The sequence below is a fragment of the Anabrus simplex genome, chromosome 6, assembly GCF_040414725.1.
Source record: "Anabrus simplex isolate iqAnaSimp1 chromosome 6, ASM4041472v1, whole genome shotgun sequence".
NCBI classification, from domain to species: Eukaryota; Metazoa; Arthropoda; class Insecta; order Orthoptera; family Tettigoniidae; genus Anabrus; species Anabrus simplex.
Window position 1 is genome coordinate 89,062,833 of NC_090270.1, and position 72,089 is coordinate 89,134,921.

A 72,089-nucleotide genomic window follows, 5' to 3' on the forward strand; every position below is an offset into this window, starting at 1 on the left:
GGCTTCATGGCCAAACTACTATTCACCTTTTTTATACTATGATACTAATCTCATCATACAATATATACTGGTGGAAAATAAAATCCCAGCACCAATAAGATATTAATTTAGAGGAATGCAATTTAGACTAAGCAATTGTCTTGGTAAAATATTTATTTGATTAAAGTTTCCAGGTCACAGGTTCAGGTATGCGTGAGAAAACATGTGATATGGTGGAATAGTAGTAACCGCTGTAGTCGCCACGATATTGAATGCAAGCTTGGAAACGACCACACATTGTGTCGTACAGATGCCGTATGACATGTTGTGGGATAGAGTTCCACGCCTGTTGCATCTGGTCAGTCAAATCAGTAACGGTTAATGCTGATACTGGATGACACTGGATTTGTCGTCCCGTGATATCCCATGCGTGCTCAATGGGTGAACGGTCTGGTGATCTTGCAGGGCAAGGCAACTGGTACATAAACTACTACTACTACTACTTTAAATGTTTTCATTCTTCCCCTGAAAGGGGAGGCGGGCCTCTTAGAAGATGACACTGTCTCTCTGGCCGGGAGTTTTGTGACGGTGAAGGAGATACTCGGAGAAGGTGAGGGGGTTGGCAACCGTGGCCTATACTAGCAACTTCCCCGGCATTTGCCTTACTGCAGGAGAATGGGAAACTACGAAAAACCATTTTCAGAACAGCCGATGGTTGGTGCCCCCCGTGGGGTCCAGCCGTGTCCTGTCTCCCGAATGCAGAGGCGTAGAGCCACGGTAGAACAGTGGCCACCCCTCCTCTACTCAATTGGCCGGCCAGAGTGCAGAGCTGTTGGACCACGGACCAGCCGTGGCCACTTACGGGGCAACTGGTTCACCCACTGTAGAGCACGTTGGGTGACAGAAGCGGTATGACTACGAGCGTTATTGTGTTAAAAAAAACACCCCCTAGAATACCCCGAATGAATGGCAGCACAAGCGGTCTTAAGCTACGTGAAGATTTAGTAACCCTGCCCTCGCAAAGGCCCATTTGAATTCGCCCGCGAAGCCATCTGATGGATAACTTCGGTAGCTAATAAAATGAGTACGGCACGTGATACTGAATTACATTTTTAAAAATATTAATCAGTATGACCAACCCTCTAATGCTCATATACCCGGTTCACGTTGTTTTCGACCATTTTGTGTAAAGATGTAACCTATATAAGAAGCTAAGAGAAATAAACTATGCATGCACCGAAGATTCGATTCTTCTCCCTCTCTCGAAAGTTCTTGAACGAGTTGTACACGAGCAGCTAGTAGAATTCTTAACCAGGCATTCTCTTTTTGACCCATTGCAATCTGGCTTCAGAAAGGGACACAGTACTACAACTGCACTTCTTCGGGTAACAGATGACATAAGACTAGCAATGGACAAACGGCAGGTGACGATACTGGCACTCCTTGACTTTAGTAGTGCGTTCGACACGGTAAATATAGACATACTATTATCCAAGCTACGCTCTCTGCATATCGGCCCGATAGCCCTTAATTTTTTTAAGTCGTACCTTACAAATCGTCGCCAGTAGTAGTGGTAAACAATCAAAGATCCCAATGGTCTGTAAAATCATCCGGTGTCCCTCAAGGGTCTGTTCTAGGGCCCTTACTGTTCGTCTTGCATATTAATGACATATCTTCCACAGTTCAGTATTGCAACTACCACTTATATGCTGATTATATGCAGATATACACTGACTGACAGAGCAAATGCAACACCAAGGAGGAGTGGTTCGAAAGGGATGAAAGTTGGGGAAAAAACAGAGTCGGCACGGAAGAATAATTGATGTTTATTTCAAACCGATATGCAGGTTACACAATGCGCACGGCATCGACTCAGTAGGATGTAGGACCACCGCGAGCGGCGATGCACGCAGAAACACGTCGAGGTACAGAGTCAATAAGAGTGCGGATGGTGTCCTGAGGGATGGTTCTCCATTCTCTGTCAACCATTTGCCACAGTTGGTCGTCCGTACGAGGCTGGGGCAGAGTTTGCAAACGGCGTCCAATGAGATCCCACACGTGTTCGATTGGTGAGAGATCCGAAGAGTACGCTGGCCACGGAAGCATCTGTACACCTCGTAGAGCCTGTTGGGAGATGCGAGCAGTGTGTGGGCGGGCATTATCCTGCTGAAACAGAGCATTGGGCAGCCCCTGAAGGTACGGGAGTGCCACCGGCCGCAGCACATGCTGCACGTAGCGGTGGGCATTTAACGTGCCTTGAATACGCACTAGAGGTGACGTGGAATCATACGCAATAGCGCCCCAAACCATGATGCCGCGTTGTCTAGCGGAAGGGCGCTCCACAGTTACTGCCGGATTTGACCTTTCTCCACGCCGACGCCACACTCGTCTGCGGTGACTATCACTGACAGAACAGAAGCGTGACTCATCGGAGAACACGACGTTCCGCCATTCCATCATCCAAGTCGCTCTAGCCCGGCACCATGCCAGGCGTGCACGTCAATGCTGTGGAGTCAATGGTAGTCTTCCGAGCGGACGCCGGGAGTGCAGGCCTCCTTCAACCAATCGACGGGAAATTGTTCTGGTCGATATTGGAACAGCCAGGGTGTCTTGCACATGCTGAAGAATGGCGGTTGACGTGGCGTGCGGGGCTGCCACCGCTTGGCGGCGGATGCGCCGATCCTCGCGTGCTGACGTCACTCGGGCTGCGCCTGGACCCCTCGCACGTGCCACATGTCCCTGCGCCAACCATCTTCGCCACAGGCGCTGCACCGTGGACACATCCCTATGGGTATCGGCTGCGATTTGACAAAGCGACCAACCTGCCCTTCTCAGCTCGATCACCATACCCCTCGTAAAGTCGTCTGTCTGCTGGAAATGCCTCCGTTGACGGCGGCCTGGCATTCTTAGCTATACACGTGTCCTGTGGCACACGACAACACGTTCTACAATGACTGTCGGCTGAGAAATCACGGTACGAAGTGGGCCATTCGCCAACGCCGTGTCCCATTTATCGTTCGCTACGTGCGCAGCACAGCGGCGCATTTCACATCATGAGCATACCTCAGTGACGTCAGTCTACCCTGCAATTGGCATAAAGTTCTGACCACTCCTTCTTGGTGTTGCATTTGCTCCTGTCAGTCAGTGTACAAACACACCACTACAAACAATTTACAAGAAACAGTTCAGCACATTAATTCGCATATTGAAAGGCTTACCGATTATGCTAAAACAACCACTTACTCCTAAATCCTCGTAAAACACAAAGTATTATCATAGGAAACTCTAAATTATTACATGTAATAAGCAATATCAATCCTCCTCCAATCATAATCAATGACATTGCTGTACCGTACCTTAAAAATGTAACTAATCTTGGAATCTCCATCAATGAGAATCTGACCTGGAATGAACACGTAACAAATGTATGTAGAAAGGTTCATGCAGCTCTATATCCCCTGAAACGTCACAAGAATTCTTTTCCTCAAAAACTTAAATTAAAATTAATCCAAGCACTACTATTCCCAATTTTAGACTACTGTGATACAGTACTAGTCAATCTAAATGCTGAACAAGCTTTGAGACTTCAGCGAGCACAAAACTCATGCATACGATATGCCTTCCAACTGCGACATGACACTCATGTTACACCATATTTCAAAACATTGGAATGGCTACGCATAAATGAACGAAGGAATTATCACCTAATGACACTTGTTTACCAAGTGCTCTCGACGAACACTCCTACTTACCTCTCTTCTAATTTTCGTTTCCTTTCCTCATTCCATGAAATTAGTACCCGTTCTGGTTCCTTACTTGAAATTCCACTAAGTCGAACGAATTCCTACAATCATTCCTTTTTAGTTACCGCATCGAGACTCTGGAATACACTCCCAATGGACATTCGGCGCCTTACTTCCTCTCATAAATTCAAATCTGCCTGCAGAAAGGTTTTCCTGGTAACATAAAACTGAGTTGTGTGAGTCATTTATTATTATTATTAATATTAATATTGTTATTATTATTAATATTGTTGTTGTTATTATTATTATTATTAATTATCACATTAATTGCTGTACTGATATGTAGGCCTAACTTACCGGTAGTCTTAGAATTATCTGTCTGTAGTATTATTTCTTTTTAGAATTTCTATGTCTTACTTTTATGTTTACATTTTTAAATTCTGTTTATAGTGGTTAAGTGTAAGAGAGGGCCGTGAGCCCTAACTTCGCCACAAATGTAAGTCAGGAATAAATAAATAAATAAATAAATAAATAAATAAATAAATAAATAAGATTCACAACCCAGCATGATTTTTGCGGTAAAGAATATGATAAGTGATTTTTAACTAAATAAGGTCTCCTGATATCAGAAATGGCATTACTTCTTTTGTAAAACATCAACTTTTCGTGTTAATTGTCATTTACTGTCTGAAAATGTGTCATTGTGGCTCAGTACTGTTTTGTAATAACAGCGAATCGGTTGTTGTTAGTGTGACCGTTGTTTTCTTTGTTATGCGTTTGTCAATCCAAACCTCCTCCATACTTTAAGGTAAAATTAGGAGACTTAGACAAGTGGCGGGCTTCCCAAGTAATTTGTAAACAAACCTGCCTTGAGCGTAGCATTGGAAAACGTAAGGCCCTTCCATTTGGGATAGGGATGGTTTGGCGCGAGCCCGTGGACCATAGCAGTGACTGTTACCTTTGCTTGTGTAAAATAGCAGGATTCAATAAGAGAAACAAGGACAGTACTGTGTACCCGAATTTAAAGTCGGCGATGAGAACTGTTCCTCATGGAGCGGAATTTCCATTGCCTTCACCTTCTTACCAGTTTACCTGACTGTGACTCTTTATCTGATGCAAAGTTCAAGGAAGGCATTTTTAATGGACCACAAATTAAAAAGCTTCTGAAAGGCAGAAAATTTGAACAGACGATGAATGTCGTGGAACTTGCTGCATGGATTTCAATGAGAAATGTCATGATGAAGTTCCTATGAAATGAAAAGGATGAACAGTACGAAACAATAGTGAAAATGATGTTGGATCACATGAAAGAGTTGGGGTGTAGAATAAGTCTGCAACTGCACTTCCTTCATTCTCATCGCGATCACATTCCGGAAAATCATGGGGCTGTTCGTGAAGATATGGGGAGAAATTCCAGAAGGACATCAAGGAGGCATAAAGAAGATACCACAGGAGTTGGGATGTACCAATGATGGTCGACTACTGTTGGTGTCTAAAAAGAGAAGACAAACATGATGCAGTCAGACGCTAGGCAGCAAAGTGTTCATTCCAAAGGGTCATCTAGGACGGTTAATATTTTGATCACATTTTTGAATTCATAAAGATACTGAATAAAAGTCATAATTTTCGCTTGTAAATCACACTGAATTGTCAAAATAAATTGCTAAATAAAAAATGAATTGCGAAATATTTCATTGTAATTTTATACTCAGTAATTATTTATTGTGTATAATAATTCAAGACAATACTCAACTATTTCAAAATATAAATAATATAAACAATTATAAATATTTCCAAAATTATCAACGTTTCTCAGTACTTTTTATATGAAATATTCAGGTATATCTCTTATTATATCTATTGCGAGAAAGCGTGACGTGATACATAGAAATGGACAATGGATTAGTGTTCAGCGAACCAAAATTAGTTAAGATCACACCTCTTTCAGCAAAGAAAAATTTTAAAATTCTGGGTTTTGTTATGGGTAAGTGAACAGTATAAAGGCTGATGATAATTAGAGGCCGGATTTCCATACACTATCAAATCTCAAAATAAGCATGCATTCATGCACTATCATATGGAAAAACATGCTCAATAAACCGGAAAATTCGAAATTCAGTTCAACGTGGCTACATTTTCAGTTCATATTAAAACATTGTACGGCAACTAATTTCTCCAAATTGTCTTGATTTAAGCTCATCCGTTTATCTGTCAGCACATTCTTAAGCATAGACATTTGGGACAAAGTGAGGTCAAATTGTATGTCTCTTGCATTTTTATCACAATACGTCTTGAATAAGTTTGACGAATTCAAAATCAGGATTTGAACGGATGACTTTATTCAGCCTATCTTTAGCTCACGCAACTACTTATCCGTGCGATGATCGCAGACACATTTCAATGTTTTCAGTAACTGCTAATGATTACTTGCTGCGGGAACATAGACGTGAGAGTTCCGGGTAGAAAAGTCTTGGATAATAACGGAAGGGGGTTGAGTGCAAAAGCAAAGTTTGTAAGCCGCTATCTCAGTAACGCGTCGTCACAGGAGTGTGATTCAAGTTTTGTTTTGTTTGTCTAACATAGACGAAATATAAGCTGCCATTTAGTAATGCACGATAGATTATGACCTCGATATTTTATGAATGTAAATTTATGGCAACTCGACACGTACTACACCTACAAGGTTTATTAATCAAGAGTCAAATACGTCACATGCAATATTATGGGCAAGAAGAATAACCATTATTTAAATTATGAACTTCCCTTCTTATTTTTATTCAAGATCACACTTATACCTGCCAGATACTTCGTGAGCATTCCTTATAAGCTCTACACATAGTTCAGAATGAAACTGTCGGGGATGATGGTGATGATTGTGGTTTTAAGATGAAGTATAACTGGGCAATCATCCTCAGATTTAGAGATCAAACCAGCCTTCTAGCTGAGAAGTCAACATACATAAATACATGTAAACTCATCTCCGCACAATCGATGAAGGCTCTTGTAGATTATACGTAACCATGCCACCACCAGGTACTCAATTTTCGTATACGCTAAGTGAACCTCCAGAAGTGGAAATTTTATTTATAAATTTTTCGAATTTCTGACGGGGAATCAACTCCTTCAGGGTAAACCGAGTACCTATTTACCACCTCGTCCAGAGACACATAAATACATTTATACTGAACTTAGATTCAATAATTGAATAGTTTTACATTTCCCTGACACCAGAATATAAATCCAAGGCGACAGAAATGTAAATTTGACGCTATAATTATACATTTGACTTAAAATGGAAAAAGTTAATTTTGTGCAATGTCTCCTTACAGTGATGGAGCCAATGTGACGGACCGAATTCTGTTCCATTTATATTTTGGTAATCACGTGTCTACACGTACACGCACAGATATCATCAGCTCCTGGAACGATCTTTTTTGTGAGTACTGGCTGTTCTTATGCATGCTACGCTTATCTTGCTCATTGTTTCGACTACACTATAAAATATTCAATCCCTGACACACATCTAGATATAGTCATCATACTCCAAAAGGTCCTTATTAAGAAATCGGTGCTGGTAAGCGACGAAGTAAGTAGTACGTGTAAAGCCGCTTCAAACACAGTCGGAGCTAAATAAGCATTCCCCACGGGTATCAGGTCACATCCGGTGTCAATGACGCCCCACACAGAACACAGTCGGAGCTAAATAAGCATTCCCCACGGGTATCAGGTTACATCCGGTGTCAATGACGCCCCACGCCTTCAAGGTCACGGACCTGTGATGCCATCAAGGACATGACGTCATAACCTAACTTACATAGAAATCCTAACCTAACCTCACAGGCTCCATGGAGGAGCCCAACTGTCAGGTCAGCGACCTGTTTTTTAAGGGGAGAGAACGGATAACCTCTCCCTTTGGGACCACTGCGGTCCCTGAGAATTTATCAACCACTGGTCCAGTGATCATTCACCAATTTCCCCAGCAGTTCCCCGCAAGCTCGGGGCGAGCCTAAAAGCGGAGACTGATGAGCCCAGCAGTCGGGTGGACCAGTGCGGTCCTTACAAAAACAGGCAACCACTCGCCCGGTGAACACACACCATTTTCTCCAGAAGTCTCCTGTTCCCTTCATGTCGGAGAGAGCCCGAGTACGGAAACCTGCTGAGACTAGCAGGATGACAGGTTGCACAAGATGTGTGCTTTTCTTCAGAGTGGACCCCTGACACGCAACCCCCGTGTGGCGATCAACACAAGCTCCATCGCCTCCGACACACTATTAATCTAAGGAAAGAAAGAGACAGCACAAACGGTTGAGAAGTGGTGATACTTAAGGAACTATCGTACCTGTCTCCATGTCACACATGCTACCAGGAAGATTTTGTATTAGGTTGCGCAGTACTGGAGAATCGTGGTAAGGGGCAAGAAATTCCACATAGGAAGAAAGTTATGCTTAGGATATGCAAGGATGTGAGCTGAAAAAGTCCAGGTAATATTAGTTAGGAAAACGTGTCACGCACAAGTCATAAAACTTGTTCCAAGCCGGTCCAGTTGTTCAGGGGATCAGTTCTTCCAGACATTGCTGTGACTTGCGTGGACCTCGCCAGCTACCAAGCCATGCCGTGAAAAGTCCTAAGACTTGTGACACATCCTGGTCTCCATGGAGTCTCTCGTGCCTGTTCTCCGATCCTGGAGAATGCGGGCACGCCTGCCTAGGTGCGAACTTATTGGAGGGGACAGGCACAAGGCGACAGGCTTCCGTCCTCTCCGCACGAGCTATGGCCCTGTATAACGGGCAACTGTGATGTTTAAGCTGTGCGGTGGTGGTCAGCAGAACAGTGATTGCAGCGTACCCGGAGCGCACAGCTAACCTGACGGTGGCCCCAACTCACACACCAGAACCACTGTAAGAGCTGTTGAGTGAAACGTTTGGATCTCACCTAACTTCTCAGTATTAATCAGATATTGTTGTAACGTACCTATCCGGTTGAAGTTTGTATGTAGTGTTTAAGGCCATGTAAACATAGTTTTCTGGTTTTTAAATCCCCTTTATTTTCATCTTGAAAATCTCGGGTACTCCCATATTTTCAGCTCGAATACCCAGCGATCTCCCATATTTTCAGCTTGAAAATCAATCTTTCTCCCATATTTTCAGCTTGAAAATCCATCTTTCTCCCTTACAATTCAGCTTTAAAATCTGGCAACCCTATTTCCAATATTAGCAAAATGCAAAATTGGAGTATTTTTAATAGTACTCGTTGAAAGATAACTTTGCAAAATTCAGGATATTGTAAAAGTAATAAATAAATTGATTTTATGTAGTGTTTTAATTCATAACGTTATAAATATGTTTTAAATTAGTGAAATTCAGATATAAGCCTAATATTTAAACAGGGATGAACAATAAAATAAAACATGTGACACTCAGATGACCAACTCTTAAAATGTAAGTAATCAATTTCTAGTAAACATATAAAAAACATTTTTAAAAAATTGTCAAACCTGGAAACACTTCCAGTAATTATAGTGAAAAAGTATATTGGTTGCCTCCATTTTTAATCGGCAGAATTGTTTTTGTCCCGCACAGAACGCAAGCGGTATAACGCCCACAGGATCACTATGAATTGACCTTTTCACTTCACCCGTTGAATTGTTAAAGGTACTGCGCTGCTCAAAAGAGTTTAAAAACCCTTTCATTCAATTAAAACCTATTACATAACTGAAAAAGTAACGTTTTTTATTTTCTCCTAATTTTTTGTTTTTGGAAGCGCTTTCCCCACCCCACCCCCACCCAACCCCTTAGAAATATCCTGGGTACGGCCTTGATTTCTTTCACTGTGTGTTCTATATAAACATTAAGCACGAGGAGGGAAAACGTGTAATCCTGCCTCATTTATTTAATTTTGAAATTGGAAAATCACCATCTTTTAATTTCTCTTTCAGCCTCTCTTGGAGGAGTGTTCAGTCTGTTCATGGGATGCAGCTTTATGAGCGTTATAGAAATATTCTACTTCTTCACCCTCCGCCTTTATCTGCACCACCACAAGAGGAAAGACGTGCTCTCTGACAGATTCCACGACAAGCCCACAATAAGTGTCAGGCCCGTGACACGCCTCAGGTTGGTCCTTCCAGCAAGAGGTGTGTCTTCAAGTACAATAATTGAACCTGTAGAGCATCCTGCGGTCGTGGAGCAACTACCTCCACCAACCACCAGTGACTTCGTGGTGCATCATCGCTTCTTCTGAGTACGCCCTATTTCATAGAGATGTTTTTTTTTATAATTCTTATAATTTCCTCGTTAACGACCGGCACGCTTTTGAATCCTAGATGGCGGCTGTATTTACATTCCTTGTTCGCGTGGTGCTAGGATGCCCTCAACTCGAGACACAGCGTTGTCAACTCTTACGTTTTAACTACAGTGAATCACCTTAATATTCGGACACCGGATGGCATGTGATAAACTGAGCATTATATTTGTATTTTCTTGAGCATACAGAAAGGAGAGTTAGACAATACAAAACACCAATGTTTCCAATATGATTACATAATAATACAAGTGTATCAGAACAAAAATGACTTGTAGATAAAAAAAAGCAATCGTCACCTTATCACATAACAAAACCACTTTAATATTCGGACACAAGGATCATAATGACCGAAACTGTAGCGTAACAAGGAACTCAAACCAATCTAGTACATGGTGGCATTGCCACGTTGTTTTATGTTTTATGACGGCTTTCAATCGTTGTGGCATAGAACAAACTTACTCTTCCGTGCCTTAGGGCTAATATTAGCCCATTCTCGTATCAGTCTTCGTTCCAGTTCCTTCTTTGACGTTATTTTGGACTTCCTCCCTCTCTTGTCAAGTTCACTCCATAAATTCTCAATGGGATTAAGATCCGGGCTCTGGGGTGGAGTTTCAAGCACCTTTGGGCAGTTGAACAACAGCCACATTCGGACATTCCACGCTTTATGCTTGAGATCATTATCTTGATAGAAATGAAGTGTGTCCCTGATCCCAAGCTTTGTAGCACTTTGGTGTAAATTCTGCTTCAGGACGGCTAGATACTGTTTATGGTCCATTGTATGTTCAATAAATGACATTTCACCCACTCCAGCAGACGAAAAGCACGCCCATACCATTGCATTTCCGCCTCCGTGTTTGACAGTTGGTTGCAAATATTTCGGTTTTAATTCGTCACATGGTTTGCGTCAAACCAGTCTCCTCCCATCCGATCCATAAATATTAAATTTGCTCTCATCACAAAATAACACATGTTTCCACCATTCTGTGTCCCTGTGTACATATTGCAAGGCAAACTTCAATCATTTCCTTCGGTTCACTTCACTGATAAATAGCTTTTTCCTCGATACACTCCCATTAAATCCGGCTTTTCGAAGAGTCCTGCGCACAGTTTCAGGAAGCACTGATTTACCAGCTTCCTCTTCTAATTCCCGTGCAAGTTGTGGCGCACTCAGTTTAGGATTGTTTCCTATTTTTTTTAAGGGAAGTTTTTCTTCACGATCAGTTAGCTTTCTCGGTTCACCCGTTTGCGGTATAGACGCAATCCTGTCCTCTTCTTTAAATCGCCGTACAATGTAATTGACAGTACTCTTACTCATACACAACATTCGCGCAAATCTCTGCAACTGCTCCCCTTTGCATATGGAAAATAACCAGTTGGCGCTGTCCAAAGGTTGTGTTTCTGCCTTTGCGCCCTATTGTACGTACAGACTAATCCCTGTCGTTCTGTACAGCGCTGCTCACTGCAGTGACGTTCAGGGATACGTATCCTAACCTTACGTTTCTCCGTTGCCGCAATTGGGTCAGGTAGTCACGTGCAAATGGAGTAACGATGACGTGTCCGAATATTAAAATGATGTGTAGTATCTCATTACAGTAGAAGTCCGCTATAGCGAGTGCGGCATATAACGAGAACTCCGTTATAGCCATGACATTTTTCTGTCCCTTCAAAATTCCTATATTAAACTGTGTATCGTCCTTCGGTTACAGCGAGAACCCTATCACTGGCGCATCCGTTATTACGAGCGATTAAAGCACACGCGATTTTTTCCGTTGCCGATATTTATGCACCCCAGCGATAATATTGCATGCGATCGATTACCTTCGGCATCGTTTCCTCGCTATGTGCACTAGCAATTTTTCTCGTCGACATTTGAAGGCGATGTCGGAGTCGATTAGTAATATCCGTCGACAGTTGTTCCGTAAAGAAAATTCGAAATGAAAAATAACATATTTTCGTAATAAATGCGTAAATAACGTGTCCGATAACGGTTGTTAACTAGTTAAAATTAAGGCTGACTAAACCACCGCTTAATTTTGAGGCTAAATCTGCAATTAAGTAAGAATGGGATACACCTTGAGATATGGCAGAGTGCTTAATTCCCTACTGGCGCTTGAAGTGTGTTTTCATCATACGTATAGTACGGTTAAGTTAGGATACGTGACGCTGTTTGAATAAGAAAACCGAAACGTTTGCAACAAAATGCTATCGATCATCTTCGGTACGGTATAGTTTTCTCACTTTGTGCATTTGCGAGCTCTCTCGTTGACATTCAAAGGCGATGTTGGAGTTTATTAGTAATACCCATTGACTGCTGTTCTCTAAAGAAAATTCGAAATGAAAGAGGAAAACACATTTTCGTAATAAATGCGTAAATAACGTGGCCGATAGCAGTTGTTAACTCGTTAAAAATAAAGACTGAAGTAAACGATATCTTAATTTTAATGTCATATGCGGAAATTAAGTAAGAGGCAGAGTACATCACTGATTTCAGAGGATATTTCATATCTTCTCGCGTCTAGTTACGGCTATTTACATGTCAATTTTTCGCGAGGAGGTTATTTCTCTACATGGGTTTCAAATTTTTCATGATAGGCTACATATACGGTTAGGTTAGGTGACACTGTTTGAAGAAGAAACCTGAGGAGTTTGCCACAGAAGTCTCTGGAGAGATACCGTATTTCTCCGAATCCAAGACTTTTTTCTGAGAATCTCATGTGAAAACTCAAGGGTTGTTGCATTCGCGGCCTAACAGTAAGTTAATGGATACCACTGGCAACTACCGCGGTAACCACGCTGCTTCTTTTCACACGCGCACAGAACTCGTTGACAATAAACGACCGCCTCTTTACTACACATCGCTAGCCGCGACAACCGGTTGTACAGAGCCTGTGTGTTTCTCAAATCTGCAGAATGGCATCAAAGCATGCGACCCTTCGAATTCTTAGAAAAGCCATGGCTACTCAGTGGCAGAGTCATAACGCGTCTATTGTACTTGACGCTTAGTAAAATTAAGGTTTATAGACAGCAGGAATATTTTCATGATGGATAGTCGTTATTGTAAAGATACGTGGAAAAGGTACTGCCGGCACATTTTTAACGGGTTCTAGTCGATATTATGATGCCAATTATAAGTTATTTATTAAACACACGGAAATGTAGAATAATTGTGCAGCCGCAAGTAAATACGGCATAGGCCTAACTAAAGCCAATATTTGGCGTTAGCGTGAAGACAAAGAGCTAAAAAAAATGCGTACAGTACAAAAAATGCATTCAGTGGTCCGCAACAAGGACGCTTTAAAGAAGAAGAAGATGAAATTGTGAGGTATGTGCACGAAAAACGCAAAGGCGGAATTGCCATACCGTGGCGCAATAAACTCGTTCGTTGACTTTCAACGTTCGCGATTAGGCCAATACATCGCTAGCCGCTGAATTCGGCCGAACCCGACAAGCGAGACGTACGTGTAGCGGCAGCCGGTTATATCTGACGCTGCGTAAAAGTAACAGTTTTATAGACAGCAAGAATAATTTCCTGATGGATCGTTGTATTGTAGAGACGCATGGAATAGGTATTGCCGGAAAATTTTCAACGAGTTGTCTTCGGTATTATGATGCCAATGTTGAGTTAATGGTCCTTAAACCCGCGGAAATTAATAATTGTGCAGCCGCCAAAAATAAAGAAATATGGCGTGACGAAAATCAATGTTCGGCGTCTAAAAATGCGTAGGCCCACTGTAAGACAAGGCATTCATATGATTTTACAAACTTCTTTTTGAGCCTCATTTAAATTTTTTGAAGGAAAAAGTGGGGTTCATCTTGGATTTGGAGATATACGGTACTATATTTTTTTTCAGAATGAAATTAAACATACACTTTCACGTAGTATCGGATTACGAAAAATAACAAACAAGTAAGCCGTAGTGTGAATATCATCTACGGAAACGCAAGTTTTGAACAAACTGATTGCCGTTTCATACCGATTTTAAAGTGCATGAAGGGTTTTCCGACTTTTATACAAACATCGGATATAACGAGAATCCGTTATAGCGAGTAAAGTTTTCGCTGTTATGAAATCTCGCTATAACGGACTTCTACTGTATTTCCTTTTCTATCACTATCAGAACACTTCACCAATTCGCCTGACATTTAATCTTGTTGTGATACGTGCGCTAAATACTCACGAATTGTTGGACGTATATTTGTAGTATACACATTTGTTTGCGAACCAATTACGTAAGGAAACATTCCATCATCTGTGTTGTCCGAATATTAAAGTGGCCCACTGTATATAGCCACTGAGAGGGAGCAGTGAGACTGGACAGAACGGAGTGTAGCTGTGCAACACCGGAGACGATTTTGAAGTACTCTACGTAGACTGTCACGGACAAAGCAAGGATGGTGTTGGTCACAACAGAGGCGACTGTAGACAGCCATAAATCTGGTTACTGTCGGGGGCGGTACTGCTCAACGTTTGAGTCGCCGGTCGTAAACGAGGAAATTGAGAGAACTATAACAGGTGAGAGTATGTATCGGAAACAGGAGCGTATGTCTTAAAAAATCCGTGAACATCTCGATGTCTTGCTGACGAGAACGTCTCATGACACTAACTATCGAGAATTGGAACAATGCTTCTGACGTATCGTCAACCGAACGAATTAGGGGGCGGTTTGGGCTTCCTTTCACAACGAATAACAAAGGCATATCGTCGCTGTTACAGCAAAACCTCGTATCTCCCAGTGCTCTTCTTATCCAATATTTTCCTTAAGACTGATCACTCCTCCCGGCCACGCATGAATATGTACTCCATCAGAACAATATTCGTTGTGTTCACTTTCCTATGATTAATAAAAGAAATTAACCTTTCCGTACGACGTTACCGCACTCTAAGAATGTATGTTTGCATGACGTATTTACGCACTCCTACAGTATATTGTAGTTAAGGTTAATTTTCCTCTAACATTGACATAGCAAAATGAACCGAACGAAAATTACACTGATGGATAGAATATCCATATCTGGAACGATTGTGAAAAACCGGCTGAAGGACAATGTACCTCCTAACTACTATTTTCCTTAAGACTGGTCCCGCCTCTCAGCCACGTACGGATATGCAGTCCATCAGAACAATTCTCCTTTAGTAATTTAGTCCAACTTATGAATACTGTATGTATGAGAAATGGCTTTAAAGCAGGACCTAATGTCACTTGTCTCTTCATATACAGTACTTTTATGGTTTTCTCAATCCTGTCGTCCAGTTTCAAGTATTTCCTCTCCTTTTCTTCTTCCCTTCAAGATGTATTTCTAACCTCATGTACATGCAATTTGTGTATTCCGCTTCCTTCTTCAAACATTCCACCAGCATGTTGACTCTGGGGTAGGGGTTTCCAACAATAGTATTTAATTTGTTGTGCCATCCTTCTGCAGCATTCGTGGTTCTGTGTCTCTTACCGTAGCAACTCCACACTTCGATGGGAATCTCTTCATTTTGTAGCCATGTATCCACAAAGTAGTCGAAAAACTCGAAGAGTTTTTGGTTGTCGGGAGCTTCCTCATGAATCTGGAGCCATCCGTCATCTACGTCCTCCGGTTTCAAGAATGCCAGTGCCGCACACATCGTGACGTGAAGCCTTAATTCTTCATTCTGACGGTATTCCTCTTGTAGACCCAGACTTTGAATGTTTCTCCATAAGAATTTCTTCATATGGAAGTGGCACCCATTCACTTGAGTTGAGGCAAAAACTTGATGTAGAGCCGATGTTACAGCTGCCTCAAAATCGACATTGACTTTACTGGGACACCACTATGGAATTACTTCTTTAATAAGAAGGAACAGGCAAATGTAGATTTCTTTCTTCTTATTAGAGAGTAGGGCAAATACCACGGGAAGCACATTTGTTTCGTCAGGCCGACCTCCTAGATCTGTGTGAACAGTCTAAATTTGTGCAGACTGTTTGCTGCAGCACCTAAATGTACCATCCATAAACAATTGTGTAGTTGTTTTTAAACTTTATTTTCCTTTGTTTCCACTGAAAACTAGGATTCTTTCTTCTAGTCCGTCATCTACAAGGAGAAAACTGCTACCGTCGGCCATTTTCAAGATGATTTCATTGAGAATGTCACCACGTTCTTTTGGCTCTTGTTGATTTCCATGCTCGTTACTCTGCTGATTTCGCAAGGTCCTCTTCAACGATTCTGCGTGGGACATTTTTGTCACAAAGTCATAACCTGAAACGACCATATTGATTAATTAAAAGTCTTAAGTGTTTGTTTGTCCAACCCTTGTCCCGTTTCCCTACGGGGTCGGGTATGAGGTGAGATGAATTTGTCGTGGCGGTTTTTTATGACCGGATGCCCTTTCTGACGTCAACCTCATCAGAGGAGTTAATGAGAGATGAAAGGAATGACGTGATATATGATAGTAGGGAGAGGGTGAAACCCGGTGCCGGCACATAGCCTACTCCTGTCGAATAGCACCAAGGGGTCTGCTCAAGGCTTAACGTCCCCATCCGACGGACGAATCACCATCAACAGCGTCATATGCCCTCACTCCATATGAGCACTGCGGAGAGGTTTGGAATTTAATCCAGGCTTTTGGCACGCAATCTAGTGATTAGAAATTGTATACCACCACCTCCCCTACCCTGCCGGCCAACATTCTGATGGTGAAAATTTTTTCGACCAACGGGACTCGAACCGGCTAACCTCGGTGTTAGACCGTTTTTAGACTTCAGCGCCTTAACGATCATGGCCACCAGGCGGGCTAATTAAAAGTCTTAAGTACATTATTAAATTATATATTAAAAATATCTCATTCTCATTTTTCTCTTTTCTGACCTTATTGATGCATTTATAAAAAAACATAATACGCAATTTTGTAAAGGGCTTATTACGTTCTATAACTTTTGTTCAGTCAAAATTTGCATTTAAGAACCATCTAAAGCTAAAAATCGCAAAAAACACTTTTCGTCAACAGAGTAGAAGAGCTCCAACAATTTTTTCGGATGTACAGGTTATGCCAAATAAATCTGCTCCCAAGTCACAGAAACCATCAATACGCAACACTCCCACACAAGACACTCGAACCCGCACACACACTAGTAGTAAGTATATGAATTTTAGTAAATATACATTACGTATTGTTATTTATTGGCCTATAATATAATGTGTAATAAAAAATTCATTCTTGCTTTATTTTACCATATGGCACATGTACATTATATTAATAAAATACAAAAGATATTGGAATACAAATAAGGAGGTTTCTTTACTAACCTTTGTTATGTACGGTAGGTTTCCTATTTCATAGCTGTATATCTCACATAATTCTGTAGTTTCTTCTGGAGCCCTCTTCTTGTCATTACACACTTACCTCTTCACTTCTAGAGTGGCGTCATCAGGTGGTCCACACAAATGTTCGGATACATAAAGTACTTGTTCATTCTTCGACCGAATCAATCCCTAACAGTGGCATAACTTATGGCGTAAACATAGCCACGTAACAACAGCGGCTTTTGTTTCACGGTACGCGTAACCATTATAATGAGCGGAGGGCCTACCCATGATCGTGGTAACAATTTCCATACGCAATGTTGCTAACGCTATGAAGGTTAAAAGTAAAGTGAACCAAAGTACGGGTATGCACCCCGAACCGGCACTGGAACCGGCCGCAGCGGAAATCCCCATTATTGTTTGCATTAGTTATGAAACTACCTGGTAGATGTTTGTGACATGGTATGGAAGGTTTCAAATGCAATGTCAATGTTAAAACCGGAAATCTAATCCAGGGTAGATGGGATTCTCAGGATAGTGTTCGCATATTTCCGGCAACGAAATGTTTACAAAGACCTGGGAAACCCTTGTCAGGTAGCAATACTCCCTAGTGTGTGCGAATTTCCGCTTTAATGATGTGTTCGCAAATTTCCGTGTTCGCACTTTTCCGGCATCCGAGGAAAAGCATGGGATTTCTTCCTGCACATGCCACCCTTTCTGTCGCAAAGCATAAGCGATCTTAGACCTCACCATATGATGGCGTGAATTACGTAGTAATAATGTTCCTCAATCACAGAATCCTAAGAAGTGTCCAAGTGATTCGTTCTCGGTGCAGTGTCTGCGTCGTGTACCGTCTAAGGATCTGCCTGGAATGGTCCGGACTAACGTAATTCGTAATACTGTATTTTAAAACAATAATTATACACTTAAGAAAATGGAAATTGCAACACCATGAAGGTATTGGTCGTTTGTGTTGATTTTCAAGATATGAAACGATGCAATGTAGATATGTAAACGATCAAAGTTTCAGGCCCATTGGATTGTTGCTACAGGTCTCCCCACGTGATTGGTCGAGGAGGAATCAACTCCAGTATACGGACTCTGGTGTAGCGTAGTTGACTTGCAGTCTGTGCAGTGAAGTGTTCCCCGTCAAACATGCCTCGACGACAGAGAAGAGCACGCTATCAACAACTGTCGCCGTTTGAGAGGGCTCGGATAATTGGGCTGTGTGAGGCTGGATTATCGCTAAGGACTGTCGCTGCATGTGTTGGCCGACAGGCATCTACGGTACAACGTGTATGGCAGCAGTGGTCAAATGAAGGTACCCACACTCGTAGACCTGGCACAGGCCCAGCCCGACAGACAACTATATGAGAGAGGATCGCCGCATCATTCGGATGGCCCAGATGGAACCCCATGCAACAGCAGCGCAAATTCGAGCAGCTGTGGCACCCCACGTTACACAACAAACAGTTGGTAATTGCCTGCGTGTAGCTGGCTTACGAGCCCGTGTCCCTGCAGAAGGTGTTCCATTGACCCCACAACAGCGACGTGTAAGGCTGGCCTGGTGTCGAGAAAGATCGACGTGGGTCGACGAATGGCATAGGGTCGTCTTTAGTGATGAATCGCGCTTCTGTCTTGCCCGCAATGATCGTCGGTATCGTGTGCGCCGACGTACCGGGGAGAGGGGCTGCCCAGATCTTATTGTCGAGAGGCACACAGGGCCAACACCAAGCATTATGGTCTGCGAAGCTATTGGCTTTAATGTGAAATCACAATTAGTGCTTGTTGAGGGCACTATGACTGCTCGACAGTACGTTGATAGGGTACTCAATCCAGTGGTTGTCCATATGATGGCGAACATGGCTAATGGGATGTTTCAGCAGGACAATGCCCGGGTTCACAATGCCTCGACGAATTCGTCAATGTATTGCAGCTCGTGGTGGGCACATCCTGTATTGATTGTTGTCCAAACTTGCGGTCAGAGGGACCTGAAAGTGTAATCATCGAATCACAACCGAACACTCGTTCTGCACGTTGAATTGCAGCAATGTAGCACCACTCCTTTCTGGGTGTTGCAATTTCCATTTTCTTCAGTGTAAATGAGTAGGTGAGATATTTTGAAGTTTCATGAGGTCATCGATAGTGAAACTCTGGACCAGTGGTGTGTCGTGTACTGCACCATGATTAAGTGATGACAGCAAGTTTTGTTATTCCATTGCCACCAGGGGCGTAACCAATACGACACCGTCCCACCTGCAGGAAACAAAATTTGGCCCCCTGAAATAAATTGTATAAACCCTTTCAATAACACATGAAATTTGAACAGTAACAGATACAAGCATAACTTTAATACGATAAATATCCCTTAAATATAAGCGGAGGACTTATCCTAAGATTACAAAATTAATTAATTAATATACTTCATTTTGAAAATTAAATGTTGGGTAGGGATTGAAATGGAGCATGAATAACTACATATTTCTATATTTTTAAACAACCTTATTGTAGTCAAATTAGAGTAATAAAAAAGGACTCTGCTGTCTGGGATGCAAAGGTACTGATGATTTTACTGCCATCGCCAAAAGTCACATTGAATGTTGAGGTGTCTGAGCCCATTGGGGCTGTCTTAGGTCATACCATTTCGTAGATAGTTTTTTATGAGTTTCACTTTTCAAAATGACCACATTTACTTGCTGTGAATATAGGAAACCGCAGAAAACATTCTTCAGGGCTGCCAATGGTGGAATTCCGACCCACCAACTCCCGAATGCAAGCTCACAGCTATGAGACCACAACCGCGCGTCCAACTCACTCTGTACCCATGAACTGTTAAAACAGTGTTTTTCGGGACATCATACAAAAAAATCGTGATGTCACCTTCGTCATATTTTTTGCGGGAGAAATCTACGGGTCCCTTTCAGCCTTGGAAGCCCTAACGTTACGTCACTGACCGCTACATCATACAAGAAAGGAGCATAAGGAGAAATAGTAAGGTTCCATCTTTCATTCATAACTGGAGGAACTACAAAGCCACATCACTTGAGACACATGATGTTCAGCTATCACGGGTCCCTCTGCTGGCGTGGATCGACATACACTATTAGCCTTTCGAAACATTGTTTTAAAAAAAACTAAAAATCCCGCAAAGGGGGAAAATTGTTTGTTTGCGGCTAAACGGTGAATTAAGCTACATAGCGGGATAAAACTACTCTGGCAGCATTGCACTTGAGCACGCCACACACTGGCGCAGCCTACTACTGGGATTTCCCTGGTGTGCGACCCCGTTGCATCAAACATGATATAATTAATTCGAAAAAGTTAGCAAAAGTCATATCTAATAATTGCACAGCTAATTAACTGTCTTCCTGATCACCAATTAGTCATGTGTTATGGAAATATTCACAGTATAATGATCTGGGAATGATGGTGGCACTACCGTTTCACTCCCGTTGCCTTGACTACTACATTGCAATCCGTCCATTTGAATCTCTCGCTTAACTCCATGTTTCTCTCTCATTTCATGTCTCTCTTTCTCATTAGGTGATCTATGTTCTTCTGCACTTTCCCTGATGGAATTTCCTAGGCTCAGGCAATGTTGAAATTGCTTCCTGTCCTCGGCGCGTGGGATTACAAGCTCCAACAAGCTCCCTCGATTTCACACCCAGCTCAATCTGATGCAATCTAAAACTTCCAAGTTTTTAAGGCTAACTTTCTGAGTATGATCAATGGCACTTGAACCAAACCGGGTTCGATACATATATTGATGGTGAAAGGGGCACAAAGAACAAAATATCGGAGATTTTTAGAGTATATAATGTTTACACTGTTTTATTTTTCAAGATGTTATAAACCCATTACAATATCTGTATTTCTTGCAACACATAGGTCTATATTCTATCAGAAAAAAACATTCATTAAAGATTTTCTTTAAATTAAGGAGTTTAAATAAACAACAAATCTCGTATAACTTTTAGTTGGAATAGGTCCGAATGTTGTTCTGTTTCATTTTTGCATTTAAACTCCTTATGCCGCAGTCTTTCAATATGTCGGCTGTTAACTTCATCAGAATTACAAGTTTACGCCCTCTTGATTGCATATTTATGTTTCTTTGCGCTAATCTGATGAATTTATATAAAATCCAAGTACACGTAGATGATATAAAATGAAAGTGATAATGCGAAAACAATAATCTTCTAAAAGAAAAATAAAAATAAAAGAAATTCTCAATCGTCAACAGCTCATATAAAAGCAGATTATAGCTTATGGAGTCGAGTGGTTTTGCTAGGTCAATGTAAATGACATCCAATTGCGGCTTGTTTGCGATGGTGGAGATAGCATATTGATTGAAGGCAGATAGATTTGTTAGGCATGATTACCCTCCATAAAAACGTGTTGTTCAAGAAAGGAGCTGTGAATTGCATTAGGCAGGAGTGTAAAATTATTTCAATGACTTCTGAAAGGAAAGGTTGTGTCAAGAAGAGCATGAAGCCTTAAACTCCTGGTCAAAACTGAAAATGATTCAGGATGGTTCCAGAGATCCCGTAAATAAATTATATAAGCTGACGACACGTATTATGATTATTACAACAAATTTATTATTTAGAAATGAAAAAGAAAACTTTTTAAAATACAATTAAGCTGATTATGATCTTGCGTTCTTGCACACCATGTGCCAGTATGCGCACGTTTTGGGTCATATACGTCATCACCATAAAACCAGCATACGTGATCAGTAGCCGCCAAGCTATTGCAATGGATTTCTTGCAGTCCATGAAGTATATTGTCTAGTGCACGCATTAAAAGAACCGATGTCTAGCGACATATTCCTCTTGGGCTTCGGTAAGTACATTCCTTCTCTGACCATTTGGTTCTCCGGTCAGCACAGACACAGCCACTCCTGACTCCACTTTCATCCCTGATACTCGCCCATGTAGAGTGCCGACACTCTCCACTGGGTCCACGGACTGTGCCGATCTGTAGCGAAGGTAGAGGCGAAGAGTGAAGAAATAAATTACCTCTATGACGCTCATGAAGCTGCAGCCCAGAAACAAGCTGAACACTCCACCCAGAGATGCTGAAAGAATATTCAAGGAATTACAAAACATTCGGGAACTGGTCAATAATTGGCGATAAATACACTTATCTGCATAAAAATTGACCGGCAAAGAAATATTAAATTTTAAGCTACACATTCTTGAAGCGCGACAATATTCTTGCATGGTCCGTGGTCAAAGAGATGATACTTGGTATCTTACCACCTTCACAGTATGTTCATCCTATTTCAAACAAGAGAATTTTGAAAGTAAGTCGTCTTCTGGAACGGCCAATTGTTGTGCGGTTGAATGTAGATGACCTGTCATCAAACCACTTGCAAGAAAAGCTTTCGGACTTGCCGACAACAACCATCACGAAACTCTCTGGAGTGAACAACGCAAGAGACCGAAGTAGTAAGTGTGAGCTGCTGCATTTCACAGTCATCCGGAACCCCTGAAACTAGGTCTATGAAAGGGCGTGTGACTGTAAGGTTTTGTCATGTGTGATTACTTTCATTTTTCCGTATTGATGGTTTTTTACTCACAATTACAGAGTTCTTTCGGACGTTCCCACCTAATCAATAGCATTTATGTTGTAAAATTAATTTTATTACATCTAAATTAAAATAATAGTTTCGATCCATGGATCATCCTCAGTTGTTTACATTAACAATTAAAATCGTACACACAATCATTAAATCATCACTAGATTTTAAGACAGTGAATTTATAAAAGTTTTAACTCAACAGAAACACAGGCTGTATTACATTCGAACTACCTGGGTGTGCTTGGCCTGATAAGCCATTTACAGTTCTCCGATCAATGTTACCTTCATAAAATAAATCAATGGCTACACCAAATGTAGTACTCTTCCGACATACTTCCCTATACACATCCCCCCGCCCTACATGCAACCGGCATACTCATCATGTGCTCCGTTCGCGCCTAACCTTACAACAACGCTCTATCTTCTACCGTCTCCCTACTCTTGGTAACTCACTACCCGCTACTGAGATATTCACACCTTTCGCATCCTTCAAACACAAAATTAAAATATTCCTTCGAAGTCCTCTCCAGGTTTCCATTTTCTTCCGTCCAACCAACCCACGACTTTCTCCTTGCTAACTCTATAACCGACCCTTGCCAGTTATCGTCGCCATTGTTGTTACGTTGATATTGATAATAATTTACTGTTGATACTTAATATTGTTGTTTATACTGACTGTTATCTCTTATACTTATTTAAACTTATTATTATTGTCTGTCTGTTAGGTCATCAGCCGAGAGGCTGATTGGATCCTCAAATAGCACCACCACAGGCCATGCAGTTATAGGAAAACTGCAAAAACCAACGGCAGAGCCCAAATGAGGCGTACTGGGCAAGATGAGGAGTGAGGTAGTTTGCCATTGCTTTCCTCACTGGGCCAGAATGTGCCACTGTAGCACGACTGACCCTATGAGCAACACCTTTCATAATACTCAGACACTATTTGTGCTCCGAGTGTCATTACTCAGCACCACCCCTACCCCAGCAGCTTCCATATTGTCACAGCCATGGATGAAACTGGGACTTCAGTGGAAGCTACACTTTGCTCTGGCCTGTGCCAAGAGATGGATACAAAAGTACTGCATCCATCAAGGAATGGCAATAGGCGGTTATTATTATTGGTGTAAAATGGTCCTTCATAGGCTGAATCTAAAAATAAATAAATAAATAAATAAATAAATAAATAAATAAATAAATAAATTTTAAGACATAGTTTATGACAAACTCAAACAAGTGCGTTTTAATTGATTGATTGATTTAATTGATTGCCGCAACTCATCTATATCAAGCATATATATTTCATGCCTTACTTTACATGATTTTCTTTTTATATGTCAGTTGTTTAACTGGTGTCAGTTTCAGACTAGACTTGTTTCTTTTGTAGATACTAATTCTGAATTTATTTGATATTTACGTATTTCTAATTTTATTTTTTCATTTTTAGATATTAAGTATTTTAGTCAACTTCGAACTTGAAAAAGTATTAATGTGCCGTAAATTCCGTTTGCTGCTTTACTCCTTAATTATGTTGTATATTTTTATTTTTAGATATTAAGTTATTTCTGCAATTTGTTATATTTAATAATTAATGTATAGTGACTAAGCCACCTGAAAGTGGAGAAACATCTCTGTTGGTGGTATGAAATAAATAAATAGATAAATAAATAAATAGTAGGGGAGCAGTGACAGTTCTAATGCTGAGTCAGCACCCGAAGTCATTGACCCCTAGTAGTGTACCTAGGCGGGTCCTGACCCCGAAGTCATGACCCCTAGTATAGTAGTAGGGCTACGCCGATTTGTGGATTTTGCATAAGAGAGCGAGCCTAATCTCACAGTCGCCATCTTCAGGGGCGTAACCTAACTTTAACGTTTAGTTGCCCTTCCCGACGCCTAAGAGAGCAAGCCTAACCTCACATCCGCCATCTTGAAGGGAGTTTTACGGCAAGATGCCCTTCCCGGCGCCACTTGCACGATATGGCAGCTATGCATGGGCTCTTCTGAGACGGCTTAAGGGCGCTTGCGCAGGATGGTGGCTATCTAATTGCACAAATGGCGTTTATACACAGCTCCTTATGGGGCGGCCTAGGGGTGCTTGCGCTAGATGGCCGCTATACATAGGCTTTTATGGGACTCCCTAGGGACGCCTGGACAAGATGACGGCTATTTAATTGCACAAGATGGCGGCTATACACAGCTCCTTATGGGACGGCCTACGAGCGCTTGCGCAAGATGGCTGCTATACATAGGCTCTTATGAGACTACCTAGGGGCGCTTCCGCAAGATGGCGGCTATACATGGGCTCTTATGAGACGGCTTAAGGCCGCTTGCGTAAGATGGCGGCTATACATGGGCCCTTATGAGACGGCTTAAGGGTGCTTGCGCGAGATGACTGCTATACATAGTCTCTTATGAGACTCCCTAGGGACGCGTGCGCAAGATGGCGGCGGCAAGATGGGGCTAAACACCGCTCCTTATGGGATGGCCTAGGGGCGCTTGCGCAGGATGGCTGCTACACATAGGCCCTTATGAGACGCTCTAGGGGCGCTTGCACAAGATGGCGTCAATCTAATTCTACAAGATGGCTGCTATACATAGCTTCTTAAGAGACGGCTTAAGGACGCTTTCACAATATGGCTGCTATATATAGGCCTCTTATGAGACTCCCTAGGGACGCTTGCGCAAGATGGCGGCTATACATGGGCTCTTATGAAGAAAGTTAGTTCAGAGGCTACTGCACATACAGCGGCTGCTGTTATGAAGATCCTTCTGCATGCGGTGGAGGGCAAATTGAAAAATTCTACGTGCTCTTGTTTGTAAACAAAGCCATGTGCTTTTTGACAGCTGTCAGCGGCCATCTTTAATCAACAGAGCATCGTGCTACTACCTTAGGCACGTGGTGGCGGGCAATTTGAAAAATTCCACGTGATTTTTTTGACAGCTGTCATCCGCCATCTTGCATCGCTAACCTCAGTACTGCTATCTTAACAGCACTAAACCTTATTCTTGTGCATGTGGTGGCGGGCAATTTGAAAAATTCCACGTGCTCTTGTTTGTAAACAAAGCCACGCGTTTTTTGACAGCTGTCATCCGCCATTTTACATCGCTAACCTCAGTGCTGCTATCTTTATGCTACTAAACTTTATCCTTAGACACGTGGTGGCGGGTAATTTGAAAAATTCCACACAGGCTGTTATGACCTCCTCCTCCTCCTCTTCCTCCTCCTCAGCCTCCGTCAAGGCATAGCTCTATCGAACAAGTTTAAACATGCATCGCGAAGGCAAGAGTGTGCACTTGTTATTAACCTGCAGCGATGACGTTATTATAGATGTGCATGTTTAAACCTGTTCTTTGGCAAGAGTGTGCACGTGTATTTAACCTGCGGCGATGACGTCATCAGTGTTGTGCATGTTTAGACTTGCAGATCACAAAAAAGTGATTGAAACATAACAAGAGTAGAATCGAACACTGTACTCGATGTCGTTCTCCTATTTCTCCTCCTCCTCCTCCTCCTCCTCCTCCTCCTCCTCCTCCTCCTCCTCCTCCGTCAAGGCATATCTCTATCGAAGAATTTTAAACATGCATCGCTAAGGCAAGAATGTGCACGTGTTTTTAACCTGCAGCGATGACATCATCATAGTGGTGCATGTTTAGACTTGATCACATACTTACGAAGCTGCTGTTCGGAACATATGACTAGAATCACATGTCGTTACTTACAACGACAAACATATCAAGACTAGAATTACATACTATAGTTCATGTTGTGAGTGCTGAGAACACTAAATAAGTAAACCGCATACTATAGACCACGTCGTTACGTACAACAAGTGATCAGAACGTGTTTACTGCATTGCAAGAGATACTTTTGTAGAAAAATCAAAACTAGAGTCGAACAACAGAACACTGTTCAGAGAGATATCTTTGTAGAAAAAAAAATTGCATTCTCAACATACTTACCGAGCTGCTCTTCTTTTAGCAAGCTGAGATTACAGTTTGAACCGACTATCTTACGATCCGTAGGCTAACACGTTGCCAACCCTACAGTTTAAAGTTGATTACAGCTAAGATACATCTCTATTATTTGCCTGGTGCGATTCGAATCTGCCCGCTCCAAGCTGATAGCTACATGCAATAGCATGTGAATAAACGGTAACACAATAATCGCTGTTTACTATTACTCTGCATCGTAAAACTAAACAAGATGCATCCAGTTTTCGAAGACGTTGAAGTGTAAATTATTACCACTGCACAGTAAAAACGTACACACTTACCTGAAAAAGGGAAAAGACTCCCCCTCATCCTCCTCCTAGAGTTAAAGGGCTCTTCCTCCTCCTCCTCCTCCTAAGGCTAAGTAGCTAAATAGGTAATGGGTAAAGGGCTGAAGGGCTCCTCCTCCTCCTCCTCCTCCTCCTCCGCCTCTACCTTACCGCGACCTCCTCCTCCCAGAAGGAGTTAGCTTAAGTTGGTACATTTTTCAAAGCACCAACACCCTCATCGATGGTTTATCTCTTCTAACTTTATACTCGCGACGATGTGTAACTTCTATTGTTCATGATCAATCACTGTTTACAATGTATCTTACAGTAATGTAATCTATTCGTGTTGTGTATATCTGTGGTTATTCTTCAATAAACAACTGCATTGAATGATTTACCAGACTTATGGTTTTGTTTTAGTCCTTCTACTATGAGTAGTTACAACCTAAATTGCTTAACATTCGTATTATTCTTACTACAAGTACGCGGAAAAGCTGATAACTGTCTCGTCCTAAAACGAAAAGGTTACTGTGCTAATGATTATGAGTTAAAACTTTGTGTTCAGAACCGAAGATATTCATGCTACACATAACAGGGAATGGAATCCACGGGTCACGTTTTATTAGAATTACAAATAAAGAATAAAATCCCCGACCTATTAGTGGTGCACTGAGTTGCGTTTTTCTAACAGAAATCAGTATCTGCTAGATAGATTTTTAGTGTTTGGAACACTGAACTTTTCAAGATGGTAGCAGTGAGGTTAGCGATGTTCTGTTGTTGGATTTTAAATTCCGCGCCACGACGTGCATATGAGATATAGCGCTGTGAATATGACAGCAGTGAAGTTAGCGATGCTCTATTGTCCTTAATAGTGAGGTTAGGGTCCGTCAAGATGTCAGCTGTTAAAAAAAACACGTGGCTTTGTTTACAAACAAGAGCACGCGGTCGTGACGTCACGGTCACGTGGTATGCTCCGTAAGCACACCAAGTTAAAAATCCACGCCTACGTAGTTAGAACTCGCCAGAAAGCACATAGATTTTTTGCAAAACACGTGATTCTTACACGCACGCAAAGATAGCAAAACCGTTTACTTAGACTTCTTCGCTATTTTAATGTAGACTTATGTTACTCGCCAATGGGTACACGGAAAGGTAAATTTTAAGACGCTTTTAGTGTTTGGGTAGAACGCGTTTATCTCCGAGAATATTTTAACTTACGATTATTTTTAATGTCTTAATTGACAGATAAAAGAGCAGGCAACCTGTTGCAAAAATATTGAAAGTCTGAAACGTAGTGTTCACGAAACAGCTCTTCAAAGTAATGCAAAATTTTTGCCAAATATGTGACGTCGCACGCATACTCTGTCATAAGATGGCTCTGCCTTGACTCGTGCGCTCAGTTGGAGGTTAGTTGTCGTTGTGAAGACATCGTGGTCAGTTGTATAGAATAACAAATTTAATATTTACAGGAGAAGAAGCATGGGGAGAAATCCGTGAGAGGCTTCAGTTGGAAAATAATAATATTGGCAGAACTGACCACAAGTATAAAATTAGAAGGAATTTTAGCAGAAGCGACTGGGGTAAATTTTCATTCATTGGGAAGGGCGTGAAGGAGTGGAACAGTTTACCAGGGGTAGTGTTTGATCCTTTTCCAAAATCTGTACAGGTATTCAAGAAGAGAATAAACAGCAACAGGTAAAATAAATGAAATGTTAGAGGGCATTCGACCAGTGCAGGCTATTGTAAATAAAAAATGTGTGTTAAAAAAATTAATTCCATCCCCTGGTCCATGGAGTTTGGACAGCCAAAGTAGGGGCTGCCTGTAGGGGTGAAGTACAGTGGGGACTTCGAGGGCCCTGGGACCGCTACGGTAGCTGTGAAGGCCCTTCAGGAACTCTGTAAAGTGGTGGCAAAAGGGGGCTCTGGTTAAGACGCAGCAGGTCGTTATGATACTTAGATTCCAAAATGGGTAAAAAAAAAAAAGTAAATAAATGCAATGTAAATTTTAATCTTATACCAGTTGCATAGTATTATTTGAAGTAATTCCACATACTGTATATGAGTTGACTATGTTTGTAAGTATAGGAGATATTATAAGTAGAATTTTGTAAACAATATAAATTTATTAAGGATGATCTGTTTGTTTAATAGAAAAAAATGGTTAGCATAAATTGTATATTATTGTATTCTAGAATTGTTTTTCTTCTCTTGTTAATTTAAAAGTTAGTGCTTGACAATAATGTATTTTAGTGTACCATTTGCCACCGAGGTAGACACCTCATTTGCAAATACAGAGATTTTGATTTTTGATTTGATAATGGAAAATAAAGTTTTGATTAGGTTTCCGCACAAACGTGCAAAAGTAAGATTTGAAACGAGAAAAGTGAATGATGAAGGAAAAAAAGAAATGAAACGAAATGAGCACAATAGGTGTTACTATGAGAAATTGAAACAGCGAAAATGATTTAATAAGTAAGTCTATGAAACCCTCAAAATCCTGCGGCCGTTACAGTAATGACAGCCTACCGCCATATTTTTTTACATCGCGCCGACGCAGATAGGCCTTATGGCGACGGCGAGATCTGAAAGGTCTAGGAGTTGGAAGGAAGCAACCGTAGCCTTAATTATGGTACAGCCCCAGCATTTTCCTGGCGTGAAAATGGAAAACCACGGAAAACCATCTTCAGGGCTGCCCACAGTGGGATTCGATTCCACTATCTCCCGGATGCAAGCTCACAGCTCCGCGCCCCTAACCGCGGCCGAACTTAACCTGGATACAAAACAAACTAAAAATAAGGTCACATGAAAAATATGAGTATACTTACAGAGTAGATCATTCCATGAGCTGATGATGTCCCGCCGAGTTCTCACAGTCACGTGATTCCCGAAGTAGAAGTGGAACAAGATACGGTTAGTTATGTTCATGTCATCACTATGGGAATAAAAGAATTCGTAACATCCATTATATACTTGAATTTCCAAAAGTATACATCATAAATATTTCATATATACAGCGTGGTCAGAAACAATGTGAACCAAGTAGATGAGCGTTCGAAGGTTGGTTATACTGATAAATAATTTGAAAAAATTAATTCAATATCCTTCACCGTTGTCATTTCATAAGCTGCTGAAGATAGCAAATCAGATCGTTTCGCGGGCGAATTCAAATGGGCTTTCTGAGTCTGCGTTGCTAAATCTCCACATCCTTAAGACCGGCGTAAGAGCCATGCGGAGAAATCAGCATCAAACACAAACACACCGAGAGTTTCAGCCGGTAACATCGTAGCGCACTTGCTATGGCGCGACTGTGTTGACTCGAAGCTCTGTGAGTAAATCCCTTCCTTGGCGAAGTTGTTTTCTCCGATTGATGCTTTCAAGGCGATCCTAAGCTACGTGCAGATTTAGCAACACCGCCTCGCAAAGCACATTTTAATTCGCCCGCGAAGCGATCCGATTGGCTAACTTCAGAAGCTGATGAAATGACAACGGCGAAAGATTTTAAATACTTTTTTCAAATGATTTATTGGCATTACCAACCCTCTAGCGCTCATATATCCGGTTCAGGAGAGGTTTTTTTTTTTTTTCTGCTATTTGTTTTACGTCGCACCGACACAGATAAGTCTTATTGCGACGATGGGATAGGAAAGGCCTAGGAAGTGGAAGGAAGCGGCCGTGGCTTTAATTAAGGTACAGTCCCGGCATTTGCCTGGTGTGAAAATGGGAAACCACGGGAAACCATCTTCAGGGCTGCCGACAGTGAGGCTCGAACCCAGTATCTCCCGATTACTGGATACTGGCCGCACTTAAGCGACTGCAGCTATGGAGCTCGGTGTTCAGGAGTTTCCGACCACTCTGAGTACTATTCTGAGAAGTCTCTTTTAAAAATCAAATAATGCACACCACCTCATGCAGGTGTGACCTTCACTTGATGAGTTCTAAGCAAGAAGAATTCGTCATCTACATGGGAAACCAGTTCATTGTATGAGATGGTAATCTATAGGTTTGAATTTTGTATTAAGACCGAGTACCTGCGCTGTAACGCAGAAGAAGAAGTGGCTAGACCTGTAATTGCAAGGTGATGCCATCAAGACAGCTGCCGAGTTCTGTTACTTAGGTTCGATTATACACGGAGAGAGACAGCGAAAATTTACCGGCTTTTTAGCAGGAACAATACGTAAATGGATTGGGATATGCTGGCTTAGTTTCCGAGTGGTGGGAATAGAGTGCGCGTTTAGGCATGGTTAGCGGTAAGCGTACGGAAAGAATGTTTAGTTTGCGAGTGGAGTTCTTGTTGAGTGCACGTTATTAACATTGGATTCCTTCACTTGTATATGAAGGGGATTTTTTTGTGTTAGTTATCCGCATAGTGACATACAGTATTGGACAACGGATATTTCTATTTGAAAAATTTATGCTAAAGAAGAAATCATATCACAGAAATGTTCGCAAATTTCTAATTTGTTTCCGTGGCACTGCAATGCATTTGAGAAAATACAATATCTGCAGAACCACAAGAATGAAATATATAATATATAGCGTTGAGCGACCCCATCCTTCATATTGTGTGTTGTTATAGACCGAAAAATATATTCCCATTCAGTTACAGGTGATTTGGCAACCTTGTTTGAATCTGTGAATGACAGAACATCAGGTTCAAAGCATGAGAGCACACTTCCGATAGCTGGCTAAGATTCACCCATAAGGTTCTGTATTATCTGCACGCCCTGAAGCACGGCTGGCCTTTTCGCGTGTATTGGAGGAGCTGCGTCGTTGAGACGTCCCAGTTCTTGGAATCGTCGTCACTTCTTCCTCAAGCGCGGCTGTAAATCGCACTCTCTCCTTTCTTGGACTATCACCCTCTCTGGAATGACCTTGTCTTGCTGGACGTGAAAAGAAAGAAAGGCCTTTAGACCTGGCTTGACGATTTCTGTTGAAATGCCACTGCTGCGGGTTGGCATCTTGCTGGTAAATAACACTGTCGCGGAGAATTATTTAGAGGGTTTAAGCAGATCTCCTTTCGACAAAAATGCGAATGATTCGAATGTATTAGAGGTTAATGTTTTAGAAGATATCGCCATGTACTCACCAGATGTTGAACTTGACACAAGTATTGCAACTCCATCGAGTTATTCAAAGAAAATGTTTAATTCTCAGCAAATATGGAAGAGATGACTGATAGAACCAGAATAAAGAGGATTAACCTGAAAGTAACTGAGGAAGATAAAATAATTCAGGATAGGGCAAGAATATGCTAGAATTATCAGAAGCATCGTTTTCCTCAGCTATATATTGCACCCGTGATCTTTACCACCAAGGGTTCAATATATGTTTACGTGCCAGCCCCGTGGTAGCCCTTTTCGGTACTCCCAGAAAGGAGCTAGTGGTTCAGACGACAGGGGATCTCCCAGCCGGCTTGTGGGTGCGGCCGGCCTTTTCGTGTATTATTCTCATCGGCTGGCTAACCTGTGAGTTTTTTTGGAGATTCAGCGGGAATTTTCCACCTCTATCCACCTCGCGAATGTTCTAGCTCACACCAGACGAGCTATAAAATGTGAGGCTAGCCGCGAACAGTCAATCAGAGTTGGGCTACGTGGTGGAGCTATAGTCAGTGCTGGGCTCCGCGGTCGAGCTATCTATAGTCTGTGTTGGACTCCGTGGTGGAGTCAGTGTGAGACTCAGTGAGTTGGGGTTCAGTGGCTGGGCTGAGGGTGACGGAGGACTTCGCTTTCGCTAGTGTCTCATCGAGGTCTGAACCAGGAGCTGTGATTGTGGTGTCGGAGAGTCCAGTCAGTAGGAGGGCTGCAGACGACGTACGGAACGTAAGACACTGTGTGTTTGGCTAGTTCTGTGGACTGAGGCTCGGTATCAGTCAGCAAGGGAAGCCGCTATCGTGAGTGTGAGGGTAAACGGACCTGTGCTGTTGTATCGCCCTGCTGTTGAATACTGTTGAGCTGTTGCTGTTTAGTTGTTCGCTGAATGTGACTGTGTGATTTACTAGACTGTCTGTGGTGTCGAACCACGGAATAGTCATCGTGTGTTGTGTAGCCCGTATCCCTGTGTTTAGATCCAGCGGTCTACACACAGCTGCTGTATGAGGTGACTGGACTTGAGGAAGTGAAAGTAATGATTAGTCGTCCCCAGGTATAGCAACGGGCCGGACCGCCTGCTGTGCAACACGGAAGAGAAACTTGTAAATAGACAGCAATTAGCAAGTGTGGCCATTGATGGTTGATTAGAACTCTGTGTGTGTGTGTGCGTGCGTGCGTGCGTGCGCGTGTATTTATTGGGTCATCCTGAAATAAATCAGAGTAATAAACCAGTCGAAGTTTATTCGTAACAATACGTTTGTTTTGTTTTAATTTTTTGCATTTTGCATTTTGGTACCATTTGGGCTACAAGTAATCTTCTAATGCTAGGTACCTGATCTTTTCCGCACATCAGTACGACCCTAATTAAGAATAACAAGAAGGGATATTTCTGTACGTAACACCCAAAAGAAATTAGAAATATTATTGTCACATTTCTGGTGCATCCCATAAAAATGCATACCGGTACTAAAAGTGGTATTTGGTTTCGGCAAACCTTCTTTCTGTATTAATCTATTTACCCTCCAGGGTTGGTTTTTTCCTAAGACTCAGCGAAGGATCCCACCTCTCCCGCCTCAATGTCCTGGAGCGTAAGACATTGGGTCGGGAGGATACAACTGGAAACGAGAACCAGTACCTTACCAGGCGGCTTCCCCTGGTATTCTGAACAGGGGCCTTGTGGGGGGATGGGAAGATTGGAAGGGATAGGTACGAAAGAGGGAAGGAAGCGGCCGTGGACTTAAGTTGGCATTTGCTTGGGGGAGAAGTTGAAACCACGGAAAACCACTTCGAGGATGGCTGAGGTGGGAATCGAACCCCTCTACTCAGTTGACCTCCCGAGACTGAGTGGACCCCGTTCCAGCCCTCGTACTACTCTTCAAATTTCGTGGCAGAGCTGGGAATCGAACCCGGACCTCTGAGAGTGACACCACAGAGGCGGACTTCGACAAATAATCCTTCTTATTATCATAGCTAAGGGTGTTAATAGTAAGTGGCTAACACAAATAGATTTTGAAAATGGACCAGAATTATGGGCGAAATAGGCAGGTTTCTTTCACCTAAGTCAGTTCAAAAGTTCACTTCAAAAAGAACTACCGCACATTTTAAAATATGATGATGATTGTTGGTTTAAGGAGCCTAACACCTAGGTCATTGAATATATATTTTCCTTTCAATAATGGTAATAAGGGAGTTATAATCTAATGTTCAGTCGTTTTCCAGGGAGTTACTAACTGTTCAGATAAAGGTACCAAAATTACTCTTTTAAATTAAACTATATACTTTCAGTTCTAGATTAATGTACCAATTTTCAATCACTTGTTTTAAGTTCAATACTATCTTTCCTAAAAATGACTAAGTAAATCAATCACTTTTGAGAATTAAGTAAACAATATCACTTGTAATCGAAATTAACTTTCAACCTATTACGTCATGTTCCGTACGTGTTGAAGAGATGTTAAGTATAGAACGAAAATGGCGAACGGGACACCAGTGGGATCCGAACCCACAGCCGCTGAACTTAGCATCTCTTCAACACGTATGGAATACGACTTAATAGGTTGAAAGTTAATTTCGATTTCACTGCGATCGTGAATATTCAATATTCAATATGACTTGAGTCTCTCACTGTAGCCAGGGGAAAAGAATAGGCAGCATGATTTGGCTTATGTTTACTAAACGCCGCGTCCAACTTCGATTGGGTTGAACACTAGTTTTATATAGTACCGGGCGAGTTGGCCGTGCGCGTAGAGGCGCGCGGCTGTGAGCTTGCATCCGGGAGATAGTAGGTTCGAATCCACTATCGGCAGCCCTGAAAATGGTTTTCCGTGGTTTCCCATTTTCACACCAGGCAAATGCTGGGGCTGTACCTTAATTAAGGCCACGGCCGCTTCCTTCCAACTCCTAAGCCTTTCCTATCCCATCGTCGCCATAAGACCTATCTGTGTCGGTGCGACGTAAAGCCCCTAGCGAAAAAAAAAAGTTTTATATAGTTTAATGATAGTCAAAACTATGTTCAAAAGGAGAGGCCAGACCCTCCGTCCAACCGATTTCAACGAACTTCAATGTACCTGTTGGGGGACACTCAACAGTAACTTGTGTAGAAGGTTTTAGATCAATAGCTTTCGTTTTCGAAAACATTGAGGTCAAATGTCATGACGCAGCATCCGATCCGGACCAAGTAGAGATGATAGAACATTAAAAGGCGATTTTTTAAACTTTTAACATGTCAGGTCCGCAACCTGATAATTTCCGAAAAAATGACGAATCCCCCATTCCAATGAAATGAAATGTCGTATGGCTTTTAGTGCCGGGATATCCCAGGATGGGTTTGGCTCGCCAGGTGCAGGTCTTTCTATTTGACACCTGTAGGTGACTTGCGCGTCGTGATGAGGATGACATGATGATGAAGACAACACATACACCCAGCCCCCGTGCCATTGGAATTAACCAATTAAGGTTAAAATCCCCGACCCGGCCGGGAATCGAACCCGGGATCCTCTGAACCGAAGGCCAGTACGCTGACCGTTCAGCCAACGAGTCGGACCCCCATTCCAATGCAATGTATATATAATTGGAGAGTTACACCATAATCAACCAGAACGGTGGCCCATTGGTAACCATACTTGTCTGCAAACTTCGAGAACGTGAGTACGAGTTTCGTCGCAGCTATATTTTTTTATAATTTTTTTAAATAAAAAATTGTATAGGGCCTAGTCTATACATGTTTACAACTTGCTTTACGTCGCACCGACACAGATAGGTCTTATGGTCTTGTAAGAACATTTAAGTCCGTCTCCGTGGTGTAGTAGTTAGCATGAATAGCTGCTACCCTCGGAGGCCCGGGTTCGATTCCCGGCTATGGCATGAAATTTGAAAACGTGGCAGGAGGGCTGGAACGGGGTCCACTCAGCCTCGGAAGGTCAACTGAGTAGAGAGGGGTTCGATTCCCACCTCGCTGTGCATTGGAATCAGGGATTCATCAATTTTTTGGAAATTATTAGGTGGTAGCAGGTAGAGACCCTCTATGGAGGCAGCTGTATCTAGGGAGTGGCGCCCCTGTCTATGTGAGTCCCAGAGCACATTGACCCGGTGTGTAGTACAGTATCATGTAAGGGTCCCAGCTCAGGGTTACGAGTGAAGACCTCAGCGACATCAACGGCGGAGAGGGTGACCTTCTGTACGGCCGAGATGTTGGAAGAGGCAACCCTGTACTTGAGGATTAATACGAGTACAACACACAGAGGGCACGACGGCTCCACATGTTAGTGGCGGTACTCCGACAGCGTCTGTTTCCCATGTTAGGGGCGGCTGAATCAAAAACACCAACACGTCCGGCAAGCGTGGTGTTTTATTGCAAAGCACCTTCCTTTAACTCCTATGACTTCCAATTTTCAAACGAAACTACCCCAGGTGAGTAGATTGAAATAATCAAAATCTCACACTGATAATAATACAGTACATCAGACTACCTCAAGGATTCTGCGGGAGGGGGGGGGGGGGCAAAAACTCGAAAAGAACGACTAAAAAAGCAAGACTAGTTGAAGACCTGTAAAGACCAGAACAAGAACTACATGACATAAAATGGGATATTCTGGGTATTTGTAAGACTTGTCTTCAAGGAGAAAAAGACCCTTCCATCAGGTCATGTCATCTTACGTAATAACGGAGATGCTTCTACACATGGGGTTCCTATTCTTGTCAATAAATATATCACAGAATTCATACACAAGATGTTTGTGCGTCCCTCAGAGTGATATATGTAGTTCTCAAATTGAATAGTAAATTCTCCATACAATTCATACACGTCTATGCTCCAACCAGTACTTCTGACGAAGAGGAAGTGGAACAGCTGTATGAAGATATCACCAAAGCGAAAAATTCAGAAAAGATACAACTCTATGTCATCACTGGAGACTTAAATGCAAAAGTGGGTCAAAAGAAAATCGGAGACCCAGAGATCATTGGTACATATGGACTAGGCAATCGAAACGAAAGAGGTGAAAGATTGCTAGAATGTCTCATAACCGAAAATCTCTATTTCATGAATACCTTCTTTGAAAAACCCATCTAACGAAAATGGACATGGAAGAGCCCTGATGGACAAACCACGAATGAGATAGATTTTATCCTGACCAACAAGAAGAAATATTGTACAGATGTTACTGTTCTCAATAGATTTGATACAGGAAGTGAACATAGGCTAGTTCGAGCGGCCTGCACATTTGACCTCAAACTTTAACAGTCCAAAATGACAAGGGGGCATATTTTATACTTTTCCAAGAGTAGAAGATTTAGAAAAACATCAATCGTCATTTCAACAAGCTCTTACCGGAAAACATAACCCAATAGAAGATTTGAAATACTTGGACGTGAGCGAACGAACTCAATGAGAAAATTACAGTAAGTATTCAAAATGCAGCAAATAAAATCCCATTGAAGAAAACTTAATACTTAATACCCTACAGCTCATTAAGGACAGGAAGACAATGAACAGGGATACAACAGAATAAAAAAATTCTTAACAAGACCATTCGCAAGGAAATGAGAAAAGATCCAAGGAAATTTAATAATAACATGATCATTCAGATAATTGAAGAAAATAAAAACATTAAGATTTTAAAGAACAGCATGTCTACAGTAAGACCAAAAATGGAGAAAGGATAATGGAGAAATAATCACAGATAGACAAAACATTACCGAAGATGTTAGAGATTTCTACTACAGGCTGTGTGCATCAACCATTAATAAACCACCCAGTGATGAACAACTAGCCCAGAATTATACACATGAAGTAACACCGGAAGTAACCACTGCTGAGGTTGAAAATGCACATAAACAACTAAGGAATAAAAATCCCCTGGAGAGGATAAAATAACGAATAAAATGCTGAAATTAGGTGGAAGAGATCTGCTAGAAGCCGTGAGAATACTCCTCAACAAGTGTATTAACTGTGGAAGAATACAAGAAAATTGGAAAAATGCTCAAGTGATACTACTCTTCAAGAAAGGTGATAAGGAAAATTCAGAGAACTATCGTCCTGTGAGTTTGTTATCACACCTTTACAAGCTCCTGACTAAAATTGTAACCAACCGCCTCACAAGAGAACTGGATTTTTATCAACTTGCCGAGCAAGCGGGATTTCATAAAGGTTTCTCAACTGTCGAACCCCTCCAGACCGCCTTCTTCTTGAAAAAAAAAACAAACGAACACTGAGTACAACATTAAGATTCATCTGGCCTTCATTGGTTATAAACTAGTTTTTGACTCAGTGGAGATTTGGGCAATCATGAAGGCATTTCAAAATGCCATGATAAACTCAAGGTACTGTACACAAAGCTCCAGCAAAGCATTTATAATCGAGCAACAGTGGTAGTCAGAGTGGATGAAGAGCTCATCACCAATAACATCCCAGTTGGGAAAGGAGATCGCCAAGATGACACAATCTCTCCAAAGCTGTTTACCCTTGCCTTGGAAGATGTATTCAAAACTCTTCATTGGGGTAATAAAGGAATAAAAATCAATGGGTTATATTTGAACCTCCTGCGTTTTGCCAATGACATTGTGCTCATAAGTGAAAATCTAGAAGAGCTAGAAAACATAATCCAAGAATTAGAAACTGCATCTGCTAAGACTGGTTTGGAAATAGCATTGGTAAAATGAAAACACTAAACCCAGACAGTCAACCACTTAAAATGGGAAACCAATATATAGAACCTGTCGATTAGTACATCTACCTTGGGCACAAGATAAAACTTGGAAAAGACAACCAACATGCAATTCCTCGCAGAATAGGTATGAGTTGGATAGCATTCTGAAAACTAAGATTCATCCTGACCAACAAGGATGTTCCAATTAACCTGAAGACGAAGGTTTATAATACGTGCGTGCTGCCAGTTACTACTTACGGTCTGGAAACGATGACTCTGACTAAGGCAAGTGCTCGCAACCTTCAGCGAACACAACGAGCCATGGAGCGACAGATGCTAGGGATCAGCCTTAGGGATAAGATCCGTTCAGAGGACATCAGGAGAAGGACTAATGTAACAGACATCCTGGTGAGAGTAGCAAGACTAAAAAGGCAATGGATAGGACACATAGCTCGACAAGACTACAACAGGTAGACCTCTAGGATTGTTCACTGGAGAGCATGGGAACACAAGAGAGGCATTGGAAGACCCCAGAAGAGATGGCTCGATGACATAAAGCTGTTGGCTGGAACACGCTGGTCTCAAGTGGCTCAAGATCGAAGACGATGGAAGCATATAGAAGAGGCCTACATCCACCAGTGGAATGAAATAGGCTAGAAAAGAAGAAAGAAGGAGAAGATAAGGTTGCGGGCCTGACATGTTTAAATAAACTTCGTTCGTCTTTTAGTATTCTATCACCTCCACTGGGTCCAAAGCGGATCCTGCGTCATGACACTGGACCTCATTTTCTTTCGAAAACGAAAGCGTATTGACTTCTACTCGACTGGTACTACTGAGTGTCCTCCAACAGGTACATGGAAGCTCGTTGAAATCGGTTCGACGCAAGATCTGGCCTCTCCTTATCAGTGACTGTTATACTCCATCCTTAAATACTCACAAAAAGGAAGAGCGCTGAAACTGACTGGCCTTGAAGTCTCCTGTAGAAAACTGTACATCGTAGCTCACATCGTTACAAAGTGCAGGACAGTCACAAGACAGAGTGGTCTGATGTCGTCTGCTCTTTCTTGGCCCGACTTCTTTCCGTGTGTGCAGCGTAACTGGAACAGTAAATGAAAAATGGAAATCCACAACCTGTTTCCAGTTTCAGCCGGGACAGGATTGGAATGAATGAAGCCCCCATCTAGCGGCGAGGATAGGAACTGTGCCTGTCGCACCACGGCCGACTTGATGCGTCGCTCTAGCTAGCTCCTTACCGGCCTTGACAATCGGGTCCACGCACTGTAATCGGAGTAGTTACATAGCTCGACACGTGGCGCTGGCGGCCGACCTATTTGCGGTAGAAATGCTTACTTCTTTGTGGAAAATATATTGACTTTGATTGCCGATTTATCGTAATTTAGAGTTATGGAGAATGTTACATACGTTAATACTGTTAAAATGATTAATCCTAAAGGTTACTTTCGTTGATATTTGCCAAAATGATGTTGTGAAATGAAACTGGGGAGCGCAGTGAGGGATCCAGTCGGCCGTGGTCGCACTCTTCTGGGGCAATGATTAGTAACTGGCAGATGAAATGATATTTGAGAGTGTTGCTGTATAGTTGCTGAGATCTAAGCGTTGATCGCGATGTATCGAAAAGTGTCACGTGTCATTTTCATACTGCCACTAACATCGAACTGAATGAATAAACATTTTGAACCCTTTGCTCCATATTGAGGGATACCTACCTTTCTTACCTATCAGCAAAGTTCATGAGATCTGTCTCTTGGGTTGTGTCGGGTTCTTTGTCACTTGCTGAGGTAAAGGTAGGGTTCAGTAATTCTAATCTATCTACTGGAATGAAAGGTCTGTTTAAAATATTCCTATTTATTCAGGAAATTCTGAAGCAATCTGATATGTCAACGGTATCATAGAAGTCAATTTTGTCCACTGGACACCACAATCATTTTTACATAAAGTTCAGAACACTGATGTGAGACTTTAACGTAACTGCCTGACGGGCATTCATACTAGAAACCATTGTCTCAATTATTAATCATTTAAGAAAGGAAAGTCTGGAAATCCTTAAATTCGGCTTCCATGTGAGACCACATGTACCATCATAGTGATTCGTTATGGTCCAGCCCTCGTAACACGAACTCTGGACTCTGGGTATAATTAAGGCAGTCCAATTGGTGTGTGCCACACAGTGGTTCTACGGCATGGACCCTTAATTGAATCGATGTGACCTGCGTCTATGTCATGGACCGGCATCTAATCTTCTAAGTTACTTTAAAGTCATTGTGGATGATGACCGCAAGGAAATGATGCTACAATGGCATATGGCCCTAATCTAAGTCACTGAGGTTGATGACCCCCTGACCATCCAAGTTTCTAGGCTGAAGGCTAAACACAATTAAGTTACATCGGTTGATGACCAAAGTTTCCACTTTACTATCCCCAGCACATTCACTGCTCAATCAATCAAAGTTCAATAATTACAACAATAGCAATGCTCACAAACTTGTGGCAGTAAAATCCATTTCCTTCGGATATGTCCCCTTAATCGTTACTTTACATTTTAATATTCCCCAGAAAACAAACTAAAATTTCCAGAATGCATCTCCAAGTTATTCGCTTGATTAAAGTTATTTCAAAATGCGGTTTCACTGAATTTAATAATTAAATAAATTTAAATGATTTATCGAAATGTTAAAGAACAGTAAATTTTATCTCCGCGGACTCTGGTTTCTTCACAAATTCCTACGCAGCTGTGATGTGAATTCAATCTTGTGATGTTTATCTGGCTGGAAAAGAATTGTTACATAATTCATGTCCAGTTATATATCTTGTCTCCTGATCTCACACTTTTAAAATCTAATCTAGTCCTAACCGTTATTAACACTTGGATATCCTAATAATCTACGTACAAACCAAACAACTCGCCATATAATTACGATGTCATATCTCGTCATACCATTTATGAATTTTGCACACCCCTCACAGACAAACCGATCATCACAACCATCGCTCTATATTTTGAACAACCCTGAATTTGGTTACTCTGGTCCTTATACTCAAAGTTCGTGATTTCATGATTTCAAATGTTCATTACGTCCCCAATTAATTTTTTTTACAGTATTTCACAATACTCAGATCATTACCGGCTATGAATTTCAACTAAATCCAGCATTTTAACGTTTTCCCCGGCCGAGAATACAGTACAATCTCAATTCCACGCCTGTCCCGTTATCACAGCTGAGGCCTCTCGTCCCCAAGTTCGCTTGGCAGTAACATGAAACACCTGGTTTATTCCAGTTGACTGGCTTCTCAAAATGCTCACCTTTTAAACTCTGCCGACATAATTATACAAATACGATATTCTAACCAACAAAATGCACAGATTAAGCTTCAAGATGCCCACACTAATTATACGCGTCGCCAATTAATACCGCTATGGATTTCTATGAATTTCTTTCCATTCCCAACATTATAAAATATTCCTCGGGCTATCACGTCCCGGCTTCAATGACAGGACTCTAACCTGATTCGCACATCTCATCTCAACTCATCTAAAATATTCCTCGGGCTTCCGTGTCCCGGCTTCAATGACAGGTCCAACCTGATTCACAAATCTCATATCAACAAAACGAACCTCTGTTTCCCAGCTCCACAATTATCATCGACAAAGAACTGGAATAAAATCCTTACTAGAAATCTCGACGTCTAATATCGCACAATGCATTAATCATGAATAACTTCGCATAAATGATATCGTATTTAATAACTACATTTTTACGAGAAATGACTGAAACATTCTACGAGATCTTTTTATTGTCAGTCAGACACAGTTTTAAAATGGGCATAAAAAAAACGTTTCTCTCCGTGACCAAACTCATCAACCTAGGTTCTCACCCGACAGCGCGCTTCCACTCGATTGAAAATGAGTGACCATGGATTTCTACATTATTAACTCAAATTGCAGACAGGAAAAATTTACATGGACTGAACATCTTAATTTGGCATCACAAAATATAGGCAGTACACTCACACGGATGACGATCTACATTGGACGTGATATCACTTCGGAACCCTATTCAATAACTTTTATAACATTATACGGCACTCGCAAGACTTCAAAATTTTTATCCAAGTGGAAAATAAAACAAATGACTCTTTTAGTCGTATTCTCACATTTACAAAACTTAGTAGGGGTGACCACTGCGTCGTATATCCCCATTCAAATACACTTTTAGAGATCATGATACAAGATATAAGAGGTAGTAAGATGGAAAGTCACCTACCTCATGTAGTCACACCATTGTTCGTCATAGGGCTCACCTGCGACCCTGGCATTTTATTTAGCCATTTTTACATTCATGGCTGTACAGATCATTATGTTTCTTCAGGTTTCCTGGAATAAAGCATTAAAAAAAAAAGAAAATACCCTTCACTTGTTTGCTGAGCGCACACGATGGACTATAATTATTTCCGCACACGAATTACTTAATCACATTAGAATTTATTCAGTACTTTGACCGTCCTATCTGGTACAATTATTTCACTCAAGAAAACTATCTCCTCATGGAGTCAAGACCTAGCCATAATGGCTAAAATCTGCAGTTGAACTCAGTCTACTTTCGTTGGTTTGATTTCGCAGAGCAGCTCAACAATTTTTCGTCCGCTTTGTATCACAAATGCCGGAGAAGGAGACTTCGTCATGGCGTCCCTTCATATTTATAGCAGTTACCCCCTCTCTTCGGATATCTCCCTTTGCCGCCAAGAAAATTTCTATAAATTTTCTGACTTAACTAAACTGTAATTTCTGGCGGTAGTGTTCATGGACATTTAAAATTTTTACGGGTTCGATTTGTGAGTTGATTGACCCCCTTTGATAGGCACTATATTTTTTTGACTTGGCTTGGGTCATGCCATGTACACGCGCTTTGAAATAGTTCACAAAAATGACTTGAGATTCTTCCGCCGTCGACACGTGTGGCTGACGTCACGTACCCCAGAGCGTGGGACGGAAGGTAATCACCCCCTCGTCACGTGTCAAATCCATGCTATCAAGAATCCAACTTTTAGTTTAATTGTTATTTTATGCATAATGTTCTTAGGGCACAAAGGTCATGGGTTCAATATTCATATCAAAAATTACTTTAAATGATTAAAAACACACGATGTTTAAACACTGGTTACTTACAGTAGTGGTTGTTTAGGCAGTCGATATCCAGCAGGTTGCACGTTCTGTACTCTCCTGAAACAAACATTTAGGGAAGTACTACAAAATATTCAATAAAAGAGATATTATTTCAGCTAGTTATGGGAGTAAGTTGACTAACAGCATAATATTGAAGGATTTTTTCAGATACATTGTAATCTACCCCTATAGTTCTGAAATTATAAATTAGGGCGCTTCCCGTCGCAACACTGGTTTGAACCCAATGCACGGCTTTGAGTCCATCAAACACAGCTGCGGATCCTGGGCGCTGTCGACACGTGATTGGTGGCCTCGGTGTATCGGTGGGAGGAGCCCGAAGTTATAACTTCTGAATTATAATAATTATATATGCAGGCTGTTCCAAAAGGATAGTGCTTGTCTGAAGGGAAGATTAGAGGACACAGAGACAAGGAGAAACGTCCTTAAAAAAATATGTCCGGAAACCAACCGTTTGAGATATTTGATGTGATGGAATTTGCAATATTTACATTGTTGTTCGTTCTTTACGTTCTAGGCTCCTCACTGGTTGTCAACAGTGTCTTGTATTTGTAGTGGCATTTTAAGAAGGGACCGCTTTGACCTCAGACTCTCGGAACCGCATAAAATTTTGCTTAGCATATACATCGTTCATCACCAAAACAGTGGTATGTGACTTTTCCATGCAAAACATAGCATTTGCTGCTAGCGCCATTAGATAGTAGCATGTTGTATTGCACTGACAATTAAATATAGCTGCAGTACGAGTGCGTCTCTTGGAGTGTTCGGTTGTGGGTTACAGCGTAAACTGTGTACATGCATGCACAGAAATGGTGTCCCGATATAAACAAAGCATGGCGTCTCCCCACCTCCTCACTTAACGCATTACTGCAGGTGGACAGCCCGCTAGAAGACCGTCGTGATTGAAATGGGCACAGTGGTGGACCTATAGCATTACATTCACTGTGCCTTCAGAACTACCCGTTCACTCCCTCCCCCTCCATTTCAGTACTGGAGTGGCCTTCAGTACTACCTTTCACTCCCTCCCCTACTTTTCATTGCTGGAGTGGGGCAGTGTTGATTGTTTATGTGAGATATCATTTCTGTGCATGCATGTACATTGGCATCATGAGAAGAATTAATCCCATGAATGCTGTCAAAATATTAGAGACAAACTTACGACTGCTGAATATGGGAATGCAATCGGAGGATATGGAGTTTGCGAACCTGTTTCATAGAAAAGAAATCGCAGAAATATAATGGGGAGACACAGACATGCATCCACTGATTTTGAAGTAGATGAAGATCCTGCACCTGAAGGTGGCTGTTTAAGCAGTACAAGAATGTCATCAGCAGAGAACAGGAACCCTCAAGCCAAAGCGAGTACGGACTATCTCCATCCAAAAAGTATTAGAAGATATTGATGACAGCAGGCTGGAGAACATCTATGAAGACTAGGTACTACAAACGTGGCTTCAACTCCTGTAGCAAACTAATGTGGTGCTACAAGTTCATTAGAAGCGAATCATGTTGCAAGCTTGCTAATCGTGAGTAGGGGCATGATAACTAGAAAATTCGTTGAGTTCTGCAAGACATTTCACTTGCCAAAATCTTTGATCATTGACATTACACTTTCTGCCTAGCAAAAGTTAATAAGTATTGTACGAAACCATCTTCGATGATTTTCTTTAACATTCAATCGACTTTTATTTATTTTTTCCATTACACAGTATTAATTGGTATTTGTCTTTTAGACAACCTCTAAAATGAGGAAGTGTTATAATACAATAAAAATATATGAAATGAAATGTCGTATGGCTTTTAGTGCCGGGATATCCCAGGACGGGTTCGGCTCGCCAGGTGCAGGTCTTTCTATTTCACTCCCGTAGGCGACCTGCGCGTCGTGATGAGGATGAAATGAGGAATTAACCAACTAAGGTTAAAATCCCCGACCCGGCCGGGAATCAAACCCGGGACTTTCTGAACCGAAGGCCAGTATGCTGACCGTTCAGCCAACGAGTCGGACATAAAAATATATGACATCTCATCTAAACAAAGTATTGCATTCGTCACAGGTGAGGAAAAAGAATAAGGTTATACAGTAGTATACGTCGGAAGGTAGAATAGTGTGTGAAGAAAGTCAACACAAAAGAAAGGAGTGTGTTTGGAACAGTGAAAAAAGGCAATTTCATTATGAAATATCTTCAATGTGTACACTATCTCATAGAGGAGAAAAAATAAGAGCTTGCGTGTCTGTACTTAGCTCTACACACAGCTACACAATTGAAGTAGCTTTATCAGCGAGTGGCAGATTATCTGACAAGCCGTATGGATGTTTTCAGTAGACACAGGGCACTTTCGGCATAATTATTTCATCTACTTTTCTTTTTTTACAATTTGATTTACGTCACACCGACACAGATAGGTCATATGGCGACGGTAGGACAAGAAAGGCCTAGGAGTGGGAAGGAAGCGGCCGCGGCTTTAATTAAGGTACAGCCTCAGCATTTTCCTGATGTGAAAAAGGGAAACTGCGGAAAACCATCTTCAGGGCTGCCGACAGTGGGGTTCGAACCCAGTATCTCACGGATGCAAGTATATGGAACGTTTTCTTAAGTCACTGCCTCCTGGCCATCTCCGACAATTGTATCTGCAAATACAACAATGTTGTCCAGTGGCAGCCAGTTTTACTAACCTTATCTGAAAGAAGAAAATGTTCTTTTAATATTACAAAACCAAACCCCATGGCACAACAGCCCCGGGGAGCCATGGCCTAACAAGCGACCGCCGCTCAGCCCGAAGGCCAATCAATCAATCAATCAATCAATCAATCAATCAATACAGATCTGCATTTAGGGCAGTCGCTCAGGTGGCAGATTACCTATCTGTTGTTCTCCTAGCCTTTTCTTAAATGATTTCAAAGAAATTGGAAATTTATTGAACATCCCCCTTGGTAAGTTATTCCAATCGCTAACTCCCCTCCCGATAAAAGAATATTTGCCCCAATTTGTCCTCTTGAATTCCAACTTTATCTTCATACTAGCAAATGTACCCGTGCTTCGCTACGGTATTCTGCATTGTATACGAATATTGAAGTAAATACTGTACATGCAATAAATACGATTGTTTTAAAATTGCATGTCTTTTAGCGTTATCCGAGAAACAGCACAGGGAGGTCCCCATACGGTGTTTCCAATGTAAAGTGTTTGTTACGGATTTGTGATATAACGGCGGGCTCACTTGCCTACTATCATGCACAATCGAGTTGGAAAGTTTGCATTATAATTGCAGGCCCCATTGCCTACTGCGCGGTCACAATCGATTTGGGGAGTTTCCGTTACAATGGCAGCCCCCTTTCCTACTTCCAGACAGATAACAGTTGAGGAGTTTTTATTGTAATGGCAGGCAACTACCCTACTATCAGTCGAAATTGATTTGTGCAGTTATCCATTATAATGTCAGGCCCCTTTTCCTACTGCCAGCCAGCTGACAGCCAGTCACACCAAGCTGGTGAGTTTCCATCAAAATAGCAGGCCATTATGCCTAATGCCAGTCACATTTTAGATGAGGACATTTGTTTATAATTGCGGGCATCCTTGCCTACAGCCAAACACAATCGGGTAGGGGAGTTTTAAACAAAACCGCATGCTCCCTTGCCTTCAGCAAGTCAAACCGAGAAGTGAACTATTCATTACAATGGTAGGCCTTCCTTACTACTGCCAGTTACACAGGAGTAGGAGAAGGACCCCATTCCTACTGCCAGTAAAAGTCGGTGGGGGGAGTACTGATTACAATAGCAAACACACACTTTCTCGATCGCCACAAATCTACATCAGTGAATATATATAGATCGACATACGAAAGTATATGCATGTTTACAATATTGCAGACCTTCATTTACAGATTAACTGCTGCTAAACGTACGTCATATCGACAAAGGATTGTACCATAAGACGCCGGATTTAGTGGCCTAAATGGCTGGTCCTATGATATCTCATCTATTCTTGGGTCAGACTGAGTTAGAAACGTTGAACAGGGTAAAGTTTTTTAAGATGATCTCACATTGCATAACTTTTCGGATAATTATGTGACAGTTACATACATAGCATTTGGCTCAGATATGGCTACTGGGTGGGCCAATTTTCGTGAAGAGTTTGATGATACTATATTTCCTATAAGTGATTGAAAGTATGGATTATGCATGTGGAAAAGTCCAAATTTATTTAACATCGATTAATAGAGAAAAATCAAACATAAAAGGGGTACAGATACGACAAAAAGTCATAAGACCAAGGTTGTAGATCATTCCAAATTGGACGGAGATTGTGCAATCCGTTATGTGATAGGACTTCCCGAAGGTCTGCACCATCATTAAAATTGTCTCCATATTTCGATATTCTTCGGGGATAAAAAGTGAAAATTTTAAAGATCTTGGAAGTTTTCCGTCCGTTACAGGCTAAAACGTACAATTTTGTCTAATTTCAATTTTCTTTTACGTCTGGCAGATTATGCCGCAAACTGGATTTTGGGCGAGGAGGGTAAAATTTCGGACTTTCAGGAAACTAAACCAAAAAAGTATCCAGATGGTCATTATTACCCCTTAAACGGGTAGCTGTGCGAAAATTTCGCCAAAATAGTCAATGTAGAGGCACACAGTCGTTACGATTTTATTTAAATAGATAGATAAGGAATCTGCTCCACGTACAACACCTTGAACTTTAAAACCTAGCTTTGGACAGAGGGATGCTAAATATAAAGTTTGGTTTGAATATCTTCAGTAGTTTTCAAGTTGTAAGAAATACGTGTTACACGCACCCGCTCTTGAGTTAAGTCCGATGGGACTTGTACCGAAAAACCGTCCGTTAATGATATCTCCCTTATTAATCCTCGTATCGAAATGTTGCACATGAGAAAAAAGGTTTAGAAGTTAATTTCCATTAAGGCAGACAGATTTAAATTATGTTTCGTTGTGTATATTTTTTGGGAGTGCTAAATCACGGTTTCGGTTTCGTATAAACCCCCAGTCAATTCAGGGATTTAGAAACAATATTTGCCCTAAAACCTACCCAAGGACAGGTGGATTCTAAATATGAAGTTTGGTGGAAATATATCCAGTAGATTCTAGCACTCGCGTACATACGGAGTAATTAAGGAAGAAAATAATACAGTTAAGAAAGATGAAATTAATAGAAAATGGATTATAACTGAGGACAGACGGATAACGTCAAATACGTAGATGGCAAGTGAATGTATTGGAAAATCAAATACCCCTCAATAAATTGTGCTGGTGTGAGTTATGGATATAATGAAGCGATAACAGAGGAGAAATTTAGGCGCAGTGATTCTTAGGTAAACAGATAAGAAGATGACTAATGGTGTTATTACTTAATCTATTCGAGGGCGGTTATAACCTCCAACGATATTCCGTCAATATACCGCAGAATGGCCGATTGACGACTATCTTGCTTTCTACTCAAGGAACAACCACGAATTTAAAGGATTTATGAGGAAAATGGCAATACGTTACTTCCCTGCTAGCAGTCAGTCAGAGACGTTGCCATGGTAACCCATATATTCGTTGTCGGTCTGTCAGTCAATCCAGAGCATGGTATCGGCAGAAAATAGTAAATTTCTCCGTCATGTGAAGAGTAAGGTAAATTATGAACATAACGAAAGTTGTTTATAATGAAGAGACGTTTCACGTACGGTCCACGGAGTTTACAGAAAATCAATAGTATAAGAGAAAATGGAGGAAAACCGTTCTGGTTTTCCTATATATCCCCCGTCTATTCAAATATTTTAAAATGATATGCATATCGAAACCCTCCCCGGGATGAGTATACTCCAAATATGAAGTTTGGTTGAGATCTATCCAGCCGTTTCGACGTGATGGTGGAACAGACAAACAGACAAACAGACAGACACGAAAAGTAAAAACCACCGATTCGATCTTGAGTTGACCTAAAACGGATATATATCTGAAAAATTGGCAAAACAAAAGAAATTACAGACAGCGGACCCCCTACAACTTTATTTATATAGATTATGAACTTTCCTGCTTTTAAAGACACCACTCAAACTTATTCGTCTACTAATGTCATTCCACGCCATCTCTCCACTGACAGCTCGGAACATACCGCTTAGTCGAGCAGCTCGTCTTCTTCCTCCCAAGTCTTCCCAGCACAAACTTCGTAACATTTTTGTAACGCTACTCTTTTGTCAGAAATCATCCAGAACAAATCGAGCTGCTTTTCTTTGGATTTTTTTTCCAGTTCTTGAATCAAGTAATCCTGGTGAAGGTCCCATTCACTGGAACCATACTCTAGTTGGGGTCTTACCAGAGACTTATATGCCTTTTCCTTTACATCCTTACAACCATGTCCTCTTAAACGAACAAATACGATAATTTAGAAAAACGGTAGCCATATTGAATTTGAATTTTAGGTACTTTCCCAATGGTCGGGTTTCGCCAAATTTTAGACATATCAAAAAGCAACATTTTTGACTTGAATACCACTTTAATCGCTTCTTAATCAATTTCTTGCAGGTTTATGGGTCATTTTCCTTAGTTTTGCAAGACATTAACTTTAGTCCTTGGTGAACATCTAAGTGAAAAAAGCCAATTACTGTGTGAATCCTAGTCAGTATTTTTTCAAGCGCAAGTTTTTCAAACAAATAGGTGCCGTATTTTATACTTAAGATATTGCCACCGCAAAAAATAAATATTTCCAAGCCTCTCGATGTGTATTTTTTTTTTTTGCAATATAAGCTTTATGTGAGAAAGATCGACGATTTTGTAAGACTACAATATGAAAACCCACACGTCAAGTTACATGATCGGCATTTCATTATTATTAGAACTCACTCAGTGATATATAAGCAATTGTCTATACCAAAATACAAGCTTATGTTGCAATATGCTTGACAAACGGTAAGTTGATTGATATACCTATACCACTGATATACCTATGTCATCGTTTGAAAATATAATTATTGTGGCCTTTGATGTTGGACTACCAAAGGCCGTAGCCGTGTTGAAACACCGGATCCCGTGTGATCTCCGAAATTAAGCAACATTGGGCGTGATCAAGATTTGGATTGGTTGCCACGCGCTGTTGGTGGGGGGTAAGGGAATGGAGGAGCGGAAAGGAACTGGCCACTCTACCGTACGTAAACTCCGGCTCAGGCACACCTCTGCGGAGGATCGTACCTGCCTTCGGACAGAATGCATCCTTACCTTACCTTACCTTGACATTGGACTGCTTGAATATGAAAGTGATGTTGACTGTAAAAAATGTGGCTTTAGTGAGATGTGCATATTGTTCTCTTCCACTCTGATTTAACCACTTCACTGAAATTTCACACCTGCACTCTGAAGACCAACAGCAGGTCAAGTCAGTAGTACAAATGTGTTTTACAAATCGTAATTATTTTGGGTTTGTGACTCTGTTGACGGAAAATGTAACAATATACTCACGGCAGTCAATTTTGTGTTCTTCTCATATTGTATTGATCTTATGTTTCCTTGCGTTACCATGCACCACTTCTCATGGGAATGACTCAGACCACTGTAATTATGATGTGTTCTCTATATTCTAAACATGTTTACGTGCAGTTCAGGATGTTCGAAGTGTAGGGTGCCCCTTGTAAGCTTGTTCGTAAAGGAGAGAAGTTTGAGTCGAAAAATATGCCATAATATTTTTATAACTGAATATATTAATACTTCTCATACCTTAGCCTATTTTGTACATTTAGGCACTCGTACGTGAACATCATTTTAAGTATCCCCTCATCATAAAAAGTTACCATTTAATCCATTACGTCATCAGACCATCGAGGTTTCTGTAAACAGTAAAAAAAATGCGATGGTACGAATTCCAGGCTGTAGGGTGGATATGAAAAATCTCCCAAACATGTTTGCAATAAACCTTTTGTCTTCCTGGCAGTATGATATCGAATATTTGTTATGAAGAAACGCAATTCTGCGTGAGAATATGCCTCTGATTAGCTAGATGAAGACGTCTTAGAGTAGCAAAGTAGACATCGGCATTTATGATGGTGTTTCTAGGCAGTAATCCAATGAGTGAGAGTCACTTAACGTCCCAGAAAGCAAATGTCGTGAGTTGCTGGTCGAAATCCACAGTTGGTGGGATTATCAATGTACATTTTAAAGATCACTGCACTCAACAATTGACTACTTCACTCCTACGCGTCAACAAATTCACCAAACAAATGTCTGCATCGAACTTAATATAGAGAATGGCTGTAACAACGTGCTTTACTTTCCGAATCACCCACGTATCTCACACGTTTTCTAACAGAGATGGCCGACATCCATTTCATCGATGGACGTACCAACGTGTGAGGTGCCAAGACAACTTCTTCAAATGCTGCAACGACCGGGCGAGTTGGCCGTGCGCGTAGAGGCGCGCGGCTGTGAGCTTGCATCCGGGAGATAGTAGGTTCGAATCCCACTATCGGCAGCCCTGAAGATGGTTTTCCGTGGTTTCCCATTTTCACACCAGGCAAATGCTGGGGCTGTACCTTAATTAAGGCCACGGCCGCTTCCTTCCAACTCCTAGGCCTTTCCTATCCCATCGTCGCCATAAGACCTATCTGTGTCGGTGCGACGTTAAGCCCCTAACAAAAAAAAATGCTGCAACGAATACAAGACCCTGCTGACATCCAACACGGAGCCTGGTATCTGGAAAATAAAACTTGTAGCATTTGCAAACGTTATTACGTCATTTACATCATATCCCAGAAACGGTTGGTTTCTGGACCTATGCTTATTAGAACATTTATTCTGTTCACACCCGTGAAGTCTGTACCCATGTATCTGAAAAACCCTGTAATAGTGTTGTAGAAAAATAAATCACACCTCAAAAATAAGCATAAAACAATCCTTCAAACAGCATTTCAGTTATTATGCCGTGTGGAGGACATGTAATATATGCCAAAGAGATGACAAGTAAGACTAAATAAATGGCCAACGTACATAGACCGCGAAAGGTGAAGGATGCACGGCAGGTTTGGATCCTATCGAATGTTTGGTTGGCTATTTTTCTCGGTATTTAATATCGCTATGGTATGTACAATATTATGGATTTAGCAGGACCTTCCATAATAGCTGGAAGCCTATTTTCAGAATAAATCAGTTAAGCAAGCTAAATGTCCAGCACAAAACTGTATTGCTAACTAATCATGGAATACAAAAATACCTCTGTATTTCCATTACACATAATTTAAATTGTGAAAAAGCTTTCTTTTACTGAGAGAAAGAACCACAGTCACACGAAAACTTACCAACTTGTGCACTTTCGCAGTATAATTCTACTTTATGAATAACAATAGCAGCGAAGCTACATGTAAGCAGATTTAGGAACATCTAGTCTTTCATCGACCTCACAGAATAGGACATTTCCGATCTCCGACGAATCTCCTCATCATTTTTGATCGAGCGGGTGGCTCCTCATCTATACTTACAGCTCCCCGCCGAACTTCAACAAGCAAGCAGCCGACTCCACAGTTGGATGTTAGCCTCCCCTTTCCACCATGATCACCACCACCACCACCACCACAACCACAACGACCTCCACCCTCACCCTCCCTTACATTCCTGTCATGACGTTTACATTATCATATTATTCCCCTATTGTGACGACATCACTTTTCCAGCCACCAAACCCTGATCCACCCAGTTTCCTATATATCACCCCCCCTCCTCCCCGACGCTACTTTCACCGGCCACCAACCGAATATGCATCTGCAACGCCACCAGTCACGACGCCAACACCCACTGCAGAAGCCGCACAGTCATCACCACCGCCAATACCAGCTCACACCACCATGTACAGTTGTGTCGTCCGCGGCGTAGACCCTCTCATCCCAGAAGAGGAAGTCATCCACGAAATCCGCCTTGAAGGAATACCAGTCCGGAAACCGTTTCGCATTCAGACGACCTATGGACCGACCTACCTAGCAAGTCTCCACCTACCGACTCCAGAAGACGTCGATCGCCTCATCAACAGCGGCGCACGCCTCTGCGGACGTATACACAAGGTGGAACCATCTCGCTCCCCTCCCCAACCTTTGCCCCGACATCCCCCACCACAACACGTCGCCGCACCCGGCCTGCTCCTCCTCCCTATCAACCTAATCACCACGCCACGTCCGTACACCTCTTCCCCAACTAGTTTTTTCTTCCCACCACCGCCGACACTGGACCTCCTCAGACTCCTCACCACTTCTCTTTGCAACATCGCCTCAACACTTCACATCCTCACCCTTCACCTCAGCCCTGGCACTCTAGTTTAAACCTCCACTTCTTCCCAAGTCCCTAGCCATGAGGTCCCATCATTCATCCTCCTTCAATTATTCACATCTATTTTCCATCTTCTTAGTCCATCACCTCCACCGTTCTTTCCACTTCTCCTGCCCTGTAAGAGAGCGTCGTCGTCATGGGGACATCTGGCCGTAATTCTACGCACTTTGTGGATATACGCAACATCTAGTGGCCAAACAGCGCACTCACTGCAAGGCGATTGCTTTGAATGTGTCTGTTAATTTTCAAAGCTGGAATGGTACAAGGTGATAATATTTCATCTTGCAAATATTATCAGAAATCAACTGACAACAGCAAAAAACTATATTCAATATATCTATAAATCATTAAATATGCATCTGTAGTGTGTATCATCTGGTTAAAATATAAATATATAAGAAAATTCGGTAATAAATGGAATTCTAAAGCAATCACCGTATTGGGATACCTTTTTGGATCAGACTGTATCATGATCCTGCCATGTCTCGTATTTCTTTCTGAACAGAAAATCATGATTGTTTCTAATTACACTGACTGACAGAGCAAATGCAACACCAAGAAGGAGTGGTCAGAACTTTATGCCAATTGCAGGGTAGACTGACGTCACTGAGGTATGCTCATGATGTGAAATGCGCCGCTGTGCTGCGCACGTAGCGAATGATAAATGGGACACGGCGTTGGCGAATGGCCCACTTCGTACCGTGATTTCTCAGCCGACAGTCATTGTAGAACGTGTTGTCGTGTGCCACAGGACACGTGTATAGCTAAGAATGCCAGGCCGCCGTCAACGGAGGCATTTCCAGCAGACAGACGACTTTACGAGGGGTATGGTGATCGGGCTGAGAAGGGCAGGTTGGTCGCTTCGTCAAATCGCAGCCGATACCCATAGGGATGTGTCCACGGTGCAGCGCCTGTGGCGAAGATGGTTGGCGCAGGGACATGTGGCACGTGCGAGGGGTCCAGGCGCAGCCCGAGTGACGTCAGCACGCGAGGATCGGCGCATCCGCCGCCAAGCGGTGGCAGCTCCGCACGCCACGTCAACCGCCATTCTTCAGCATGTGCAAGACACCCTGGCTGTTCCAATATCGACCAGAACAATTTCCCGTCGATTGGTTGAAGGAGGCCTGCACTCCCGGCGTCCGCTCAGAAGACTACCATTGACTCCACAGCATAGACGTGCACGCCTGGCATGGTGCCGGGCTAGAGCGACTTGGATGAGGGAATGGCGGAACGTCGTGTTCTCCGATGAGTCACGCTTCTGTTCTGTCAGTGATAGTCACCGCAGACGAGTGTGGCGTCGGCGTGGAGAAAGGTCAAATCCGGCAGTAACTGTGGAGCGCCCTACCGCTAGACAACGCGGCATCATGGTTTGGGGCGCTATTGCGTATGATTCCACGTCACCTCTAGTGCGTATTCAAGGCACGTTAAATGCCCACCGCTACGTGCAGCATGTGCTGCGGCCGGTGGCACTCCCGTACCTTCAGGGGCTGCCCAATGCTCTGTTTCAGCAGGATAATGCCCGCCCACACACTGCTCGCATCTCCCAACAGGCTCTACGAGGTGTACAGATGCTTCCGTGGCCAGCGTACTCTCCGGATCTCTCACCAATCGAACACGTGTGGGATCTCATTGGACGCCGTTTGCAAACTCTGCCCTAGCCTCGTACGGACGACCAACTGTGGCAAATGGTTGACAGAGAATGGAGAACCATCCCTCAGGACACCATCCGCACTCTTATTGACTCTGTACCTCGACGTGTTTCTGCGTGCATCGCCGCTCGCGGTGGTCCTACATCCTACTGAGTCGATGCCGTGCGCATTGTGTAACCTGCATATCGGTTTGAAATAAACATCAATTATTCGTCCGCGCCGTCTCTGTTTTTCCCCCAACTTTCATCTCTTTCGAACCACTCCTCCTTGGTGTTGCATTTGCTCTGTCAGTCAGTGTATTACGATTCATTTCTGCCGATTTTTGTTGATATGTATTTTATATTTTAATTTAACTTCGCTGCTGTACCACTGTAAGCAGGCACTGTCGCCTTCTAGAAAGATCACACTGTGCACTTTCCCTCCCATCAGTCATTGTACCTTAAGGGTACCAAATTAATTTCACAGTGGTGAGACCTTGAATTATAAAACCGCAAGAGGTAAAGTCCGTTTACGATCAAGAACTTGATTGTTCGAAAATTCAGAGCAAGAGGATATATTTCCCAAAGCCAGATTTCAAGTTATGTAAAGGTATGATCGACTTACATATCGTGAAGTATTCGTATGTTATTGGTGAACTTTCGGTTTAGGAAGCACAATTTCAAGAGCATATAAGCTTCCTTAAGTTATTTCTGGGGTCACGGAAGCCACGCTGTCTCATTTTTGGATTTTGACCATGATGGTCTTTCTGACTCCAGGAGATTTTTCAGGCGAAAATTCCAATGCTTACTTGTGTATTATTATTATTATTATCAAGGTGCAGTAAAGCTAATGCAGTGAGCTCGCAGCTGCGATCAACTGTATTCTGTAAGAAGGAAGTCAGCTCCCGGACGAAGCTATCTTTACATCAGTCTGTTTTCAGACCAAATTTGCTTTACGGGAGCCAAAGCTGGGTGGACTCAGGATATCTTATTCATAAGTTAGAAGTAACAGACATGAAAGTGGCCATAATGATTGCTGGTGCAAACAGGTGGGAACAATCGCAGGATGGTACTCGGAATGAGGGGATAAAAGCCAAGTTAGGAATGAAGTCGATTGATGAAGCTGTATGCATAAACCGGCTTTGATGGTGAGGCCATGTCAGGCGAATGGAGGATAGGTTATGGAGGGTAAGAGAAGTAGAGAGAAACCAAGACTACGATGGGTAGACTCAGTTTCTAACGATTTAAAGATAAGACGTATAGAACTAAATGAGGCCACAGCAGTAGTTACAAATAGAGGATTGTGGCAACATTTAGTAAATTCACAGAAGGTGTCCTGTTCATTTCCTTGGGTAAAATTGTTCAGGAAATTATTTAAAATCTTTCTGTTAGTATAAGTATCCCTAAGAATACGGCTTTTCCACACTCTCCATAATAATAGTGTAACATGCCGATTGTAGCTGGCGTTCTGGTCTATTTTATCTGTCTCTGTTTTGTGTTACATAACCCTCATCATTCAACAATACTTGCCTGTAGAAGGATAGTAGAATGGGGTGCAATTGCAGGTGGAATGAAGATAAGCCATTCGACATTCAGTGAGACAGTTGGTAGCACTGTACGAAGGGAAGTAATTGAGTTTCACTTCTCCTGGGAAGACGCAACCCCTGATACTTGGATCCACTTGTCTCACAGCCTCAGTGCAGTACGTCGAGGTGGGAGTGACTCTCAACAAGAGCTCACGGCTGACCGGCAAGATCTTCTCCAGCGCCGCATCATCGGGGTACTCGTCCGTACTGTGGACCAGCATCTACCGACCAAAAGAGCTTAGCGTTTAAGAACATATTATTTACATAGAACAGACGATAAAGGAAATCAAAGAGCAATTTGGAAAAGGAATCACAATCCAAGGAGGGAAAATCAAAACTCTGAGATTTGCAGATGATTTTGTTATTCTGTCGAGTCTGAAGAACTGAAGAAATTGCCGAACGGTATAAATACAGTCTTGGAGAAGAAATAAGAGACGAAAATAAATAAATCCAAAACAAAAGTAATAGAGTGCAGTCGAATGGAGTCCAGTGATGCAGGAAATATTAGATTAGAAAATGAAGTCTTAACGGAAGTAGGTGAATATTCTTACTTGGGTATTAGAATAAGTAATGATGGAAGAAGTAGGAGGGAAATAAAATGCAGACTAGCATAAGCAAGGAAGGACTTTCTTAACCTTGGAGCGGGTGCGTAAAAATAACCCCGTGAGGAGACGCACACGGTGTTTTAGCCCAAGTCAGGAAAAAAAGCACAAATTAAACAAAAACTATATTTTATGTTACCAAACTAGTAAATAATTTTGAGCCAACTTATAAATAATGTTCAAAGGTATTTTAACAACACCAAAATTGGGTGTTAAAGAAATGACGTTCATTCTGCGTCATGACTAGGTTCTTGACTTTCCGTACCGCATCAAACACATGTCACTGCCGTGCGTTCTTTGCATATATGTCGCTAGCATTCGCGGCATCCGATCTTGGTTTTTCTAGGCTTTTTTCTCAGTTGCAGTAGGTGCATCTTCCAGGTCCTTCTAGTTCTTTTTGAGCTGCGGAGGGCTGCTCTTCTTCATACAGTCCTAACATTTGACGAATGTTGCTTTCTAGCCCAGTACGGAGAGGATTAATAGCATTGCGTTCTTGCAAATATCTCACGCATAGCTGCTGACTTAGTTCTTTCAAATAATTACGCCTTTGAATGTCAAAGGTACCTTTCGCATGTTTGTAAATAATTGGCGCCTAACCGTTCCTGGATTTTCACTCCTCTCCTCTTCTCTTCCCAATTCCTTCTCAACACTTTCTAAAAGTCTTTCGATTTCTCTTTCTCTATTTCTATCATGATGGGTTGGACTTCAGTAAATATGAAGGCACTATTTTACACCAAAATAAAGCAAAACTGATGCATTCTTACTATATTAACCGAAAAAGTTAAATAAAACTTAACCCATAAACACGCATACCTACGTCATGAGGCTCGCCAGGATATTTAGACCGGGTCTGTAAAAAATGCGCACAGGCTGAAACTGAGGAGTGTGAGGGGTGAATTGTTTACACAAACTGATAGTGAACGAGTCCAATGTAAGATACTGAGGAGATGTAATCTAGCGGCCCACAAAGTTAAAAGCAATGAACATTTATCTCTGAACCCGGTCGAAAAGACCGTGACGCGCCCTCTCCAGGGTTAAGAAAAGAAATGTCTTCACTTCGAACGTTGATACAGAAATTAGAAAGACGTTTTTGAAGACCTTCGTCTGGAGCGTGGCATTGTATGGTAGTGAAACATGGACGATAACTAGCTCAGAAAAAGAATGGAAGCTTTTGAAATTTGGTGTTACAGAAGAATGCTGAAGGCGAGATGGGTACATCAAATCATGAATGAAGAGAGAATCAAATTGGTGAGAGGAGATTGATTTGGCTAAATCTGACTAGAAGAAGAGACAGAATGGTAGGGCACATCTTAAGACACCCAGGTCTTGTTCACTTAATTTTTGAGGGAAGTGTGGGTGGTCAAAAAGGCAAGGGTAGACCAAGGTATGAATACAACAAACAGATTAGAGTAGATGTAGGATGTAGTAGTTACTTAAGGCGGCTACACACGTTACGGTATAACTGTGCGATTTAACTGCAACGATGAACTGCGCAGTAAAACTGAAAGCCCTATAGCCTCCACACGGTACAGATAACTGCGTCGATCGACAGTACTCATCAGACATTTATCAAAGCAACATGCCATCGACGGACGATGATGACGTACTAGCGGTGTTGGGCCTATGTGTGTGTATAATGAAAAAGCAAAAGAAGACACGCAGCGTGTGGTGTAAAGATTGGCTACTACAGAGAAAGCAATATTCACACGCAAATTTATTAAATGAATTACGCTTCGTACCACAGAATAACAGCACGTTAGTCCTGTTCGGTCAGGTTCCATGGCTAAATGGTTAGCGTGCTGGCCTTTGGTCAGAGGGGTACCGGGTTCAATTCCTGGCAGGGCGTAACATTGGAAGTACAACTGTCACATGGAAATTTACAGTATATTGTAGGATTTCCTTTAAGCACAGTTATACAGTAACGTGTGTAGCCGCCTTAACGTTGATTTTACTAGAAAATTATTCTGCGTTACATCTAGTATGTATTGTTCATATAAGAAGTCCAATTGATGAAAGTACCACAAACGCGGAGTGTATATCTCGTCAGTGCCTGACCCCGTTATTTTAGATTGTTTAACTTTGTTTAACTCCTTTTTGTAAGAAGATTATTAATCGTTTTTACAACTACGTCTCTGTTGGCTTTGGAGTCAATTAATTTATATTTTTCAATCAACTTACTGTAGGCGGCGTCTCTTCTGTTCCGATTGTGATAATCTTTAGACTTCGTCTGCCAGAGACAAGATTCATTTCTATAGCATTCAATGAAAGCTTCTAAATGCTCACGATATCCGCTTTGGTCTTCCTGAGACATGTTGTGATATTATCTTACGAGTGACTCACTTGAACTGATCAATCGGCTGTCTCCACGGTCCACACGTTGCGATAAAACTGTGTAAACGCAATCGACACAGTTTTATTGGTTAGAAAAATGAACTTGCTCCGATGAACTGTGCAAGCAGAAATAACTGCAACGATTTACCATCCACACGTGAGATAAATCTCCGCAGTTCGGTTGGTGCAGTTAAATCGCACAGTTATACAGTAACGGGTGTAGCCGCCTTTAGAAATGAAAAGGTTAGCATAGGATAGGGTGGCATGGAGGGCTGCATCAAACCAGTCTATGGACTGATGACTAAAACAACAACATTATTCTGAACTTTTCAAATGACAGAAAGGGACAAAATAGAATGTGCACCATTGTTAAAAGGATAAAATAAAGTATCAGACAGAATTAACCCAATGTGGTCACTACAGTATAGAACCCGGTTCCATAGCTGTATGGTCCAAGTAGCGGCCTTCCTTTCATAGGGTCCCGAATTCGATTAGGATCAGAAATTTTAAGCTCATCTGGTTAATTCTCTGGGTCGGTAACTAAGTATTTATGTTTGTCTTAATATACACCTCTGTAGTCACACAACGTACTCCACACAGCCAACAACCAAAGGAAAGCGTTATAACTGAATACATCCTCCCTCCATTTGATATAGGCGTCAGGATGGGCATCCAGCTGTAAACGTGGGCCATCGCGCGCGCGCGCGCGCGCGCGCGCGCGCGTGTGTGTGTGTGTGTGTGTGTGTGTGTGTGTGTGTGTGATATACAGATCACACACATGACCTCGTTAGGCGGAGGAAGAAGAAAGGAAGATCACTAAAATGTCGAATTAAAGTAATCGCTTATGCAACGTGTGCTTCAACTTTGCCTAAACACTAACTAACCTTATAGGCGCCGTTTGGTAAATGTTCGGATTGTTATTAACGCAGTTGATATTTCATTAACAGTATTGTGTTTGATATCCCATATAGATATTGTCATTGTCTGTCTTAAGATGTGCTGGAATCACTTTTTATCCATTTATTTACTACTCGTCTTACGTCTCAACGACACAGACAGGTCTAAAGGCCACCACACACAGAAAGCTAAGTTACGCTCTAAGCTAAGTAATGTCAAGCAATGTTGTGCTATGTCACGAATAAAAAGCTATGCTAGGAAGCCGTTTAAAGATGGTGGATTAATTGAAAAAGAGGCTTTTTTATTGGCCTGTGTCCTGGAAGATGGAGAAAGAGGAAAACAGAAAGAGGAGAAGATTCTGTATAGGCTTCGTGAAATTGGAAGGAGAATAATTCACGATGAATTCTGTTATTTTATTTAAGCATTGCACGGTATGATGAATTAAAAATTATTTCCATCTAAATCAGGAATAGCTTCATGAACTACCATTTATTACTGAGGATGATATTTTAAAAATGAAGTACCCAAATCATAGAACGTGGGGTAAAAATGCATACCAAACCAATAAATGATACGTACAATCAATTTCTAGAGTTTGATATATTTCTTGCCAACAGTTGTCTTTCATGGTTATCTTTAATAATTTGATAGACAAGTATATTTTTGTATCTCTTCAATCAGTCTTTCTTCATTTCGTCTGCTTTCCATGATAGGCGTAATTAACAAACACAGGAACAGTTAAGCGATGTAACAACTACTGTATTGAGGTAATTAATGAAAGCCACATACAAGAAACGACTGTTTGCTAGATGCCGGGCAAAAACGTGATCGTGTGCATGCGCGAAGCTAGCTACAGGTATAAAAATCGCCTTCATGGCCATCTGTAACATTTAGCTTCGTACTGCTTAGGTTAGCAGAGATTAGCATAGCTTTCTGCGTGTGGTGGACTTCAGACACGCTCCAGACGATGTGATTTGGTGAGGAGGTAATGTGGTCAGGTGGTCGGATGGCGCGGCTATCTGACCTCACCCGACAAGAGTTTCGTCGGACGACACAGCTCCACACAACCTAATTTCACGCCTGATCTGACCAAAACTACCTGACTGTCTGACCAAATCAGATCGTCTATAGGCCCTGTTATGGCGACGATGGGATAGGATAGGCTAGGACTGGAAAGGAAGCAAACGTGGCGTTAATTAAGGTACGGTCCCAGCATTTCACTGGCGTGAAAAATGATAAACGACGGAAAACCATCTTCAGGGCTGCCAACAAAGGGCGAATCCACTATCTTCCCGAAAACAAGCTGACAGCAACGTGACACAAACCGCGTATCCAAGTCACCCAGCGCTGCTAGAATACCAAAATGGTGTCATGAAGGAAGTTTTTAACGTAGATACCATTATAAGTAATGACTTTAATATCCCATATAATTTTAAGCTCCTGTAAATTCTGGTGTCCGCCTCTGTAGTGTAGTGGTTAGTGTGATTAGTTGCCACACCCGGGGGCCTTCCCTCTTCCCTGTCTATCCCTTCCATATCTTCCCAACCCCCACAAGGCCCCGGTTCAGCATAGCAGGTGAGGCCGCTTGGAGGAGGTACTGGTCATCCTCCCCAGTTGTATCTCTGATCCAAAGTCTCACGCTCCAGGACACTGCCCTTGAGGCGGTAGAGGTCGATTCCTCGCTGAGTCCGAGGGAAAAACCAACGCTGGAGGGTAAACAGATTAAGAAAGAAAGATTTAAAATTTATGAATGAAACTAGGCCTATGATAAAACTTACCTAGTTATTTCATCAGTACTTGTAAAAACTAAACACCCTCTTGGCTGAAATGACTACGTTTTGCTGACCTTGCCTCAGACAGGGGGTGAACAAACTTGCAAATGCCAAAAACTTTATCGGTCCAAATTACACGGACTTCCCCTATTGTCTTTTTGTGCATTATTTTGATTCACGATTTCAATACAAAGTTGCGTCTGATCTAAAATCGATACAAGCCGAAAGACCACAGGCAACCTTCAAAAAAAAGGGGGGGGGAAATATATATCGTATACCCGTCCCACCACTTCCTGGATTCTAAACGGTGTTGACATTACAACTTGGCTTGTAAGGTCACTAGAGTAGTCACCAGTTGAGTACTTTTAGGATGAACTATCACCACATCTTCCTCGATAGCAATCATCTAGGCACATACAAAAATGTGTTAGGTGGAAATAATAATGGCGTATGGCATCCGAAGAGGCTTGGTGCAGGTCTTTCTAGTTGACGCCGTATGGGCGACCTGCGCGTATATGAAGACGGGGCCCAACCTGTGATGAATTCTAATGTTAAAGACGGGACACACACACACACACCCAGCCCCTGAGCCATCGAAATTAACCAATGAAGGTTAAAATCCCCGACTCGGCCGAACTCGGGACTCTCAGGACCAAAGGCTAGCACGCTAACCACTTAGCCATGGAGCTGGACGTTTTAGATGGTGACATTATTCGAAGCCAATAAGACGGAATGTGCTGGGACTCTCATTGCGTGGCTTCCTCTATCGTTGTTGCTTTTATTTCGATTTTTTGATTGTTTATTACCTTTCCAAAATAACAAAAATACAAATTACAAACCGCATTTCAAATTCATCAATTAAAAAGAAAAACCAACATGACAGTTTAAAGAAATGCAGTGAGCTGAAAACCATAAGCACACCTGTATAATTGTATAAGAGTGTTGAGACTAATATAAAACACAAACTGCACTTTATAATTTAAAGAAAGAAATACAAAAATTAGAAAAAATGTCGTATGGCTTTTACTGCCGGGAGTGTCCGAGGACAAGATCGGCTCGCCAGATGCAGGTCTTTTGATTTGACTCCCGTAGGCCACCTGCGCGTCGTGATGAGGATGAAATGATGAAGACGACACAAGCACCCAGTCCCCGTGCCAGCGAAATTAACCAATTATGGTTAAAATTCCCGACCCTGCCCGGAATCGAACCTGGGACCCCTGTGACCAAAGGCCAATACGCTAACCATTTAGCCATGGAGGCGGACACAAAAATTAGAATAATACTCTTTTGAAAAAATACAAAGCCATCTCATTGTTGTCATTTCTCATTACATCACCGTGTAAAATACATAAAATAAAAACATTTTAAAATGAAATAAATGTTTCTCAAATTTCTCTATGTTGCGGTTTTTTACCATTTCCCAACGACCAGTCTTGATTGATTTGACAAAGTCCACCAACGTCCATCTACTCTTATCGTATGATGTCAAATTCCAATGCACTGCCGCCGCTATCGACCAAGTTACAGCATTCACTTCTGATTTGTCCTCCAGTTGAAATTATCCAATCATTAACTGCTCATTCGATAACGAAGACAGACCTCCTTGTATTTTCCGCACTGTATTAGAGACCATGTCCAGATAGGTCACGCTTCCCGACAAGATGTAACTCGGTGCACTGTGATATCGAGCTTGCCGCAATGTCCACACTTACTATCTTCAGACAAGTTGTGAAGAAAGCGCTTTTTGCTGTTGGAACGATGTCATTAATTCCAGCAGGTAAGTGTGGAAATTCTTCGTCGAGAGAAATTATTTTCTCTCTTTTAGGTCCTGTGGGGGACTGTCAAGGATTCCAATGATGGTTCGGAAAGCAGGATGTATGTGCCTATGTCGACCACCTCTTACATCAGACTCAGGAGAATGAAGACATGTCAATTCTGTTCGAGTTTGCAACGCTGATAGTGATTTAAGTATCATTCTTTCCAGTAGATCCTTACATTTCAGGTCTACACAAATTAGGTTTAGTCCTCCATCTGTAATCGGCAAGTACAGCTGATCACGTCTCACCCGAAACAAAGAACCTCTCAATAGATAGTGGCCTATACAAAGTTCTATACGCTGTGTTATTTGTTTTGTTGCAGGTAGAACTTGAATAAAGTACTATATTTTGGATAAAGCAAACATATTAATATGCCATACTTTTTGGTTGAAATTCAAAGACCTAATATACTGCTGCATTAAGGTGTTTCTAACTTTATTAGTTATCGACGTCCAATTCTCGGTTAGCATATCTTAAAAATGTTGTTGGAAAACAATTCCTAAGATCTTCAACTTAGTTGCAATGGGCAGTGACCTATTATGCGCAGGTGATTGATGTCGGCCAAGAAGCAGCATTCAGGACTTTTTCTTATTTACCTTCAATCCTTAATCTTCCTCAAATTCGTGGATTATATTTAGAGTTCGCTCTTCGTCGGATGGTTCTATTAGGATAATGCGCCGTGAGCATACGCTCGTACTGTCACTTTTTGTGCACTGTCAGGAGAGTTTTACACTGATGTATTCGGTGAACAAATGGTTCTAGCGCTACGATGAACAGAAGCATAGAGAGGGTACAACCCTTGATGAACTGATTTCCGTATAGGTATTTTCACAGTTGTCTATTTATAATGATTCGTGAGGTGGCTGTTCTATACAGTCCTTTAATGAACTCAATCATTTTAGATGGAAAGGCGAAAGTTTGCATTGTGGACCATACATACTGAACCCTTTTTAGGTCCATGAAGGATACCTAACTTCCTTACCTATTAGCAATCGGCATGAGATCTGTCTCTTGGGTCGTTTACGGGTTCTTCGTCACTTGCTTAGGTAATAGGCGGGTTTCAGTAATTTTAATCTATCTACGAAATGAAAAATCAAATCTATAAAAATCGTGGTTTATTCAAGAAATACAAGATATTACAACTCGAACTCCTACTTTTTCGATCAACACAATCAACACTGATAATTACAACGCAGAGGAGAGATGTACTGGTTTGAGAGGCTTTAACTCAAATGCCTGATGGGCATCCTTACTAGAAACCACTGTTATAAGTTAAGAGTGAAGAAAAGAAAGTCTGGAAATCCTTAAATTCGGCTTCCGTGTGAGACTACGTGTACCATCATAGTGATTCGTGATGATCCAGGCCTCGTAACACGAACTCTGGACTCTTGTTATAATTAACCCGCGAGTGGTCGCTAGCCAAAATGTAACGTGAGTGGTCGCGCGTGAGACTTTCTCTCACATTAAAATAAATCTGACATTTTTCACAGGCTGAAATTTACCACTGAAATCAAACGCAAGTTCTACCTCACATATTTTAGATAAAAATGAAATAAAGAAAATGAAATGGCGTATGGCTTTTAGTGCCGGGAGTGTCCGAGGACAAGTTCGGCGACCAGCGCATTGTGATGAGAATGAAATGATGGTGAAGACGACACATACACTGAGCCCCCGTGCTAGTGAAATTAACCAATTATGGTTAAAATTCCCAACCCTACCGGGAATCGAATCCGGGACCCCTGTGACCAAAGGCCAGCACGCTAACCATTTAGCCATGGAGCCGGACACAAATATGAAATTAGTATCTGTTTATTAAAGACACAAATTGCTACTTAAAATAACATATGCAATGTACATAAAAATAACTTCCGTCCTGGAGTTGTAAAAAAATAAAATCTCACACATGCATTACATCTAGTAATATTTACGTAAAAAGCAAGGTTTCCGAACACAATAACATTTTCAAAAACAAGAAGTGCTCATAATAGAAATACTAATGCATACAACAGGAGTAAGTTTTCCGCTCCACTTCAACATAACACCAACGCCATTGGTCGCGCGATGAGAGAAACTCTCACGCAGTGCGCACGATCATATAGGAACCTTTGTTCTGACTAGGGGAGGGGGAGCTTACCCTTCAAATGTGAATCGCTCTACTCGCGACAGTTATAAACTCATCTAGAAGAGGGAACAGTCGCCTCCCTTTCATCACTGTGAAGTAATATCACAATAAAAAATAATGTGAGAGAAAATCTCATATAGCGACCACTCGTGGGTTAAGGCAGTCCAATCGACATGTGCCACACAGTGGTTGTACGGCATGGACCCTTAACTGAATCGATGTGACCTGCGACTATGTCATGGACCGACATTTAAATTTGTAATAAACGCCATTGTGGATGATGACCGCAAGGAAAATGATGCTATAATGGCATATGGCCTTAATCTAAGTCACTGAGGTTGATGACCCCATGACCATCCAAATGTTTAAGCTGAAGGCTAAACACAATTAAGTTGCAGTAGTTGATGACCAAGGTTTCCACTTTAATAATGCCAACACATTAAATGTTGAATGTTAAATGTTCAATGTTTAATGCTCAATCAACCAAAGTCAAATAATACAACAACAACAACGCTCACAACATTCGTGGCAGTAAAAAAATACTTTACATTCGGACATGTTTCCTTAATCGTTACGTTAACCATTGAACTTTCCCAGCAAAATAGATTAAGATCTCCAGAATACATTTTCAAGTTAATCACATGGTTTAAGTTATTTCTCAAATACGGTTTCCTCTGAGTTTAATAATTTAATAAATTTAAATTATTTTTATAAATTCTAATTAACAACAAATTCTATCTTCGCGGACAAATGATTTCTTTAAAAATTCCCTACTGTGACCGTATCGGCACTATGAATATCAACATCAACATTAAAACATTCGAACATTTTAAAACATTTCAGTTTTATATGCAGTTAATAATTGAAATTGAAAGAAGAAACACTCAAGTCCATAATTAACAAATGAACGGATTATTCCATATTTAATTGATTATTAAAACTATGAACTTAATAATCCAATTATGGACATTTGTGAAGGTGCGATCTGTACTTTATTAGTAGATAGCACGGAGTTGGTTCTCCGTTGCTCCATTGAGTGTTAAAAATATTTATTTGAATTAATGTACTTTATTTATCAGGGTTATAAAATTTTGATTATGTGTTTCAACGAGATTAATAAAACCTTTAAGAACTTTATTTTTGCTTATATTTTGCCAAGAAATGCATCCTTGTCTCTTCCGTTCATTTATGGATGGATTTCTAAAGGCGAAGCCCTATTAATCCTGCCTTCGAAAACACATTTTTTTTTGTTTTTCCTGATGCTTGCCATGATTGTACTACACCCGTCCATTGCCCGGGGATATAGAAGGTTCGTAGGTTCTTGTGATAAGCCTCAGCTAAAGTCAGTCGTGACGCATAATTCCCCACCCAGGGCATGGACATTCAACTACTGTTTGTGCAGTTGGACTAGCATTTGACGCAAGACGTTCATGATTATGGTAATAATAGTATTCAATAACTTCGTAAGGCTAAATATATCTCATTTAAATAAGGAAAACGAATGTTAGTTTCTTGGAAGGACCTTTTCCAATTTAATGAAATCAAAACCTAACTTAATACAATAATAATACATTGTATGATGATTGGATAATAGCTAGATAGACGAACGAAAATCTCTGTTGGCTAAATACTTAAAAAACATCATTATTTAAACCTTGATTGAAAATACTAACTTGATGGAAACGAATATGGAACTTGCTGAAGGCAAATCATCATTATTTATCATTAATTGTCCGCCCGCAATGAATAATAGGATCGAATAAAATTTCATTCAAAATTTTTTTTTTTTTATAAACTACACTTGCTTTTATCTTCACTTATCCAAGATTTCATTTTAAAGTACCCTACATTTTATCCATTATCTCAGAAATTACCTAATTGCTAACCAACTTGAGTTCTCTAATGGTGACCAGTTTCAATATCAACATCCATAAAGTGCACACAGTGTAGGAAAACCCACATAATAATTGGATCTCATATCGATATAACTCAACAACAGCATGTCCCAGGAATCCGTATCAGCCACCTAAATAGAACACAATATCTAGCCGCTACAAAATCATTAATGATCCAAAGAATGATTAACAGTAACTGCTTCCACCGGCACTGCCCTCCTGAAAGAAAATCTTGAAGGCACACTATCTACGGGAAACATACTATAAGCAACTACGCAAGAATACAATCTACTACCAGGTGACAATAATTCAATAAATACGACCTTCTACTTCACACATATTATGCTTATTAAATGTTGAAGACGTCTAATTAGTGACCATTTCCTCAAATTAAATGGTATCTGCATCGTATCCCGTCGCGAAACAGTGTTTCGATGATCATATAACAATCCCTACGCTCGACCTTTGGACATCTTACATCACCAAAATAACAACGACACAAATGCTTGCCTATTCTGGGTTCTTAATTGTATGACGAGCGCTTAAATCGATCTCTAAATCTCAAATAACTATTTATCACACTCCCATTATCCATTTTTCAACGAAACACTCACCATAACAACATTAATTCATCATAAAACACTTTATGGACGACCCTGTCCTCATTATTCACCATATTCAAGCACATCATACATATTCACACATTACTTACCCAAGAGAATTCACAAGCATTCCCGAAGAATCTCCTTTATCATCACCAAAGTATCGCAATCAACGCAACACTAATTTCACGAAACATTCGCCACTACGCAATAAACACGTATTGTATTATCATGCAGAAGACCTTCTACAAATAAATATTAAAATAAAGTCACCTCACGAAGTATTCGTGCAACACAAGTATGGTTCACTAATGAAGACACCGCATTCCTCCATTCACCGTAAACGTGAAGAAGATTCCGAGTAACTCGCGGTAAGGCACGTATTTACAAGCTAAATCTTGCGTGTAATAGATGATCTTAATATTACCACCTCGGACATAACCGTAATCACAAGTAACCGGGCACTAAATGATAGTCGCATTAGGTCACTCAAGCTGTTTAAATTTACGTCACTTCATTATGAAAGGAAAAATACATTCTACTCTACAGCTATGCAACTACAAGAAAATAGGGTAAAGAAAACGAAATCTTGGTACTTATCAGTGAAGATTAGGTGATACCGCTCTCAGTCCTTTGCTCCATTGGTCATAGTTTTGGCCCTCACTTCGGCATTATCTCCCGGGCCTGTCAGGATATCGGAACGTTTAAGCCCTCATATTCATTTCCATCATTACATCATTGGAAAAATCTTCATACATTTTTGAGTCCATGGACCTGAAACTTAGAAAAACAAAATTAACACAGTGACACAGGCGTTTTACACTATCTCACAGTTATTTCCGAAACTTCCCTTGTTCAGTATTAAAACTTCAGATCGCTATTCGACACAGTAATATTATTTTATATATCACGTTCTCTAATATTTCTTTTAGGTTCTGCGAACGTAGACGTTCCCTTTAAAGACGTGCTAATTACTGTCAGTTCAACCTTCAATCTCCGTTTTTATCTGCCATACATTACTCATAAAACAAAAACTCATTACCATTGTTATGATAATAATATCGGTCTGCATTCCATACGTTAGGCTCAACTCACTGACTTGTAACCTCTCTTCCATCTGTTTTTGACGGTTCGAATGCGAATTCCAAGATAACGTGATCCCATCTGACTGGAAAGATGTACAAAGGAACACTTCACCATTGTCTTTATGACGTATGTAATCGACCTAACCTCTTCAGCGCCGCCTTGATCCTGTAACACATGGCATCAATTCATGGCCTCCTTCATGACACCGCTGGACCTGAATATCATATGGTCGACTTACTTCTTAATACTGTTGAGAATGTAAAATTATTTTGCTAATCTCTGCTCACATATAAGATAATATTTCGTGACTGTAAACGTGCGGTGACCACGGGGTTTTGAGCTTAGGAATTTCATTCCTCATCTTATATCCATCCCATTTCTTGTCTGAATGGGCGAGTTATTCTAGATATTTGACCCAGCTGGATGTATTTCCGAGTAATTCCTGTTAACCATTCCTTTAGCATGACCTTCAATGGCTCAACAGCTGACTCACTTGCCATTGGACGGTCATAGTACATACAATTTTCCAAGGACTATACAAAATATGTATGAGGAACACACACTCGCACTACGCGATAACCACACAGTAACTACACGCCATGTTACCTCGGCTGAGGTTACGCACGAACTGATTCGTCGTTAACTGAGTTCTACTGCCATTGAATATGCACAAGATATAAATTGCAATTACCCCTTGATGTAGTCTCACTGCTGAACGCTCAGCGTTGAGGCCTTCGGTTCGGAGGATCCCGAGCTCGATTCCTCGCTGGGTCGGGGATTTTAATCGCGTCTTCTGATTACTTTTTCTGGCTCGAAGACAGGGTGTTTAGATTTGTTCCAACATTCTACTCTTCATTTTCAGACAACACTCCACGCGACCAACCACCACACAGAAACGCGCAATAGTGATTACATCCCGCCACATTGCGTTGGCGTCAGAAGGGCATCCGGCCGCGAAAAAGGGCCAAACCACATGTGCGACACAGTCCACACCCGTGGTCCCACAGGTGTAGGAAAAGTCGGTAGAAGGATAAGTAGATTATTATACTTATAGACTTGTTGGTCCGAACAGTTTTGATTGAAAATTTGAAAGGGCAGACAAGAATAAGGCATCATAATTAGCCTAACATTTTCAATTGTGAGCTTTAGTAGAGCCGTTAGCCTCTGTGGTGTAGTGGTTAGCGTGATTAGGTGCCACTTCGAAGTAGTTTCCCGCGGTTTCCCACTTCTCCTCCAGGCAAATGCCGGGATGGTACCTAACTTATGGCCATGGCCGCTTCCTTCTCTCTTCGTTCCCTCACAAGGCTCTGTTCAGCATAGCAGGTGAGGCCGCCTGGGCGAGGTACTGGTCCTTCTCCACAGTTTTATTCACCGACCCAAAGTCTCAC